This window comes from Rhinatrema bivittatum, chromosome 1, assembly GCF_901001135.1.
Source record: "Rhinatrema bivittatum chromosome 1, aRhiBiv1.1, whole genome shotgun sequence".
Classification (NCBI taxonomy): domain Eukaryota; kingdom Metazoa; phylum Chordata; class Amphibia; order Gymnophiona; family Rhinatrematidae; genus Rhinatrema; species Rhinatrema bivittatum.
Window position 1 is genome coordinate 93,214,564 of NC_042615.1, and position 72,089 is coordinate 93,286,652.

General features: G+C 42.9%; 1 long non-coding RNA gene across 1 annotated transcript; it reads right to left on the reverse strand.

Annotated features, from left to right (window-relative positions):
• Positions 1–24,885: 24,885 nt before the first annotated feature.
• On the reverse strand, positions 24,886–49,222 carry LOC115075106. Its single transcript, XR_003852441.1, has 3 exons — positions 49,039–49,222; positions 26,772–26,921; positions 24,886–26,502 (listed from the first exon to the last, which is right to left on the reverse strand). It is a non-coding gene; the product is annotated as an uncharacterized LOC115075106 (long non-coding RNA).
• Between the last annotated feature and the right edge of the window lie 22,867 nt (positions 49,223–72,089).

Below are 72,089 nucleotides of genomic sequence, written 5' to 3' on the forward strand. Positions count from 1 at the left end.
AGAAGACACCCTGCACCTAGAATGCCCTGTGTTAAGGTGGGCCAGTCCCAGACTGCTAGGACTGGTCTATTAAGGTGTTTTAAGAGTTCTATAGGGCACTCTACCACACTGCAATAGACTGCCCCATAAGCTGGAGTGGAGGGAGGCTCTGGCTCGGCGAAGCCACAGAACTAAGTGAGGCTTCTACACACGAGCCCACAGAGGGCTGCTGTGTCAATAGCTGCACTTGATTATCCATTGATCCATGCGCCACTGAGGAGGTTGGAGACGAAGTCCACACCTTACCCTTCCTTTTCATTCCCATGCAAACAGAAGTTACAAACAAAGGGGGATTTCATAAGGGGTGTGCCCCTTTGGTGCAACGTGCCACAGGGATGCTGCTTTTATGCATCCCAGTCACTGTGATGACAACAGCAGGGAGGTCCGGGCAAGTAGGCAGGAAGATGATCTCCCGCAAATCTGGCAGTCTCTCAGGGTCTTCCCACAGCAGCGGCTCATCTTTCTCTCTCTCTCTCTCTCTCACCCCATCTGGACACCAGGTTGGGACACTGCTTTTCTGCGTCCTGGTTGCTGTGATGGTGTCAGCAGGAAGGCCTAGGCAGGTAGGCAGGGAGATGGTCTCCCACAAATCTGGCAGGTTCTCAGAGTCTCCCCACGACAGTGGCTCATCTCTCTCTTACTCTCTCTTGTTAGCAGGATGAATTAGCCATGAAATTCCCACCCACCTCCTTGAAAAGTCAACTATATAGCTAGATTTAGCTCGGATATAGACTGAGGACACTCATGAGGCAACATTCGCACGGAAACTCCTGCACATGCTCAGTAGACCTCAACCCACTACTAGCTTGGAGATATGAGTCTGTTCAGTGTCACTGGATTACATCATCCACATGTAATGACTAAGTCATCCTGATATCTACAGAAAAGACCATTTACGGTAAGCAAACTTGCTTTGTTCACATAGATCCATTTTGAAAATACAGGCTAAAATGTTTCAAGTGAATTTTCAAAAGAAGTTACGTGTGTAAATGTAATTACTATTGTAGCAATTTTCAAAAGCCATTTACTCACGTAAAGTGCACTTATGCGGGTAAATCCCATGGACAATTCAATGGCATATGCTGTAGTAATTTTCAAAAGGCCACTTACATGGGTAAAGTACATTTACACGAGTAAAACCCAAGGGTCTGATTTTAAAAAGCATTTACATGCGTAAAACTGGGTTTTACACGTGTAAATGCACTCTACTCGAGTAAGTAGGCTTTTGAAAATTGCTACAATATATGCCATTGAATCGTCCATAGGATTTATTCGCATAAGTGCACTTTACGTGAGTAAATGGCTTTTGAAAATTGCTACAATAGTAGTTACATTTATGCATGTAACTCCTTTGAAAATTACCCCCTATTTGTAAGCATGTGAATGCTTTTGAAAATAAGGCCTTAGGGTAAAAAGTACCTGCAGACTTTAGCCTACGTGGACTGTTTGAAAATTACCATCAAAATGGAGAGCAGATGAATTAAATGTAAAAAAAAGATTACCAGTTGCAATAGCATTATAAATAATAGATACCATAAAGGATGTCCTGGGAGTTGAGATGTGCAAAGAATGTGAGGTCGAATCGGCTTGTTTTGAGTTTGATATAAAATCTTTGGATTTTCCAGATTCACCAGGAATATTTCATTGAGGTTTTCCCAGTAAATCTGAGGAAAATTCAAGCACAATCACTAAAATTTAATGAGGTTCAATGATTCCAAAAAAATTCATATTGCATCCACCTATCGGGAATTTCCACAAATCAGTGAAATCAATCCAAATCTGATGTGGAATTGCTAAATTGCAGAAATCCACATTTTATTTTTACAAAAAAGTTGAACCAGCTAACCTGCAAATATCTTTACAAATTAATCAATTTAATTTGTAAACTTTTCTTGTAATCTTCAACACATCTCTTTTCAGCAGTATAAAAAGGAAGAACCAAGACTACTGAGAAAAAATGGGGTAGATTAAAAATATGGACAATGCATAGAGGTAAATATACAATGAAAAAGCAAGAGCACGAGCTGGGAGGAAGGACATCCCTTAAAAAAATGCAAATATTTATGTATACAAATAAATTCAAAACTGAATTTATTTGTATACTGGTGAAAATAAAGCAGTCTGATATAACTAGTGCATCATTTAAGAAAACATATTTGGAGCTTGAACAGTTACAACCCGTTATTTTGCTTAAAAAGTGCACATTTTTTAGCTCTGTTCCTCAGATATGCTTCTTATCTAGTTCCTTACAGGAGATCCAGTTGTGCCTGCATTTTCTTTCTGATGACCCTCACCAAACTTGTCAATTAAACATTAATAAATAATGTGCATTTCTATAACACTTTCTATCTTAATAGGATCCTAAGAGGTTTTTCAGACTAGTACTTCAGAAGCATATCTGTCTATGCCATTGGGGCTAGATTAACAGGCTGCACATTTCTGGCACAATGACTGCATAGAGGGTTATGAACAGGAGAACAGATAAGGAGCGAGATTGTTGTTATTAGCATGGTACAGTTGGGTAAAAACTAAGGCAAAAGCAGATGATGTGACTTTCCTAAGAACACACATGTTTTTCAGAGGAAGATTTAAATGTGCCTCCTACAGCTTCTGCTCGCTCATAGCTCATTGCTTTAGCCAAGAACCTACAGCCATTGGCATCATCACCTCTGCATGTGCTTTCATTGTTGGGCATATAAATTTTATGTGCCCCATTATTTTTCATATCCTGTCAACAACAATAAAATAATCACATTCACTGATGAACACAGGCCAACTTGTGTTTCTTATTTGAGCCATAATGGCATGTACCTGATTTATGAGAGCTTTTTTCCTATGGCACTGATGTGTGCTACCATGCAGGAAGAACAGAAATTTAGCCACTTACTCATCAAATGATCAAAATTTAAAGTCACATAAATATGAGATTTCTCTTCTGGCTCAGTAAGCCAGACTCAGAACTGATTTTATTTCCTGCTCTTTGCCAACTATGCCTCCAGCTGACAGATTGGGGACAGCTTGCATCAACTGAGTGACAAAGATATAGATGACAGGGCCTTTGCAGGTCTTGCTAGGCTGTGGCTTACTTACAGAAAGCTATAAATGTTTCTAATCACTGCCCAGCTACATGAAGTTCAGTTTTAGATAGTGGCTTGATGCCGATACAGACAGCAAAAAGCTTTGGAGATTAAAGTCTTCATGCTCTTTGGAGACCAGCAAGATTCACTTTTCTGTAATATGATGGATGGCCTGACTAAACATGCCTTCTCCTATTTTGTGCTTTCATTTTTCAGACCAGATTGCACTAAACCACAAAACAATTGTATGTCCCATGATCGATGTCATTGACCACAATCACTTTGGGTACGAGGCACAAGCAGGAGATGCCATGCGGGGAGCCTTTGACTGGGAAATGTACTACAAACGAATTCCAATTCCTCCTGAGCTCCAGAGGGCCGATCCCAGTGACCCATTTGCGTAAGTAGCAGTGAAAACAAGGGAGAGAGTGAGAGCAAGAAAGGAAGAATGAATGTGCAGAGAACGGTGATAGAAATGGCAGCACTCCAGAGAAAAATTAGCTGTAATTAAAGGCAATAAAAACAAATTGCAAAGCAATGAAAGGTCAAGACAAGAAGTTGTGGCATGCCATAAGCTGTGTTAGATACAAACTGCAATACCTGCTGCTCCCAGATTTATTAAGGGAGAGAAGGAGAGAAATACTTTAGCTATCAGAAAAAGAAAAATATAATGAAAAAGCAAAACACTAGCTACTTGCTTTATTATTTCCCACAGCATACTTTGAGCTTCAGGTAATGATTTCTGCACTGAACACAGTGCAACCATAATAAATGCACCCTTAGCTGAGTCTATACATTACATTATCAAATGCTTGGGTTATGATTGATGGTGTTGCTGTATACATAGCTATAATTTAAGCACAGGGGTATCCATCCAGAACAGTATCAAGCTGGCTTGTAAATAATCTCTGCTAAACCTGTTCCTGATCCAGGTTTTGCAGGGATAAGATAATTCACAGTAACGATCTGCGACTCTCATAAAGCTCTACTTCTGTTTTATTTTATTCTTCTTGTCATGTAAGGGCACAACAGGATTCATCCTCGTCAGCGGGCAGAGAGGTCTGGTTTTGTTCAGTATATTCTGCCAATCATGCATGCAGCTCACATCTCTGCATTGCTGGTCGTGGGATTTGTTCTGATTCTCTCTTGATCCAGCACTAACATTTCCACACCATGCCTGCACTTTCTGCTCAGGCTCTGCAATTTAAAATCTAAGGAACCCCCAATCCTTAAAGCTATATTGCTATCTGAAACAGTGGGTCAGACTCGTATAAACAAGTAACACTAGGTTTCTGTAGGGTGGCTGGTAATATTTTTATTGCAAAATATAGGCAGGTTTTCCCTCTCTTACTGTGTAAAATTGGCAGGTTTTCAGCTCAGCTAAGTCCCAGTGCAGTTAGAGAGTTTGGGTTTTTGATTTTTTTTTTACAGCAGCATGCCCAGGAATTTGCACTGAATAAAAGATAAAACCTCTGGACATGCTCTCAGCTCAGAAGTACACAATAAATCTTGCATCTAATATGCTGACGTGAATTGTGTGCTTAGTGAAACATCACGTTTAAAAAAATAATATTGATATTTCAGCTTGCCATTAGGCAAGCATGATCATACTGAGCCAGATTTAAGGATCAAGCAATAGTCTGGCAAAACCATCTAGTACACTACAAATAGGCCACAATTCAGTTTGCTTGTACAATTTCAAAATAGCACATCTTTTACCCAGTCGTTTAATTTGCTATAACTTGGAAGGGGGAGAAATCCACAGAAAAAATGATGCAAGCACCAATTGTGCAAACTCCATTGTGTGACTTTGGCCCAATTCTAAGTTTATCTTTTGGGGTAGACTTCAACCTTTTTTATTATTATTACTTAATTCCTGAGATAAAATAAGTGTTTGCAATTTTAAGAAGCTCCTCCTATTTAGCTACTGCTATCATATGTTAGGAAGCTATTAGGGATGTGCAGAGCAAAAGTTTATGTTCATAAGTCCATAAGTCGAAAGGGGGTCCCATTTGCGGTCAATATGGACATATGGAGAATTCCATAAGTTGAGTCTATGTCCATACGTGCAAATAAAAATTTAAACCCCTCACCCTCCTTAATCCCCCACCCAAGACTTACCAAAACTCCCTGGTGGTACAGCAGGGAGTCAGGACGCCATTTCTGACCTCCTTTGCGAGGAGCACGTGACGTTGGCGTCACATCGGAGTGACGCGGCGTCACGTGATTCCCCGCGCGATCGCTCCGGGACCCTCGTTGCACCCAAAAGGGGGGTCAGGAGGCCTCCTGACCCCCCCAAGCTGGCCAAAAGTTCCTTTTGGGTGCAACGAGGGTCCCGGAGCGATCGCGCGGGGAATCACGTGACGCCGCGTCACTCCGACATGACGCCGACGTCACGTGCTCCTCGCAAAGGAGTTCAGAAATGGCGTCCTGACTCCCTGCTGTACCACCAGGGAGTTTTGGTAAGTCTTGGGCGGGGGATTAAGGAGGGTGAGGGGTTTAAATTTTTATTTAGGATCAACAATCGCGATTTCCAACTTATTCAACATAGCTATGTTGAATAAGTTGGAAATCCGATCGTTTTCGCCTCATCACTTTTTTAAGTTTAAAAAAAAAAAAAGTTGCATTTTACATTTAAGTTCAAAACAAATGCACACCCCTAGTAGCTATAGCTACTGGTTAGAGCCCTAGATTACAAAGCAGAGCAATTAGGGTTCAAATCCCCCTAACACTCCTTGTGATGTTGAGCAAGTCACTTTGCCCTCTATTACCTCAGGTACAAACTTAAGGGCTTTCTCACTAAACCATAGTATTTTATCATGAGCGAAAAATACTGTGGGAGTCACAAAGCCTCAGTAATTGGCCCTGCTGCGTTGTTATTCCTGTGGTAATTTTCCTTGTGGTTAAATACCATGGGGAAAAATACTGCTGTGGTAAATGCCCCCAGAGAACGCACAATGGGGGCCCCAGGACTATGCTTAAAAGGAAAAAAGGATCTGAATAAGCCCTACCAAAAAGTAGTAAAAAACCCTGGGAGTCTGCATAGACCCCCCCCCCCATCCCCAATACTTCCCCCTCAAAGCTGCCCATTGTAAAAATATTTTTAAAATAATGTTTTTAAATCAGTGCCAGGCCCTGCCCCCAATCCACTACTCCTCCCCTTCATGACCAAAATCTGATCCCTGAAGGCCGGAACACCCCATCATCCCCCTTTTATTCACTAAATTATCCCTGGTGGTCCAGTAGGGCCCAGAGAACTCCTAGGCTCTCTGCCCCCTACTGGAGAAATTAAAGGGGCACTTAGGGAAAATAAGGCCATTGCGGAAAGACTTAACAAATTCTTTGCTTCGGCGTTTACTGAAGAAGATGTTGGGGAGAAACTCATTCCCGAAATAGAAACATAGAAATGACGGCAGAAGAAGACCAAACAGCCCATCCAGTCTGCCCAGCAAGCTTCGCACTTTTTTTTTCTCATACACTTGGAAAGGATGATGATTCAGATGGAATGAACCAAATTATGGTGAACCTGGAAGATGAAGTAGGTCAAACTGAAGAGTAGTAAATCGCCTGGACAGGATGGTATACACCCAGGATTCTGAAAGAACTAAAAAATGAAATGTCAGACCTATTAGTAAAAATTTGTAACCTATCACTAAACTTGTCCATTGTACTCAAAGAATGGAAGGTAGCCAATGTAACCCTGATATTTAAAAAGGGCTCCAAGGGAGATCCGGGAAACTATAGAGGGTGAGCCTGATTTCAGTGCCGGGAAAAATTGCGGAAACTGTTATAAAGAATAAAATCACAGAAAATGTAGATAGACATGGCTTAATGGGACATAGCCAGCATGGATTTACCCAAGGGAAGTCTTGACTAACAAATCTCCTACATTTTTATGAAGGGGTGATTAAACATGTGAACAAAGGTGAACCAGTAGATGTGATGTATTTGGATTTTCAGAAGGCGTTCGACAAAGTCCTGCATGATATGCTTCTAAGAAAACTAAAAAAGTCATGGGATAGGAGGATTGCAAGCTGGTTAAAAAACAGGAAACAGAGAGTAGGATTAAATGGTCAGTTTTCACGGTGGAAAAAGATAAACAGTGGAGTGCCACAGGGATCTATACTTGGACTGGTGCTTTTTAATATATTTAAAAATGATCTGGAAGGGGTATGACGAGTGAGGTGATGAAATTTGCGGGTGACACAAAATTATGAAGATTGTGATAAATTGTAGGAGGACCTTGGGCATCCAAATAGCAGATGAAATTTAATGTGGACAAGTGCAAGGTGATGCATATAGGGAAAAATAACCCTTGCTGTGGTTACATGATGATAGGTTCCACATTAGGAGTTACCAATCAGGAAAGGATCGAGGCATCATACATTGAAATTGTCAGCTCAGTGTGCTATGGCGGTCAAAAAAGCAAACAGAATGCTAGGAATTACTAGGAAAGGAATGGCAAATAAAATGGAGGATATCATGATGCCTCTGTATCGCTCCATGGTGAGACCACACTTTGAATACTGTGCGCAGTTCTGGTCGCCTCATCTCAAAAAGATATAGTTGCACTGGAGAAAGTACAGAGAAGGGTGACAAAAATGATAAAAGGGATGGAATGACTGCCCTATGACAAAAGGCTAAAGTGGTTAGGGCTGTTCAGCTTGGAGAAGAGACGGCTGAGGGGGGATATGATAGAGGTCTACAAAATCATGAATGAACTTGAATGGGTAATGTGAATCAGTTATTTACTCTTTCATATAAATCAAGGATTGGGGGCACTCCATGAGTTACCAGGTAGCTCATTTAAAACAAATTGGAGAAAATTCTTTTTCACTCAATGCATAATTAAGTGCTGAAGCCAGAGCATGTGGTTATGGCAGTTAGTGTAACTGGGTTAAAAAAGGTTTGGATAAATTCCTAGAGGAGAAGTCCATAAACTGCTATTAATCAATAAGGATTAGTAGCATTGGATCTATTCATTTAAAAGTACATTTTAAAAGCCCTACGCACATGAATTACAGAGGTTACATGCATGGTCGGGCCTTACGCACCACGTGCATTTTTGGAAGGGTCCGGCCACCCCCATGAAAAGGGGTCGACCGGGGGAGCAGGGTCTGGGTGGGGGGGGGGGGGGGGCAGGGGGGGCCAGACCGTGCACACATGGACACGCATGCATAGGTCTTAAAATCGACCCCTTAATGTTTGGGTACTTGCCAGGTACTTGTGATTTTGTTGGCCACTGTTGGACACAGAATACTGAGCTTGATGGACCCTTGGTCTGACACAGTATGGCATATCTTATGTTCTTATGTTCACCTGGCCTTTGCACCTATCTTTGTCAAAAGTTGTAGGTAATTTCAGGTCAAATAATGTGACTTGTAATTTATTAAGCAAGCTGTATTATTTTATTTGCATTGTTTAGGGTATTGATGAGCTGTTTTCCATGCATATGCATAGTGCCAGGGCTGAAATAATGTGAGTTATTTAAAATACCTCACGGTATCCCCATGTTAGGCTGTGTATTGCATGGTAATTCCCTCAATACTGCTTAGTGAATGAGCCCTTTAGATTGTAAGCCCTCTTGAGATAGGGAAATACCTTCAGTACCTCTATGTAATAGAAATATAGAAATGACGGCAGAAGAAAACCAAACGGCCCATCCAGTCTGCCCAGCAAGCTTCGCACTTTTTTTTTCTCATACTTATCTGTTTCTCTTGGCTCTTAGTAACCTTTTGGTTCTATTTCCCTTCCACCCCCACCATTAATGTAGAGAGCAGTGTTGAAACTGCATCTAAGTGAAATATCTAGCTTAATTAGTTAGGGGTAGTAACCGCCACAATAAGCAAGCTACACCCATGCTTATTTGTGTACCCAGACTATGTAATTCAATCCTTGTTGGTTGTTGTCTGTATATAGATCCACTTTTCTTCATTCCCCCTGCCATTGAAGCAGAGAGCTATGCTGGATATGCGTGAAGTATCAGTCTTTCTTCCCTGCCGTTGAAGCTGAGAGCTATGCTGGTTATGCTTTGAAAGGGAAGTATCAGGCTTATTTGGTTTGGGGTAGTAACCACCTTAACAAGCAAGCTACTCCCCGCTTTTTTGTGAATGCAAATCCTTTTTTCCTCATTTCCTCTTGCCGTTGAAGCTTAGAGCAATGTTGGAGTTGCATTAACTGTGTGTATGTTTATTGAATAAGGTTATTATCTCCAGGTAGTAGCCGTCATTCCCGCGAGCCACCCACTCTTCATTCACGTCCTCTAGACTTTATGGATCCACATTGTTTATCCCATGCCCCTTTGAAGTCCTTCATAGTTCTGGTCTTCACCACTTCCTCCGGAAGGGCATTCCAGGCATCCACCACCCTCTCCGTGAAGAAATACTTCCTGACATTGGTTCTGAGTCTTCCTCCCTGGAACTTCAAATCGTGACCTCTGGTTCTGTTGATTTTTTTCCGACGGAAAAGGTTTGTAGTTGTCTTTGGATCATTAAAACCTTTCAAGTATCTGAAAGTCTGTATCATATCACCTTTGCTCCTCCTTTCCTCCAGGGTGTACATGTTTAGATTCTTCAATCTCTCCTCATAAGATTTGATGAAGACCATCCACCTTTTTGGCCGCCCTTCTCTGGACCGCCTCCATCTTGTCTCTGTCTCTTTGGAGATACGGTTTCACCAAGGATGGCCTCACCAAGGACCTGTACAAGGGGATAATCACTTCCCTTTTCTTACTCGATATTCCTCTCTCTATGTAGCCCAGCATTCTTCTGGCTTTAGCTATCGCCTTGTCACATTGTTTCGCCGACTTCAGATCATTAAACACTATCACCCCAAGGACTCTCTCCTGCTCCATGCACAGCAGCCTTTCTCTCCCCATCAAATACAGTTCATTCGGATTTCCACTCCCCATATGCATGACTCTGCACTTCTTGGCATTGAATCTCAGCTGCCATATCTTCAACCACTCTTCCAGCTTCCTTAAATCCCGTCTCATTCTCTCCACTCCTTCCGGTGTTTCCACTCTGTTGCAGAGCTTAGTGTCATCTGCAAACAGACAAACCTTGCCTTCTATCTCGTCCGCTATGTCGCTCACAAAGATATTGAATAGGACCGGTCCCAACACCGATCCTTGCGGTACACCACTTAAAACCGCTCTCTCTTCAGAGAGAGTTCCATTTACCATCACACATTGTCTTCTGTCTGTCAACCAGTTTGCAATCCATGCCACCACCTCCGCACTCACTCCTAAGCTTCTCATTTTATTCACCAGTCTCCTATGCGAGACTGTATCAAAAGCTTTGCTGAAATCCAAGTAGATGACATTGAGTGTTCTTCCTTGATCCAATTCCTTGGTTACCCAGTCAAAAAAGTCAATCAGATTTGTCTGACAGGATCTTCCCCTGGTGAATCCATGCTGCCTCTGGTCCAGCAATTCTCCCAACTGTAGATAGTTCACTATTCTCTCTCGGGCGGATTTTAAAAGCCCTGCTCACGTAAATCCGCCTGGATTTACGCGAGCAGGGCCTTGCGCACCGGCGCGCCTATTTTCTATAGGCCGCCGGCACGCGCAGAGCCCCAGGATGCGCGTAGGTCCTGGGGTTTTTGGAATGGGGCGTGTCGGGGGCGTGACCCGATGACGCGGCATTTCGGGGGCGGGGCGCGGCGTTTCAGGGGCAGGGCTGGGGGCGTGGTTTCGGCCCAGGGCGTTTCGGGGGCGTGGCCGCACCCTCCGGAACCTCCCCTGGTCGAGTCTTGGCGCACCAGCAGCCCGCTGGCGCGCGTGGATTTACATCTCCCGGAGGATAAAGGTAGGGGGGTTTAGATAGGGCCAGGGGGGTGGGTTAGGTAGGGGAAGGGAGGGGAAGGTGAGGGGAGGGTGAAAGAAAGTTCCCTCCGAGGCCGCTCCGATTTTGGAGCGGCCTCGGAGGGAACGGAGACAGGCTGCGCGGCTCGGCGCGCGCCGGCTGCCCAAAATCGGCAGCTCTGCGTGCGCCGATCCAGGATTTTAGAAGATACGCGCGGCTACACGCGTATCTTCTAAAATCCAGCATACTTTTGTTTGCGCCTGCTGCGCAAACAAAAGTACGCGATCGCGCTGTTTTTAAAAATCTACCCCTCTTTCAACAGTGACTCCTACTTTTCCCACTACCTAAGTGAGGCTATCTGGTCTATAGTTACCAGCCTCTTCTCTGTTCCCACTCTTGTGAAGCGGGACCACCACCGCTCTTCTCCAATCACTCGGCACCACTCCTGTTTCTAGGGATTTATTGAACAGGTCACACAGCAGACCCGCCTGCACATCTCTGAGCTCCCTCAGTATCCTGGGATGAAACTCATCAGGCCCCATGGCTTTGTCCACTTTCAGTTTCCCCAGCTCTTCCCATACATTCTCTACTGTAAATTGAATTACATCTACTCCACTCCCCTCCAGTTTCTTGTTAACTAGTGAGAGTCCTTCTCCAGGGTCCTCTTTAGTGAGCATAGAAGTGAAGTATTCTGCCATTAATATTTCTGCCATTTCTTTTGGATGTCTTCAACCAGATCTCTGTCCAGCTCTTCCTTTTGGTTTGGAGGCCTGTAAACCATTCCAATAAAAATGGATGCCCCATCTTTTTTTAGGTCGGCCCATAGTGCTTCTTCATTGCCCCATGTTCCTTGTGGCTCAGATGCTTGGATATTGTTTCTGATATAAAGAGCCACTCCTCCCCCTTTCCTATCCTCTCTGTCCTTCCTTAACAAGTTATAGCCTGGTATTGCCGTATCCCAGTCATGAGATTCTGTAAACCATGTTTCTGTGACAGCAACAACGTCCAAGTAGGCCTCCACCATTAGGGCTTGCAGATCTAGGATTTTATTGCCCAAACTACGAGCATTTGTGCTCCTAGCTTTCCAGCTTTCTTCGTTCAGTTTACTGCTGTTCCTGGACTCCTTTTGTGACCTCTTTAGTTGAGTTTTGTTATCCACTTTTCCCTTTGCATTTGTGCAAGGGAAAAGATTAGTGTCTCTGATGACAGAGTCATCCATCACAGAGCTTTTTTCTTTGGTTTCTGATCTGGAATTTCTGTATGCATTGGGTTTCTTCTCTCTTTTCAGATAACACTTCAATCTTTTTCTCAAGAACTTATTCAGTATTTAGTACAGAGAAGGCATTTTGTACTTGTTGCACTTGATACAATGTGTGTCTCCGGATCACAGTTCTAATTCTTTCAGAGTCCACTGTAATACTGTTTTTTTTAGTTCCTTAATGCCCTGTGTGAGTGGGGGGAGGGGGTAGAGTTGTGGGCTGCACAGCTGTCAATAACAGCTGTCTGTGGGTCACAGGTCTTATCCTTCTTGAGCCCATAGTAAATCTCTTTTTCCTTGACTTTTGGTTATTCTGTGGTAATGGGAAATTAATTCCTGAATAATGTAAAGTGGCTAGGACTTTATTGAAGCTAATTCAGCTTTAACTTCAGCCAGTTCTTTTTCCAAGGTAGAGAGTTCTGAACAAATGGGACAAGCCTTAAGTTTCCATATGATTACCCTCAGTATAAAGGCTCCACAGCAGTTGCATTGGATAGTCCTCATTTTTGCAAAATTGATGGATAACACTTAAGGAATTACCAAATTACCAGCCTATAAAGGTGACAAATTATGTATGCAGGCAGATTATATCATAAACAAAACCCCAGGGGTGGGTGGGAGTTAAACAGTTACCCTTGGTCAAGGTTGCTCTCAGGACCCTGTATCTGCTATTGCGTTTGACAATAGCCTCCCCCAGATTGGCTTACTATGTTAAACTTTTCTATTTAGCTGGGCACAAGAAGCTTTAGTATTTCCTGTGTTCTGGCTGAGCACAGCCCTCAAATGATCTAATTGCCCCCTGCTGGTTCTCTGAGTCTGCTGCCCAAGCTGGTTACAGCAAGGCTGTTTCAGTAATGCTTTCAGTTTTGCTTTAAAATTCACTCCACATCAATTTTTGGCCCCAATGTTTATATCTAGACAAACAGTGATTTTTTATAACAGCTATATGTAGTTAAAGATAGATATTAAAGTGTAGAGTGAATATAGAGACAGGAGTATCTCAAGAGGAATTTTTTTGGGGTTTTTTTTTGTCTTGAAACAATTAACCCACAGAAAATCAATATACAATCTCAATATCTAAAAGCAGAGAGAGAGAGAGAGAGAGAGAAATATGAGTACAGATAGCAATATATTCTATCACAAAAGCACTCTGAAATTAGAAATTAAAAAATATTCCTTATCTGTTAGCTGGATGCTTGAACAGTCTATTCTGCTTACAGCCCTCCAATGTGCTGTCTCCTATCTATGCACATCCACTGTCTATGTAATCCACTGTGAAGTATCCCAAAAGGTGGAATATAAATAAATAAATAAACTATATAGCACTGATTACCCTCAGAAATCTTTTTAGTATGCAACTCTGAGCATCCGAAATATAAATACAGAAAAAAGAACTTAATAGGAACAATATATATTTAAAAACAAGGGACATGTTTTTTTATTGTACTCAGATGGTTGAAAGTTACATTTATAGAGAGCATCTACCAGAGAGCCAGCAAAGAGACATATGTGAATCTCTGGAGTACCAATTGTATTGAAATTGTTTGGAAATCAGTGCTGAACTAGACTTTATTTGTTTGATATTTTGATATACTAACTGCCAGTCTTCGAAGGGGTTTACAAAAATTTAAAAATGAAAAAAATTGTGTACAAGAAAACAATAGTAGGCATATTGTGTCTCTGAAAGAGTTGATCGTACAATAGAATACTGTAGAATGCAATAGAAGAGAGCATATTTAATCTAGGACTTGGTTCAATTCTTTACCTGGAATACAATGCTACAAGCTTTTCTTTAATAAAACTCTTTAGAGACCCTGGAAATGAATAATTAATTTTTCCATATTTTGCCTTATGGAAAAATTGAATTATAGTAGTTCTTAGAAATGAAAAAAAATGGCAATTCAAGCTTTGGGAGACAAGTTTGTAGATATTTCCTTAGAAGTGAGGAATGCATACATTTCTTCTCTTTGATTCCTTCATGTTTAAGTAATGTCACATTGCAAAGTTAGATTAGGAAAAAGATGACCTATAATGATGACTGCATTATTTTCATTTTTCTTATTTTGTCTGGGACATTTCTTTCATTTTCATTAGCAACCATGAATGTTATATCACTGGGTGAATGGATTACTGCTGGATTGTGAAATAACTGTAAAAAAATGTAATTTCCCTCATACTATATTATGTAGTTTTGTACATATGCCTTACATCTATTATGTGCAAAATAAAAAATATGATTTTTGACTAACAATCTGGCTGTAATGAGATAGGCTACTGTGATTGCATAGGCTGCTAGTTTCCCCCTATTGATATGTAATAATAATAATTTCTAGGGTAACACCTCACCCAGGTAAGCATCAGCAGGTTCATCAATGATGCAAGAAAAACTAGTTGGGCTAACAACCTTGTCAATAGAATATGACATTATGTAAAACATTGATCTGAAGAAACTTGTTTTTACGTTTGCTAAATTGAATACCTGTAAAGTGAAATTCTAGGCAGAGGTTTATCAGTTCCTTACTCCTTTCTGTGTTTTTTGCTTGCCTATGGTATGGGAAGGGAATAATACAGTAAGGATTGATGTAGGTGATATGAAAGATTGTGTTCTTTAGTTGATGTTTAGAGGGGGGGTTTGGGTTTGGGAGGTTTTAATGTATTTTTAGGTTTTTATTTGCTGTAAGAAAAATAAATCCCAAATTAGTCCTGTCTACAGAAATATCAAGCACAACAGATAAAACAGGAGCAAAGACAATACATGTAAAAATCGGGGACATGCTTTGTCTAGTTTCAGAATAATTTCAGTGAAAATAAGGCCGTCAGCATGCCGGGAAACAAGGGTAAGACCTCCTCAAAGGAGGCATCCCAGACCTCTCGATCATTCACCCACAAGAAGTCTAAAGACCTCTATCATATCCCCCCTCAGCCTCTCTTCCCAAGCTGAAGAACCTTAACTTCCTTAGCCTTTCTTCCTAGGGAAATCGTTTATTTCTCGTTTTCATTTTGGTTGCCCTTCTCTGAACGTTTTCCAGTTCAGCTGTATTTAACACCATCACTTTCCCTTCCCTCTCAACCTTCCCTTCCTTTTCCTCTCCCCGTATTCCCATGGCAGAATAGCCTTCCCTTCCCTTCCCTCTCCTCTCAACCTCTTCACTTTCCTCCCATGCCTCTCCTCCTGAAATAATTCCCTTCCCTTCCTTTTCCTCTCCCTGGCACAATCACCTTTCCTTCCTTCCTTTCCCTCTCCCCAACTTCCCTGGCATAATCACTTTCCATTCCTTCTCTCTCCATCCTCATCCTCCTTTACTCCCTGTGCCTTCCCCCCAGCCCTATGAGGTTTTCATCTGTCCCTTCTGTTGCACCCGTCGGTCGCAGACGGCTGCGACCTCTGTTGCTCACCTCCTTTTTTCCTGCATCAGTAATTCTCAGACAATTGGAGACCTCTGCCTCTGCTTGCCGCTCTCTTCAGCGTTCCTGGGACGGCGTGGGCAATCCCGTCCACCATCTTGAGTCGGGGATTACCTAAGGCATGTGCACGCGCGACAGGCCCCATCTTATACAGGTCATGGCGGGAACCTCGGGGGTGTCCCCTCCGCATGACATCATCTGCCTGCGTATATTTAAGCCAGCCAGTCTGAGCTAGCTACGAGTTAGCAAGGACTTCCTTCCTGCTGAATTCCACTCCTTCAGAGACGCTTACTTTGCTATGCTGAACTCGTTCCTGACCCAGAGACTCGAATGCTTTAGGTAGCCGCTCCTTGGGGGCCTTGTCACGTTCTGGCTATCTGCTCCTCGGAGGGCCTTCCTGCCTGGGCTTTGTCTGGTTCAGCCTTGTGACTTTGCTAGCTTCAGCTGATGGAACCTCCGGTGTACCCCATGCCTCGGGCCACTACCGTGTTCGCCTCAGCAACCTTCCTTGCACACTTCAGAGTGAGCACCATCTGCTATTCGGCTCTGCTGACCTCCTGCTCTACTCTTAACATTCTCCTGTGATTCTCGGCATACCCCACGCTGTGGGCCACTACCGGATCAATACAGAGAAGTTCCATCGAAGGAGGGATTTCCCGGCATACCCCGCTCCGTGGACCACTACCAGGGATACCATCATTGAGCTACCCATTCCTCTGGACTGTGTCTCTCTCTTCCCACTTGGTAGGTTTTTCTACATTCCAGTACAATAAAGTCTCTTTGCTGTTGTGTCCATCTCAGCTGAGGCCACGCCTATTGTGGTGAGTCTCCACAGGGCTCCTCTCTGTGGGTGGAGACAGCTCTCACCCCGATCCAGGGTCCACAAACATACCAGATTATAACACCTTCTAATGCACCCTCTCTTCCTGGCAGGTGTTTACAAGCAGGGCTTACCTGCTGCTGTAGCTGGACACCCCGCCAAACTTCAGAACTAGATGGGGGGGGGGGGGAGGGAAAAGGAAAGGGAAGGAGGAGATCTGATGTTACACTGATGTTGGAATGTTAAATGAAACATAACCAGTAATAATTTTCTACCTTCCACTTTTTCCTGAGGAGAAGGAAGCAAATTTAAAAAAAGGTTCCATGTCAGTGCCCTGGCATAAAATCACCACTGAATATTAGGGATGTGAATCATTTTTTGATGATTTAAAACAATCGTCAGATATATTTTAAATCGTTAAAAATCGTTAGAGCCGCGATACAATAACAATTCCCCCGATTTATCGTCAAAAAATCGTAAATCGGGGGAGGGGGGAGGGCGGGAAAAACGGCACACCAAAACAACCCTAAAACCCTCCCCTACCCTCCCAAACCCCCCCCCAAAATGTTTTAAATTACCTGGGGTTCAGTGGGGGGGGGGGTCCCGGCGCGATCTCCCGTAATCTCCCGCTCTCGGGCCATGGCTGCGTTAATAGAAATGGCGCCGGTGGCCCTTTGCCCTTACCATATGACAGGGCAAAGGTAGCGCCGGCGCCATTTTTGTTCCTGTCACCCGACGTCATGAGTGCAGGAGATCGCTCCCAGACCCCCGCTGGACCCCCAGGGACTTTTGGCCAGCTTGGGGGGGCCTCCTGACCCCCACAAGACTTGCCAAAAGTCCAGCGGGGGTCCGGGAGTGACCTCCTGCACTCGCGCCGTATTGCCAATATTCAAAATGGCGCCGGCGCTACTTTTGCCCTCACTATTTCATACGGGTCTGCAATATGGCACGAGTGCAGGAGGTCGCTCCCAGACCCCTGCTGGACTTTTGGCAAGTCTTGTGGGGGTCAGGAGGCCCTCCCAAGCTGGCCAAAAGTCCCTGGGGGTCCAGCGGGGGTCTGGGAGCGATCTCCTGCACTCGTGACGTCGGGTGACAGGAACCAAAATGGTGCCGGCGCTACCTTTTTTTTAAATTTGCTTTCTTCTCCTCAGGAAAAAGTGGAAGGTAGAAAATTATTACTGGTTATGTTTCATTTAACATTCCAACATCAGTGTAACATCAGATCTCCTCCTTCCCTTTCCTTTCCCCTCCCCCCCCCCCCCCCATCTAGTTCTGAAGTTTGGCGGGGTGTCCAGCTACAGTCCATAGAAAAGCTGGTTACTCTGTGTGTCTGAAGGAACTGGTGTCCACTTTGCTTATCTGTTACAGATGTAAGAGGGCCAAAAAAACTGTCCCTTATTAATATGCTTCAGAATCTCAACAGACCCTAAGTATGAGATCAGAAGAATAAGAAGTTGCCATACTGGTCAGACCGAGGGTCCATCAGGCGCAGCATCCTATTTCCAACAGTGGCCAATCCAGGCTACAAGTACCTGGCAAGTACCCAAACATTGAATAGATCTCATGCTACTAATTCCGGTAATAGGCAGTAGCTATTCCTTAAGTCAATCTGAACAATAGTAGTTTATGGCCTTCTCCAGGAGCTTGTCCAAACCTTTTTTAGAACCAAATAAGCTAACTGCCTTAACATCATCTTCTTGTAATGAATTCCAGAGCTTAATTATGTGTTGAGTGAAAAAAAATGTTCTTAGATTTGCTAAATTCATGGCAAGTCCCCTTGTCCTTGTGTTAACTGAAAGCATAAACAACTATGGTAATTTACATTAACCCATTCTAGTCCTCATGATTTTATATATACTTCAGCCATCTCCAAGCTGAACAGCCCTAATCTCTTTAGATTAGGGCTTTAGTGTTTCCTCATAGGGGAGCCAATCCATCCCCTTTATCATTTTGGTCTCCCTTCTCTGTACCTTCTCCAGTGCATCCATATCTTTTTTGAGATGCAGCTACCTGAAATGAACACAGTTCTCAATGTCTCATCATGAAATGATACAGCAGCATTATGACAGTCTCTGTTTTATTCACCATTCCTTTCCTATTAACTCCTAATATTCTGTTTGCTTTTTTAACCACTGGAGTAATTGACATTGCCCAGTAGGAGGTGTCAGTAATTAAAAAAAAAAAACTTCTCTGACCTTGTTGCTCATGGTTCTTCGGGGTTCCCCTCTCTCTGACAGAGAGGTCTTTGGGGTGGTCTCTCCAAGGGAAAATACTGCCTGCCTTCTGCATTAGGAGGGTGGCTGGGGTCCAAGTTCAGAGTTCCCAGGCTTTCAGGATTAGGGAGACTGTGCCTAATCCTGAAATTGGTGAAGAATCAAAGAAGAGAGTTATAGTTTTATAATTCAGAATTGTCCAAGAAGATTGTGGTGATGGAGTAAAGACTAAAGTTTCCTAGCTGGAGCCATACGGAGACTTGCCAACCTTGATGTAAGGCCACCTTAGAGTTTCTGTCTGGGGGGAGCATCAGCAGAGACTAAGCTTGCCTTTGTCTAAAGAGGAGCATCACATTCCTTCACAGGACTCCAGGTCCTGCATCCAGATCTGCAGGTACTTCCAGGCAGAGTGCCCAGGGAAAGCTTTCCTTATCCAGACACAGGGCAGTGTCAGGTGTGCAGTTGTACCATCGACTGAGACTGTGATTTCCTTGGACTTTATTTTCTGTACTGAATGTATACAAGCATTCCAACTGTGATTTTCACCTGCAATCAAGTTTTACCAGTAAATGATTTAGTTTTGATCAACACCTGCTGTGCTGTATTTTTCCTACTGGACTGCAGCAGAGGACCTCCAGAAAACCCTAGGGGGCAGATTTTCAAAGTGTTACGTGAGTAACCCTTGAAAGCTGCCCCTGCGCGCGCAAGCCCCGGGACGCGCATATGTCCTGGGGCTTCGAAAAAGGGGCGGTCTGGGGGCGGGTCCGAGTGCTCTGACACAGCGGCCTGTGCTGGAGCATGGCGCGCTAGCAACTGGCTGGCGCGTGCAAGTTACGCCTGCCTCGGGCAGGCATAACTTTTGGAACAAAGGTAAGGGGGGGGTTTAGGTAGGGCGGGGGGGTTAGGAAGGGGAAGGGAGGGGAAGGTGGAAGGAAAGTTAAGGCCGCTTCGATTTTGGAGCGGCCTCGGAGGGAACAGAGGAAGGCTGCATGGCTCAGCGCGCGCAAGTTGCACAATTGTGCACTCCCTTGCGTGCACCGACCCTGGATTTTATAACATACACGCCGCTGCGCGAGCATGTTATAAAATCTATGCCCTCGTGCAGGTTTTAAGATCTGCCCCTAAGAGCCCCAAAAGACTTGTCTTTCCCCGTCTTCCCCCTTGTGTGGGAAGAACCAGGAAACATGGGAGCTGCAATGGTCCATGACCTCCCACGTAATGCACTGTTGTCTAGGACAAGCTGGACAGGAGCTACATGGACTACATTCTTGGCCTGTTTCCTAAAGGCTTTGTGCCTTTCTGTGTCAGGAGCTTCTCTGGTGTGGATAGAGTTTCTTTAATTTTGCACACTTTCCCTTGCCTTTGATCAATTGACTTTCTCTGGTTCACTTCCTCCCTAGCAATGCTGTCCTTATCTGTCAACAGCAACTGCCCTGGCCTTTCTTCTTCTCCTGCTTGCTTGCCTTGTTAGCAAGGTTCTCCCTCATTCTCTTTCTAGCCACTGGCCTCGTCTTTCAGATTTTCTGTTAGAAGCTTTTCTTTTTCGCTTTGCCTGTCTGGGAGCACAGCTGCTTCTCCAGCTTCTCTGTTTTTGTCGTGGCGATGGCTCGTGTTTCTGTATCTCTTGGACCTGCCTGGTCACTATGTTTTTATGCTGCCAGTACCTGTGGCCCATCTAACTAACCATCAGCCTTACTTCTCTGGTGTGTATTTCACTGCTTTGCTGAACAGGGTGCATGTGTGTGTGTGAGAGAGGGAGGGAGCCTCTATATACGAGTGCGTATATAAGTGAGAGAGAGAAGGAGTTTGTATTGGGGGGAGTGTTAATGAGTGAGATTGTTTATGTATGAGGGAGTGAAGGTGTGTGTGTGTGAGAGAGAATGAATGTATGTGTGTATATATATAGGTGAGAGAAAGGAGAAAGTTTGTGTGCAACAACCCCTGCTCCCTACCCCATCAACTAATCCAGAACAATCTCAGGGCATCTGAAAATTAAAAGTTCCTAGGTATGGATAGTGGCTGATTTTATATCCTTACTAGTTTTAATCATTGGGTGTTATTTGATATATCTGCTGTTTTTCAATAATTTTTTTTTTAGTTTGATATATCTGCTGTTTTTCAATATTTTTTTTTTTTAGCTGTAACTTTTTTTATTTTTATGAGTTTTTAATTATTGGATGTCATTCTATTTGTCAGCTATTTTGAAATTTTCTTTTTAATAGTGTGGTTTTACTATTATTGATATTTTATATTTCTTGATTTTATTGTTTAATATTTTATGAAGAATGGCAGTGTTTCTATTTTCTCATTGTTGCACTGCATAAAGATTACAGATTCTAGTGTTGTGGTTTCGTTCCAGTCTTGCCTACACATTTTTATTTTATAGACTCTTTATTCTGTATTTGGTGAGGGTTTGTCTGTTTATGCATGCATGATTGAACTTGAGGTATTCTGCTAGCATGGTAGTTTCTGCCTAGGGTTCTACAGCAGCTAGGCTTGTTCTGTTTTCTAATAGGAGGTGTATTGGTGTTTTAGAGCCCAGTATAATATTTACAGGTTGCCTTTCCATAGGTGGGGTTGTTACTATTTGAATGTTGACAGTGCTATTTTGATATGGGAGGTTTACTATATTGTAATTGTAATTCACTTTACATATGGCTTTGCATACTGATCCAACACTCAGCACATGTTGCAATAGGCCTAATACCATATAGGTTCCAAGTGTCTTTTTGCCTTTTAGCAGGGATTTCTGGCTGACTTGCAATATGTATATTACATTTATATGCACTGCTGTAAGTTCTATTTTTATCTTAGAAAACTGTTCTTTGTATGTTCTTTTTCATGTAAAATCTATTATAAATGCAAAACTTTTACTTGTGTAGGTAGGCCGGGGGTGGGTTGGGGGGTGGGGACCAGGGGTGCACAAGGAAGAAGCTTCACGTAGGACACCTAATACCTTTGCACCAGACCTGCTGATATCCCACACTGGACCAACATCCAGAGACTCCACAATTTTCCCCTAATAATCTCTCTTGCCTAAGTCTGATTTCTCACTGCATCACAAACAGGGCAGTCGCTGGTTACAACACCTTGGGCAAGGATTGGGTTTTTTGGGGCCCTTCCCTTTCCCTTTCAGGCTCACGTGCTGGCAGACTTGCAGAGTGATTCAGCTTGGTGCTCACGGCAGACGCCTTCCTTGCTTGCCCCTTGCAACAGCCTTGATCATTGGCCTGCCTAGTCCCTTCAATCACTGGAAAGCAATAATGCGCATACATGAACAGTACTGAATAAGCAGTATTAGAACTCATTGAAATGATCAGGTGCCTTAGATGAAGGAAATAGGTTTTATTACTGACCTGTGCATTTTCTGGCCATGATTAATATTTACTCAGTTACGTACATTAGCTAATCAGATTACTTTTTGTGTTCTGCAGTCTGGATCATTTCTTGGTTAGTCAGTAAATTGGTAGGTTGGTTTATTTTTAAAAAATCACACTTGACATTCACTTGGGTGAATTCTCCTGTATATGTTATTGACTGCATTATATCAACTTCAAAAATGTATTTGAATAATTAAAAAGAAAGCACTTCTTTTACCATATCAATTGCTATGGTTCTTATAACATCTGTTCTCTTAATTGTATTATGCCAATGAAAAGTATCTTTCATGATACAGAGGTAGGAAGAGAGTCCAAATTACTGAAGAAAAATAGGGAGACTGAAAGCAGTTAGTCAAGTAAAGGCCCCTATGGAAGAATATATTGTCCAGTCAGGAAAGGCAGGGGATAAAACTTTGGATAAAGAAGTGAATACTGTAAGGCTGAAAAGGACATAGTAAGATTGAAAGGAGAGCTAAGGTTAATAAAGAGATCAGAATATTGCAAATAAAGATAATAAGATATGTGCTTGATATTTATGTTAAAAGGAGAGGATTATAAGTCTAAGCAGGCAACATGGATCTATGAGTCTCTAAGGTGAACACACGTCTTTCTGTAGTATTTATGTGGGCTAATTTTTAAAAACCTAATGAGCAGAAAAGATAACCAGTTTATTATTCATAAACATTTTCAGATGAACCTAAACGATAAGGGATGAATTTTCAAAGGAGTTACACGCATAAAATTTGCATATATGTACATAAGTAGCCAGCCTGCACTTGTGCACTTGCTATTATATAAACATAAAAATTGCAGGTGTATTTTTACTTTCACAGGCACATCTGCATGTGTAAAAAAGGGAGATCTTGGGGCGTTCCGGGAAAGGGCCAAGAATTACACACGTACGTTCCTATTTTAAAAGAGACTTACGCGAGTACATGTGGCGACTTATTCACACAGTTTTATACCTACTGATTATCTCATGCAATTGATATCAGACGGGTCTGTTGTCAATTTTTGGCTGGATGGAAGATATGGGTGAACTGGGGGAGTTCAGGTTGAAGAACTAGAATGGTCTCAATGACCTGGAAAAGGATTGGGTGAACTGGTGGAAGAATTACGTATGCAAGTTTTTAAATATGCCAATTTATGCTTGTAATCAGAGTTTTACGTGAGCAAGCTGTATTTTATTTATTTTTATTTATTGGTTTTTATATACCGAAATTCATCAAAGATATCACATCGGTTTACATTATAACAGTAACTTGCACAAAAGATGCGTTTGACATAGAAAAATACTCGCGTATGTTTCTAAAGTAGGGAGGAAATGTATGCATGTTCAGTGTATTGCAATATGCTCTTTCAATGCTTTTCAGGTATTCCCACGCAACCATACATATGGACATATGTTTGGGGGATAGACAAACATGTATTTTATAATCTGTGCATACATGATCCGTGCAGGTTATAGAATACTGTAGGAGATCTCCTCATGGCCTTATACGTGCATATATGTGGCAGCGTGGAATTGTTTGAAAGTTATCCCTTAAGTTTTCAGTTGAAAATTTTACCTGAATCTAGCTGGTCAAAACTTGACCAGCTAGATTTATACCTGTCATTTGAGAGATTGGAGTTACCCAGCTAAATTTAGCTGGTTGGTTCTTAAAATCAGTGCTACCTGGCCAAGCCAAAAGTCTGTCCTGGGAACGCCTCTATTTTGACTGACTAAATTTGCCCCCTTTGGGAAGGTTAATGTAGCTGATCAGCAAAGAAAATGTTTAAAGGCAAAGATTTGAAAAATGGAATGAAGTGTAATCCATAGTGGATTGAGAGAGGGGGGAGGGAGGGCGAGCAAAGAAATGATGTTTTGTGCTCATTTTAACTGGCTGATCATTAGAAGTGTAAAAATGAAAATAATGCTGTGTGGTTTAAAACAAATGTTAATAAAAGCTTAAATTATTTTAAACAAGTAAAGCTCTAGCTGGCTAATTCCTAAAGTTAGCTGATTCAACCTTTTGAAAATTGATCCATGGTTTATAAACTGTAACCCAGGATACTGACGGAACTCAAGAAGGTACTGTCTGCAACCCTTATAGGTCTGTTCAGTTTAGGACTGGAAGCAGGAGATATTCTAAGAGCTCATGGAATGCTGCTCCACAATGATGGGAAAAGAGTTACAGAATTCAAGCATGCTTTGATCAGATACAGAAAGATCTTAGTAGCAGGGAAAGAAGAACTTAATTAAGTTGACTTAGAAATTAGACACTGCTATTACTAGCAATGGTAACATGGAATAGACTTAGTTTTTGGGTACTTGCCAGGTTCTTATGGCCTGGATTGGCCACTGTTGGAGACAGGATGTTGGGCTTGATGGACCCTTGGTCTGACCCAGTATGGCATGTTCTTATGTTCTTAAGATACCAGAGACTGACTAGGGCCTACGGCAGCACCGTATGCAGGTGCAAATGTTCTTTGTGATCCATGTTGTCTCTACCTGCCAATATTGTTTGGGCTTATATATTGGGTGGCAAAAATGGGATACCTCTCTCTCTCTCCCTCTCTCTTCTCTGAAAGATAATGCCAGACATTTCTAAAGTTAAAATCAACTGTCATGGTCGAAAGAAAATCACATTGTACAGGGTATGATTAACTTTTAAACTATTCTGACAGAAAATTCAGGAGTGGACTGATTATAAATATCACTGATTTTACAACACATCTCAGTTGGAGTATTAGAGAATGTATGTTAGTTGTGAAAGTCTGTACTAGGTACTAACTAACGTTAATATTTATGCTTGGGGGTAAAAATCCACAGCAACATGTAAAACTGTAGGCATTTTGCATGCAAAGTAAATTTTTCATCTGAAAAATGTAAAACTGGGCACAAAGAACACGTCTTCAAATTTACTGTGCACTAGAAAATTCCACAAAGATTTGGTAAATAATATGCCATCAATTATTTAGGTCGTACAATTTTGAAAGACCAAGTTTTGTATAAGGCATACATTTGGTGATAAGTAATAACAACTTCAAACACTCCCCAGAATCCTTGTCCATATTCAAAAAAATTAAAATGCATCCATACTGCTGCAAGATATTTGGCAAATCCTTAATCTTGCCCTAATTCATTAGCAAAACAATTATGGAAACTAAAAGACAACCAGTAATGTATTCAAGGGCAAATGCAACAGACAGCAAATTTTGTACAATAAGATGAAAAAATAATCTGGCAGCAAAAAAACAAGATATCAAATAAAAATATAACAAATAATAATATAATTTGAGTTTCAATCATGAAAACGGTGATCAGAATACTACAGACCTCTCACTTTACTGACAAACTTTAATGGGATCCTTCTCTGCTATAATGAAATAGCAGATAATACAAGGTCAACTGCTTTTCAATTGCTATTTTTAAATTATTTACAAATAGGTATCAAGGGAAAGGTTTTACACTTTTGCTGATGATGCAAAGTTGAGAGGAATACCTATGTGCTCATACAGGCCAAATGATATAGACAACTGTAGAAAATGAAATTATTCATAGACAGATTAGGTTTAACACAGATAAATATATGTTGACATGTCTAGGGGACAAGGATGAATAAGTAAATTATGTACTGTATTGATCAATGCTTGTCCAAACAAAACGTTAATAGAGCCTGGATGGAGCAATAGACTTGTCTTTCACTTTTAGATCATATTAAATGTTGCTTATTTTAGAAATAAATGCCCTTGTACTCTGGCTGCTATGTCTGTGGACCCTTGGGCAGAGATGAGATTGGCTCTACCTTCAGGAAGGAGCCCTGCAGGTTCTCGCAGTCAGCAGGTGGACTCAGGCAAAGCAGAGTCAGGACAGGACCTTCACCTATACCAGCCCATGTTCCCCTCGGGTTTAGCTTTTTGGTGCCAGGGCTGGCAGGTGAGGGTCTCTGCTGATTACTGGAGACTTGGTCCAAAGCTAGGTGAAGGTCGTAGGCAGGTGGCAAGTAGATATGTCGAGGTCCAGGAGGTCAGTCATATCCAGAGTCCAGGCAGAGGTCAAAAACAGGTATCTGTCCAAGGAAGAGGAAGGAAACAGATAGGACTGAAGTAGGCAAGGCGGGAGCAGGTTGGGCAGACAAGGAATAGGGCAGGCTGGAGATGAAGACTGAAATAGGCTGAAAACAAAGACTTGAATAGGTTTGGGAAACAACACACACTACTCATGGTAACTGCATCAGTTGCTTCTGGGGACTTGCTCTTATATAGGGCAGTACTGATGATGTCATCCCTAGGGGTCATGGGGACTTTTCTGCTGCAGTCCCTTTAAATGCCGGGAAGTGGTGTGCGCATGTGCCGAAGAGGAGGTGCGATGTGTTGCTTTTGGCAGCATCCTGCTGGCAGCGTCTCTCCGCATCAGGGAGTGGGCGTCCTGCCACGTGGCAAGCTGGTGGTGTTCCGCTGCATTGAGAGGAGCGAGACCGGCCTGGCCAGAGAAGGTGAGTGTGGTGGTTCATGAGGGCAGCCTGTGGATTGCCAAACACAACATTGACCAAACACATCGTTAGATATGTGCTATACAAGATCAATTTTATTCTTCGCATTGATACTTTTACTGTTTTGAAATTTGTATATATTGTTATGATATTATTTTATGTTTTCTTTGTAATCTCGCAAGGGCAATGCATTTGGATTGGCGGGATATAAACATGGCCAGCACAATGCACTCTGAAACTGTTCATTTGCACGTGACAGAAGCTCAGGCAGAGGTATGGGGACACAGGTAGATGCTAACCTGCCAACAGCCACGTTCAGGAAGAGCAGTAGGACTGCGGGCAGACTCCAACCCACTGGCAGTCAGCGTTGAGAACAGGCAGTGGGGTTACCAGTGGCCGAACTCTTGAGGATGCTGCAGGGCCACCAGTGCAATCCTATCCGCTAGCAGCTGAAATGAAAAAGAGACCAATCAGCTCTCTTCTCCTCTCCTTCTCTTCTCCTTCCCCTCTTCACCCCAATCTCTGTTCTCTATGGCAAGAAGCAGCCCCAGGTCACAGTGGATCTACCCAACCCAGACCCACCATAAGCAGCAGCTGCTATCTCACAGCCTGAGCAGCCACAGGCAGCAGCAGCAGCAGCAGCAGCAGTTATGTTCCAGCCTGGACCCACTGCAGGCAGCAGCTAAGCTCTTCTGGTCCAGGTTGCCACATGCAGCAGCTGTTCACTTGCAGCCTGGGCTCGCTGCAGCTCTCTTCCAGCTAATTCCTCTCTTTTGGGTCAGGCTCCTGGCTTACAGAGGGTATAATACTCCATAGAAGTGATGACTTTTCTGGTGCCAGCTGCCAATTTTTAGCCTCCAAGGTGATCTGACACCCAGGAATTTTCTTTCACTGGTATTAATATGAAAAACTGTTTTGCTTTTTAATCTCTGCAAATTGTAGAGTTTTAGAATTCTTTGCACAATATATTCCAAGTATTTGATTACATACTGTAAATTCTTTTTTCCTCATGATCTACTTATATATTAGGTTTAACCTTAGAGGACATACATTGTCCCATATTAAAAATCATCATTCTCAACAAACCAAATAATTAAAAAACAACAACAACATGAATAAGAGTATCACCTAAATTTAAACACAATATTTCAATGGGATTATACTGACTGGTCTCATTGTTTGCAATATAGGCCATTACTAATAAATTCAATCTGGCCACATCTTGGGTAATACAGGCTAATATGAAATCTTTATAAATGAAAAATTGTTTTAATTTGAACACAGAATAATCTTATTTTATACCACCGAATAATGAGAGCAAAAACAAATACGATACGTTATTTTTTTATTGTAGTTATGGTAGTGGGTCAAATAAAGTATAAAAATCCTAAAAGTCAATTTCCTTGTACAGTTTTAAAGGTGCATATTTTTTTACCCAAGGATTTCATTTCTTGAAACTTAACAAAAGGTTAAACAATCTATGGAAAAATAATTGCACAAGCCATGACATCTTTGAAAAAATGCTGTGCGACTTTTGCTAAAAGATATAAAATTTAAGAATCTGTTAAAAGTTCTACAGTGCTTTTTCCACAAGTTTTGGTTTGCAAAAATGTTTCTGATGATTTTTTTTTTCCTTCCCAAAGTTGCAGATAAATTAATCCTTCAGCACATTATATACTGTTTTGAATTTTTTTTTTTTTTTTTTTTTGCATTATTTGACCAAAATGTGGCTCAAATGTTTCCTGCACCTGGCTTACATTTTCAATGTAAGCTTCCTCAGCATTGGGCAGTTCATCAGGCTGATGGCAGAAAGGAAGATGTCTTGTCCTCTGGCTCTTTCAATCGACCTGGGCCTTTCAGCTGTCATCTTACAGCGCTTCGGCATCGTGGGAGTATCCAAATCAGATCAGCTCTTTGCTTCCTTTACTAAACAATGCCACCAGTATGTCCAGTCTGTTTACATCTGTACAACAGGAACTATTGCCCTTGCTTCATTTTTTACTGTCACATTTACAGCACTGTGATCGCTGGGTGAGGGTTAGATAGAGAGATAAGGTGACTGATGAGTCCAAACCTCAGAAAGTGCTCTCATTTGTCTGACTTAATGATTATTTCAAACTCAGCACAGTAGTTAAATTAGACATACAACGGAAAGAATAAGCTAAACTGGATGGAATTAGTTTCCACACACATTTACAGACTTATATCTCCACCTACTGGTGATCAGGTAATTTTAAAAGAAGATGAAGGCAAACATTACCGTAATATGGTTAAGTACACCTTGCACTAGAGTTGGGAGAGTCAGTTCAGATGTGATTTGATTGCAATTATTCAAGTTGTCAATTCTGAAATGAACTTTCAGAACTCAAGCTGCAAAAATTGAAGGAGATTGTGGCTCACTTAGCTCTGTCGTTTTTTGGGGTTTTTTTTATATAAAACAGGTTCACCAGGAAAGGAGATAATTAATCAAATTTGGAATCTCGCATGATATCAAATTTCTGTAAGATGACTACAAATATCCCTGGTTTTGTAAGAGAGTCAAGGAGCTCACAAAAAATATTCCTTTCCACCTCCTCCTATCTGATGAGCTTAGAAAGCTAAAACAACTAGCATTGACAATTGAAACAGAGCCCAATTATTATTAGAGCAGAAAAATAATTTGGATTAGATCAAACCCAAAAACTTTAAACTGGCCCTGCATTCGATCCACAATATCGCTGCCCTAAGTCTACCTCAAAATATAATGCAAAGTAGAGCATGGATAACGCCCATGCTAAGAAAAAGGTGCATGTTTATGGAAATTTTAGAATTATTGCATTATACAAAACTTTTTATACACTGCAATGAGAGAGAGAGAACCTATCTATAGAAGCTTCAGAGTAGTCAAGTATTTATATCTCTATAGGAGGGGCATCTAATAGCTCAAGTTGAGGTGTTGGTGGTGGTTTATGGTTTAGAGGCCAGTTTTTCATGCAGAGTGAGGCATACAAACAGCACAGTACACCTTGGTGAAGATTTGATGTCATTTGGAGTGAGAAAAGTCTCACAAAGATGACATTTCTACTATGTTCTCTCACCCTAGCTTGATGGACTCTATAACTGCGAACTATCAAGCTAAGACAAGATAACATAGTACAAAATTTCATCTTTGTGAGACTTTCCTCACTCCAAATGATGTCAAATCTTCACCGGGGTGTACTATGCTGTTTGTACATTTCACTCTGCATGAAAAACTGGCCCCTAAACCACCAGCAACACCTCACCTGAAGCTTTTAGATGCCTCTCCTCTAGGCAAATAAATAGTTGCACACTGTGAGGACTTCTCCAGAATCTCTCTCACTCACTCTCATACTCTGGCTGAAATGCCAGAGAGTGAGAGTAAGTGAAATGAAAAACATTTACTTGTTTCAGGCATATCGCACAGCTTAACGCCAGAAAAAAAGGTGTAGTTAAAACCATGTGATATTATGGTATTGCCCCTCATTTTCATAACACCGCCCTAATCCTGCCCCTTCCCAAAATTTGCATTTGTTCCGTGCGCCAGCGTTATTATCGCATGTGATAACGCCATAACGCATTTTGATGAATGACCCAGTTAATCAGGTAAGTCTGAAAAGCACTACTTAGACCAGTGGTTCTCAACCCTGTCCTGGGGACCCCCCCAGCCAGTCGGGTTTTCAGGATATCCACAATGAATATGCATGAGAGTGTATGCAAATTTTCTCTCATGCATATTCATTGTGGATATCCTGAAAACCCGACTGGCTGGGGGGGTCCCCAGGACAGGGTTGAGAACCACTGACTTAGACAGACAAGTAAAGTTTTTCAGTCTTATCCCACTAAGTAGCAGATAAATTGGAACTTATCCTGATAACTGCCACTGCATCGCTGGAGGATGTCTAGACTTGCATGATGCTCAGTTTTTACATACACGAGTGTGTTTGTGTGCATATATACTGGTATTTTATGTGTGCAAGTTATAAAATACAGCAGCAACTTTGCATGTGCCCATATAAATGTGCATATTAGCACATGCATGGAGCTTTGAAAGCTATCCTCCATGTAAGTGCTGAGACTACTGCCTGGTTTTTGCAGTATTTCTGCCCCTGATGCAGGCAGGGCTTCTGCTGAAACACTTTCAGTACTAGAATTTGTGACAGCACTTGGATGTTCTGTACGCATGTGCGGAGGCAACATTTTTGTTTCGGTTTACTAATTGTTTTCGTAGGTCACCTCCATTCATTTGGTTTCTTTCAAACAAAAAATATGTATTAATTTTATTAATTCACTTGTTTACCATTAAAAACTATGAGTGTTCCTCATAGTCTGCAGCTTATTTTGGGCTCCAAAATTGGGGTTTTCTCATCAATTCTAATGAAAGTTTTGGGACGACATCATCAGAAGGTGAAAGACCTCCAAGGCACCTAGACTGTGGCAAAGTAGCACCAAAAGTGGCATCGTAAATGGATACCAGCAAGTTGCAGGAGTTCTCCAAGGAACTGTCAGAGGAGCAAAGAAGCAGCAAGGGTGGGAAGAACACCACTCCCAAGGTTTCAAAAGAGGGCACCAACAACAATGGCATGAACCACTGAAGGCAGCATGAGAGGCAAAGTGGCACCAAGAGTGGCATCAACATCCTAAGGCATCATGAAGGGGGAACAAAGCAAAAATGGTGGCAGGAAAAGCCCCAAGGCACCAATAAAGAGGCAAAGCAGCACAAAGAGTGGCGTCAACAAACCAAGGCACCATACGAGAGGCAAAGCAGCCCCCACAGTGGCAAGAACACCTCAAGGCGTAGAGTCTGGGGTATGACAGCAAGGCAGAGTGGCAGCAAGACCCTCATAGTGCAAAATCTGGAAATGGCAGCAGTGCTGAGTGGCAGAAAGGCTCTTAAGGTGTAGTATCAGGGGTATAGTAGCAAGGCAGAGTGGCATGGGAGCTGTCTGTCTTCCTGTTAAAGCATTGGCCATTTGTCAGATTTAATACAAGAGAATGGTAATAATACATTATAAGTACAAATTTTGTACAATCATACAATCCAGGTAAGCACTTGTTTTTTAAAGGACAGGTTAGATCAGACACCAATTTAGTTAACGGCCCAATTACTTCCCATATAACTCGCTCCCTTTTGTACTCATATACAATGAACTGATTCCAATCCATTTCCTGGTAAAAGTACAAACAATACTATTTCCTGTTCACTATGGTAGGATCCAATGGGATATGAAATCAACATTCAAGATGAATTTTCAACCATGACTGAGCTGGAGAGTTTGGCTTCTCTTATTCCACGGGGAATTCAATAGGTTTGAACTGCTACCTGGGGCTAATGCATGTCTGCAAAAATGTTCACAAATTAAGACGAGTAGTTCTTTAATTCTAAGAAATGTCAGTAAGGCAGAATCAAGGGAATGTCACAACTAACACAGAGCATATTCTATCAAAAATTGTTTTTTGTTACAGTTGTCACTGCTCTTGGTATGGAGTCACAGAGACAAAGTATTAATCTCTAGGGAAATATCTAGTCTCATTTTTTTGTTTTGTCTAGGGAAACACATTCACTATCTCAGTTGCTCATTGGCAAGCATAATGTCATCCAGCCAATGAAAGGATCACACTTTAGAAATAAGTGAATATTGAATATTTAAAGGTCTTGTCAAAAGAATCCTTTTCACTTGATCCTTAATTTAGTCTGTATTGCCTTTCTGCCTCAGATAAGAGATTAAATCCTGTCACTGAAATGGCAGGCACCATCACAAATGCGTTTCTTTAATTATACCAGAAAAAACATTTTCCAATTTTTTTCTTTTCAATTATACTTCCCAAATCAATGGAGAATTTAATATACTGCTGAAGCATGTCATTATGTAGCTACCATCCTGCTCAGTCCGGGGCACATGGGGAGCGCCACGGACCGCGCAAGGCCCCATTACCTCCTGGGGGAATGGGGGAACCAGTCCAATCACACAAAAACCACTTGGCACTCCCAGGCTGTTTTTCAAAAAATAAAAGTCTTTACTGCAAAACTAGTAGCAGACATTACAAAGTCACAAAATAGTATACAATTGATAGTGCACTAATAGGAATAAAGTCCAAAAATAAGGCACAACATACACACAGTCTCTTTTCCATACTCCTTTCCACAACAGTAAGCTCTTATGCATAGACACCCATCCACCTGAGGTTCTCCCAGTACCTTTTGGGTGACAGATTCTTCTCAAGGGTTCCTCTTTCTTTCTTTCTCATTGAATTTGTTAGACCAGCCTTTGACTATAGATTTTCCTAAGCAGGCTGTCTCTTCTCTGACACCTTTCTGGCACCCTCATCTTGAAATTCTTTCTCCTTGGTATTCCCCCTGATCATAAAGATGCAAGGCTTTTATATATCTACTCTACCCTTCCTAATGGGGAGTGATGTACCCCCCTAACATACTGATATATTCTGGCATCAAACATATGCCAAGGTCTAGTGAGACCTTTGTCAATCTGAGGGCACTCAGACCATCTGAAGCCACAAGGGGCAAAGCTAATTCTAAGGGCAGGACAAAGGACACCCCCTTATTTCTATAATATGATCATAGCATTTCTTAAGAACTTTTACACTGAAAGGAAACCAATTCACTAAAGCCATTTTAGAAACAGTAAAGTATTTTTTAATGTAATAATACATGTATGAACTGCACCATTTACAATGGGCTCAGAAAAATTATCCTAGTGGTTAGGGCAGAGGGCTACAACCGAAAGAAACCAGCGTTCAAATCCCACTGTTCCTCCTTGTGACCTTGGGCAAGTTACTTTACATTCTGTTGTCTCAGGTACAAAATTAGATCGCAAGCCTTGTAGGGATAGCATTATGAGAGTGGATCCTTGGGCTGGCAGAGTAGGGAACCAATGGGGAGGAGCCTCACAGGGCCCTTATGATGGCAGGTGAGGCTTTAGGAGACCCAAGACCCCTCAGGACCTTCACCACTACCAGCCCTCATTCCCCACAGGTTAAGCCCTTGGGTACTGGAGCCAGCTGGACTTACGTGGAGTCTCAGGCCAAAGGTGAACTAGAGTCTGCAGGCAAGGATGTAGGCGGATGGTGTACATCATAGCGAAGCTGGCGGGGTCTTGGCAGGCAGCAAATCTCATAGTCAGGCAGGCAAGGGTCTTGGCAGGCAGCGTATCTCGTAGTCAGGCAGACAAGGGTCTTGGCACGGAGAAGCAGAAGACAAGAAACAAGTAACAGATGACGGCGGAACCAAACAGGAACTGAAGCCAGGAGTAGCCAAGACAAGGCCTGAGAAGCAGGCCCTGCCTTAAATACCTGCAGGTTTGGGAGGAGGAGTCCGGGCCCCTCCCACGGTAGAGAGAGGTATCGTCAAAGGATACTAGTGATGCATTAGAATTAGGGCATCCCGACAGTGAGGTTCCAATAATAAGAAAAGTAGTCCAAGTGCCTGTAACTAAAAACTCACCTGAGCTAAAAAATTCTAACTTATCCCTATCAATTAAAAAGCAGAATGAAAATACAAACAAAAAACAAACTTTGAAATGTTTGTATGCTAATGCCAGAAGTCTAAGAAGATGGGAGAATTAGAATGTATAGCAGTGAATGATGACATAGACTTAATTGGCATCTCAGAGACATGGTGGAAGGAGGACAACCAATGGGACAGTGCTATACCGGGGTACAAATTATATCGCAATACAGAGAGGAGCACCCGGGAGGCGGAGTGGTGCTTTATGTCTGGGATGGCATAGAGTCCAACAGGATAAACATCCTGCATGAGACTTAGGGCCGGATTTTATAAATTAGCGCGATCGCTTACTTTTGTTCGCGCACCAGGCGCGAACAAGAGTACGCGGGATTTTAATAGATACACGCGTAGTTGCACGTATCCATTAAAATCCGGGGTCGGCGCGCGCAAGGCTGCCCAAAATCGGCAGCCTGCGCGCGCCGAGCCACGCAGCCTGCCTCCGTTCCCTCTGAGGCCGCTCCAAAATCGGAGCGGCCTCGGAGGGAACTTTCCTTCCACCCCCCCGCACCTTCCCTTCCCTTCCCCTACCTAACCCACCCCCCCCCCCGGCCCTATCTAAACCCCCTCCCCGAACTTTGCGTGTGCCAGCCGGCTGCCCCGCTCCGAGTTCCGGTCCCGGGGGCTGGTCCGGAGGCCACGGCCACGCCCCCGGAATGCCCCCAGGTCGAAACCACGCCCGCGGCGCCGCCCCCGAAATGCCGCATCATGCGCGACACGCCCCCAAAAAGCCGCATCACTGCCAACACGCCCCCCAACATGCCCCCCGACACGCCCCTCCATGCAAGCCCTGGGGTTTATGCACATCCCGGGGCTTGCGCCCGCCACCGAGCCCATGCACGTATTCTACACTCGTACCCCTTTGAAAATCTACCCGTAAATGCACAATTGAATCTTTATGGGTAGAAATCCCTTGTGTGTCGGGGAAGACTGTAGTGATAGGAGTATACTACCGTCCACCTGGTCAAGATGGTGAGACTAACAGTGAAATGCTATGAGAATTTAGGGAAGCTAACCAAATTGGTAGTGCAGTAATAATGGGAGACTTCAATTTCCCCAATATGACTGGGTAAATGTATCATTGGGACACTCTAGAGAGATAAAGTTCCTGGATGGAATAAATGATAGCTTTATGGAGCAATTGGTTCAGGAACCGATGAGAGAGGGAACAATTTTTGATCTAATTCTCAGTGGAGAACAGGATTTGGTGGGAGAGGTAACGGTGGTGGGGCCGCTTGGCAATAGTGATCATAATATGATCAAATTTTATTTAATGACTGGAAAGGGGGACAGTAAGCAAATCCACGGCTCTCGTGTTAAACTTTTCAAAAGGGAAACTTTGATAAAATGAGAAAAATAGAAAAAAACTGAAAGGAGCAGCTACAAAAGTAAAAAGTGTGCAAGAGGCGTGGTCATTGTTAAAAAATACCATCCTAGAAGCACAATCCGGATGTATTCTACACATTAAGAAAGGTGGAAAGAAGGCAAAACGATTACCGGCATGGTTAAAAGGGGAGGTGAAAGAACCTATTTTAGCCAAAAGATCTTCATTCAAAAATTGGAAGAAGGATCCAACAGAAGAAAATAGGATAATGCATAAATGTTGGCAAGTTAAATGTAAGACATTGATAAGACAGGCTAAGAGAGAATTTGAAAAGAAGTTGGCCGTAAAGGCAAAAACTCACAGTAAAAACTTTTTAAAATATATCCGAAGCAGAAATCCTGTGAGGGAGTCAGTTGGACCGTTAGATGATCGAGGGATTAAAGGGACACTTAGAGAAAATTTATTTATTTTATTTATTTAACTGTTTTCTATACCGACATTCATGATCATTACCATATCACATCGGTTTACACAGAACAAGGGGTTATAACTTTAACAAACCATTTAAACAAGAAGCAAAGTTACAATCAACAAGGGGGAATAAACTTGGGGGCTAAGATAGCCGGAAAAACATAGGACAGAGGAAGACAGTTAAAGTAAAATTAAAAAATTAAACATATTAAAAATACTTAGTAGATGGGGTTCCTAGCTGCATATATATAGCGAAGTATGGCTAAAGGACTATTTGCATGTTTCGGAAAGTTTACGGGAAGGCTTGAAGGAATAGCCAGGTCTTGAGTTTTTTCGGAAATGTTAGATGGCAGGGCTCCACTCTGAGGTCTGTGGGCATATTATTCCAAATAGCAGGGCCCGCTGTCGAGAATGCCCGGTCTTGAGTCGCTGTATGGCGTGTGGCTTTTGTTGGGGGGGCTTGCAGAGTTCCTTTGTACGCTTCTCTGATGGGTTTAATAGAGGTGTGGAGTCTGAATGGGATTTCAAGGTCGAGCTGTAGTTGTTTGTGGATGGTTTTGTGTATTATGGTGAGGGACTTGTGTAGGATTCTATAATTTAATGGAAGTCAGTGTGAGTTCCGGAGGATGGGTGTGATGTGTTCTCCTTGGTTGGTGTTAGTCAAGATTCTAGTCACGACATTCTGGAGCATCTGTAGCGGTTTGGTGGTAGAGAAGGGGAGTCCAAGGAGGAGAGCATTGCAGTAGTCTATTTTGGCAAAGAGCATGGTTTGAAGGACTGTCCTAAAATCATGGAAATGAAGGAGGGGTTTGAGCCTTTTCAAAACTTGTAGTTTATAAAAACAATCTTTGGTTGTGTTGTTAATAGATTTCTTTAGGTTTAGACGGTTGTCAAGTAGTACTCCGAGGTCTCTTACATGTGTGACCTCAGTATTGGGGTGGGTCTGTGGGGGTAGGTTATCGTAGTTGGGGGAGATGAGGAGGAGTTCGGTCTTGGCAGCATTAAGGACCAGGTTCAAACTGGTGAGAAGGCGGGTGATGGATTGGAGGCAGTTTTCCCAGAAAATGAGTGTTTTTGAGAGGGATTCAGTTATGGGGATCAAAATCTGCACGTCATCGGCGTAGAGGTAGTGTATTAATTTTAGATCTGTTAGCAACTGGCAAAGGGGGAGGAGGTAAATATTGAAAAGGGTAGGTGACAGAGAGGAGCCTTGGGGTACACCCAGTGATGATTTTATGCTGGGTGATTCAATGTTGTTGATTTCAACTTTGAAGCTTCTGTTGCTGAGGAAGGAGTCGAACCATCTGTGGACCGATCCTGATAGGCCAATGTCTGAGAGGTGACTTAGAAGGATGGTGTAGATAAGGCCATCGCGGAAAGATTAAATGATTTCTTTTCTTCGGTATTTACTGAAGAGGATGTTGGGGTGGTACCCGTACTGGAGAAGGTTTTCATGGGTAATGATTCAGAAGGACTGAACCAAATCACGGTGAACCTAGAACATGTGGTAGACCTGATTGACACCTGAAGAGCAGTAAATCAGCTGGACCGGATGGTATATACCCCAGAGTTCTGAAGGAACTAAAAAATGAAATTTCAGACCTATTAGTAAAAATTTGTAACCTATCATTAAAATCATCCATTGTACCTGAAGACTGGAGGAGAGCTAATGCAACCCACATATTTAAAAATGGCTCCAGGGACGATCCGGGAAACTACAGACCAGTTAGCTTGACTTCAGTGCCAGGAAAAATAGTTGAAATTATTCTAAACATCAAAATCACAGAACATATAGAAAGACATAGTTTAATGGAACAAAGTCAGCATGGCTTTACCCAAGGCAAGTATTGTCTCACAAATCTGCTTCACTTTTTATGAAGGAGTTAATAAACATGTGGATAAAGGTGAACCTGTAGATGTAGGGTACTTGGATTTTCAGAAGGCATTTGACAAAGTTCCTCATGAGAGGCTTCTAGGAAAAATAAAAAGTCATGGGATAGGTGGCGATGTCCTTTCGTGGATTACAAACTGGCTAAAAGACAGGAAACAGAGAGTAGGATTAAATGGACAATTTTCTCAGTGGAAGGGTGTGGGCAGTGGAGTGCCTCAGGGATCTGTATTGGGACCCTTACTTTTCAATATATTTATAAATGATCTGGAAAGAAATACGACAAGTGAGGTAATCAAATTTGCAGATGATACACAATTGTTCAGAGTAGTTAAATCACAAGCAGATTGTGATAAATTGCAGGAAGACCTTGTGAGGCTGGAAAATTGGGCATCAAAATGGCAGATGAAATTTAATGTGGATAAGTGCAAGGTGATGCATATAGGGAAAAATAACCCATGCTATAGTTATTTATTTATTTATTTATTTATTTATTTGCTTGTTTGTTTATTTATTTAAAGAGTCTTCTATACCGATGTTAGTCGAAACATCACCTCGGTTTACATGGAACAAAAGCAATGGAAATTACAAGTAACAGGGGAAGGGTAGGGGTTACAAAAAACCAATAGGAGAGCAGAGAAGCATAGGAACAATTAACAAGTGAACTATAATGTCATAAGAACAAGTTCATAGTCAAATTCAGGTCATGATCCATCACAATTCAATATTCATCAAGGGTGTTGGGGAAAGGCTTGTTTGAATAGCCAGGTTTTGAGCTGGGCTCTGAATTTGGTGATGCAAGGTTCAAGTCTGAGGTGGGTTGGGAGTGAGTTCCAGTGCATAGGTCCAGCAATGGAGAGCTACTATCCAAGAAAGAGATCTAGGCGTCATAGTGGATAACACATTGAAACTGTCAGTTCAGTGTGCTGCGGCAGTCAAAAAAGCAAACAGAATGTTGGGAATTATTAGAAAGGGAATGGTGAATAAAACAGAAAATGTCATAATGCCTCTGTATCGCTCCATGGTGAGACCCCACCTTGAATACTGTGTACAATTCTGGTCACCGCATCTCAAAAAAGATATAATTGCAATGGAGAAGGTACAGAGAAGGGCGACCAAAATGATAGAATGGAACAGCTCCCCTATGAGGAAAGACAAGAATTAGGACTTTTCAGCTTGGAGAAGACGGCTGAGGGGGGATATGATAAAGGTGTTTAAAATCATGAGAGGTCTAGAACGGGTAGATGTGAATTGGTTTTTTACTCTTATTTATTTATTTATTTATTAGTTTTTATATACCGCCGCTCATCAAAGATATCACGTCGGTGCACATAGAACAAAAATACGCAGTTGCGTGTACATATAACAATATAATAATAGCTGAATTCCATAATACATTAATACAGTAACATATGGTATCAAGAACAACTTATTTAGCTAATAATAGATGATAAAATAGAGTAAAAAATAACTGTGAATGCACAACTTTATCTAGTATCAGGGCAAAACGGGGTGGGGAACAAAGTGGAACGGGAATGAAGGAGAAAGGTCGTTCAGCGGGGGCGGAACCCCCGCTGAACGACCTCCTGCAGTCGATCTCCTGCCGGCGCCATTTTCCGTACGGAAAACGATTTGCGGCAGGAGATCGTTTTCCGGACCCCCGCTGGACCCCCAGGGACTTTTGGCCAGCTTGGGGGGGCCTCCTGACCCCCACAAGACTTGCCAAAAGTCCAGCGGGGGTCCGGAACGACCTCCTGCAGTCGAATCGTGTTGGTCTATGGCCGCCGCCATTTTGCGCCGCCATTTTGCAAAATGGCGCCGGCTGAAGACAACACGATTCAATTGCAGGAGGCCGTTCCGGACCGCTACCGTTCCGGACCGCCGCTGGACCCCCAGGTAATTTAAGGCATTTGGGGGGGGGATTCGGGAGCGTGGGGGATTTAATTTAAAGGGTCGGGGGTGGGTTTTAGGGGGTTTTAGTGTGCCGGTTTTCCTGCCCTCCCCTTCCCCCGATTTACGATTTTTTGACGATAAATCGGGGGAATTGGTATTGTATCGTGGCCCTAACGATTTTTGATGATTTAAAATATATCGGACAATATTTTAAATCGTCAAAAAACGTTTCACATCCCTAGTGGTTAGTGCAGTTAGTATAGCTGTGTTTAAAAAAGGATTGGATAAGTTCTTGGAGGAGAAGTCCATTACCTGCTATTAATTAAGTTGACTTAGATAATAACCACCCTTATTACTAGCAACGGTAACATGGAATAGGCTTAGTTTTTGGATACTTGCCAGGTTCTTATGACCTGGATTGGCCACTGTTGGAAACAGGATGCTGGGCTTGATGGACCCTTGGTCTGACCCAGTATGGCATGTTCTTATGTTCTTATGTTCTTAAAAATTTCTCTCCCTTCTCAATTCAGAGGGCCTTGAGGGACTGCTTGAGGATATGAGCATAGCAGTAGATATGCCTAAGGAGACAGCAGGTAAGATATCTTAAAATCAGAATCAAATGACAGCTCTTTCAAGAGGAAGGCTCCCGCACTCTCAGAATACTTTTCTCACTAACCTGGACTTTGTGAAGATGGAAATCTTCAGATCTGAGGCTGCGTGGAGAGAATATAAGGGGATGATAGTCATTGGTTTGACATTCCCAGAAGGGCTGCAGTATGTGTTGCTGAGGGGTTATGACCCAACTTATACACCAAGTTAAAGGAAAGACAAGTGCAGTGTACATCTCTGGTAGGGATACTGCTAGTCTATTGTTATCACTTAACTGATCCTTCTCTTGCTTCCTCAGGCCTGAGATCTGGTATAATAGCACCTTTGGGGCCATACCTCCAATTATAGTGAATGGTGAAAAGAAGGAGAAACCATATGAGGTACTTGATAAAAGCCAGGAGCAGCTCTATAGCAACACAGATGTGAAGCATCAGACACAAGAAGGCTGAGCAGCAATAAAGCAATAGCAGATAAAGACAATGGGCAACCCTATTCATGCTGCTTTGCCACCACTCTTCTATCAAGGTCAGCCAGATCTCTGCATCCCATTGTCTGAACACCCAGCAATCAGATGACACAATCCAAGAAGTCCTGAAGGTTACTAGAAGGAGATACAGCTCATCTGTGAAACATCCAGAATCTAGAGAAGTGTTGAAAAAAACCATCAAAGTAGACACAGATCCCAAATGTACATCAATTAATTGTGATTGCCACACTTACCAAACTGGTATATATAGAATGTATGAAGAAGAAGTAGCTCAAAGCCCTAAGGCATCTTAATCCATCACCATCACAGAGTGCTGTGCCATATCCTAAACAATATTGCCCCTGAGGTGCAGAGTAGTAAGGGAAAAAAATCTGTGTAGGGCAAGAAGGAACTCTAGAATGTAGAGCAAGATGACTAAGCTAGAGATCTGAAATGTAAAGCATGATTCAAGTTAGCTGTTATATGTTGGAAAATCTTTCTTCCCTTAGATTCCTTTGCAAGTTAGGGAACAGAGTGATCATGTACTATGTTTATTTCTCGTCTGTCTATTTTCATTGCTGTTTTGTTAAAGGATTTTCGTTATTTGGAATGCCATGTGCAATCTGGACCTTTTTGAATAGACTGCTGCTCTCCTGCTGCTATCTTCAAGAGCCAGAAGACAACATATTGAGACCAAACTCCTTGAGGACACTTTTTTCCTTGTGTCTGTGTTCCTATTGTTACATTTGTGGACCCTTAGGCTGAGGCAGAGTTGTTGCAACCTGCAGGGAGGAGCCCTATAGAACCTCATTGTTGGCAAGTGAACATGTATGAAGCAGGGGCCCACCTGCTTCATACATGTACCAGCCCATGGTCCCCTCGGGTAGAGCCTTTGGGTGTTGGGGCTGGCAGATCTTGGGTGTGGGCCTCTAAAGATGGCAGAGAGATCTGTCAAGGTTAGAGCAGGCAAGGTGTATCCATTGGCAGGCAATGGTCAGTAGCAGGCGGTGATCAAGAATATCCAAAAGTAGGCAGTAATCAGTGGCAGGTGGCGATTAATAGAGATGTGCTTTGGCCAAATCTTTCGGTTCGGCCTTCGTTATCAGCCCACCGCAGAAAATTTCAGTTTGCCGCGGTGTGGGCCTTTTTTATTCAGCCGCCCCGAATTTCGGGTTAGTACTCTCTAACATTTCAGTGTTAGTGCGTACTAATGGGAGTTAATGCACACTAACCCTGAAAAATGAATTTTCCTGAAGTTTCGGGAAAATTTGCTTCATTTGTCGGGGTTGCCAAAACAGGATGAATTAGACAATTTTGTTGAAATTCTCTAATTCGTCCCAGACGAATGCACATCTCTATCAATTAAGAATATTCAGAAGTTGGGCCAAGGTGAATATCAAGTATCTGTCTGAAGGGAAAGGTGGGACAGATAGACAGGGCAGGAAGATGAGCAGCAAAAGAGGTAGGCAGGCAAGGAAGATGAACTGAAAAAGAGAAGATAAGGAACACTGGAACTGGAAAACTGAAGATGAGGAACACAGGAGCTGAAGAACTGAAGATGAGGAACACAGGAACTGGAGAACTGAAGACAAGAAATGCTGGCGCAACACTCACTACTGACAAGTGGAGAGACCTGATGCCAAGAAAAGGAATTGAAGGTCAGGAGGCCTTTTTTAGACCTAGCTGCATGAGGTCATCATCCCGCGCCATGGGGTTTTTAACAACTTGGGCCCTTTAAATCTGCTAGCACTGGTCATACGCACACCTAGGAGAAGTATGGTGGCAGGAAGTCAGGGGCGTCCAGCCGTGAAGGAAGCCAGTGATGCATTGCCACTAAGAGGAGCGGGATCCAGAGAGGATGAGAACGGTGTCCTGCCATCAGAGCATCTTGTCTAACCGGGTCCCAGACTGAGAGGTGAGGGCAGCAGTTCATGGGGTTAGCCCATGGACCGCTGAATTCAATATCTGTATGTCCAGAAAATGATACCAGAAGGGGGAGAAAGTACACTTCCCCAGATAGCATGATCTCTGAAAGTGGTGCAAAAAAATCTGTTATCACATCACATAAAAGTGCACATTATATAATGCAGCATAGTGAATACCATGCTAATTGCAGCAGAAACTAAAAACTTGTGGGGCGGATTTTAAAAGGCCCGCGCGCGTAAATCCTTCCGGATTTACGGGCGCAGGACCCTTGCGCGCCGGTGCGCCTATTTTGCATAGGCCACCGGCTCACGTAAAGCCCCGGGACGCGCGTAAGTCCTGGGGCTTTCGAAAAGGGGCGGGAGGGGGCATGTCCAGGGACATTCCCGAAACGACGCAGCATTTTGGGGGTGTGCCGTGGCGTTTCGGGGGCAGGCCCGGGGGCGTGGCGCCGGCCCGGGGGCATGGTCGAGGCCTCCAGACCAGCCCCTGGGACCGGAGGACGGAGCGGGGCTGCCGGCGTAACTTTGCAGGTGTAACTTTGCCGACAAAGGTGGGGGGGGGGGTTAGATAGGGCCGGGGGGGTGGGTTAGGTAGGGGAAGGGAGGGGAAGGTGGGGGAGGGCGAAGGAAAGTTCCCTCCGAGGCCGCTCCGAAATCGGAGCGGCCTCGGAGGGAACAGGCAGCGCGCGCTGGGCTCGGCGCGCGCAGGTTGCACAAATGTGCACCCCGTTGCGCGCGCCGACCCCGGATTTTATAAGATACGCACGGCTACGCGCATATCTTATAAAATCTAGCGTACTTTTGTTCGCGCCTGGTGCGCGAACAAAAGTACGCGATCGCGCAAGTATTTAAAATCTACCCCTGTATGAATAAGCACATTTATCATTATAACACATGGGTGTGAATAATTTTGCCCCACCTGTACTTAGGACATTGTTGTTAACATAGTCACCATGTGTACTTTATGATTACTATGTTTCTTAAATGTGTATTAATTGCCTTTAATATGCATGTTAAGCCCCACCTTGTTTAGTGAACTGGCCTGTAAGTGTCCGGTATAGTTCTATTTTTTTAGTGCTGTTCATAATATATTATTATATATATGTACTATATGCAGCTTAGTATAGTTTAAGTGCATCTTGTGATGATTGAAGGCAATTCACATTGCAGTTTAATATCAGTTTGAGATCACTTTCAAGCTCAATAGGCAAGAAAGATAAATGAGAAGTATGAGAACTGTACTTTAGTACAACCACTTAAAATATACAACCAAGAAAGAATCCTCATCCACACCTATGATCTGACAATGAGACCCTGTGGTGCCATGAAAATCTCAAATTTCATAAAAGCAGTGAACACCTCATAAATTTATGGCCAGAAATAAAATTGTCAAAATTCTGAAGTATATTAAAGTAATATAAAAACACTCAAGAGAGTTGAAAAGCATAGCTTTATTGTACACTCTTAAAGGGGTAGAGAATACAAACTAATGGAGCTCATCCAAAATATGACACAATGCACTACAGTCAAGATAAAGTGATAATGTAAATCTGGGAATGGTATTTTATTTATTTGTTTAGTTATATCTTAAAATATGATGTTTTGCTTCTCATCACAAAACATCAAAATGAGGTGCAATAAATTGTAAATATAAAACAGCAATAAGACAAATACATCAGCATAAGTAATCTCACCATTTCCATTTGATCCTTGCAGACCTTAGGTAACTGCTCAAGAAGCATACACCATAACCCTAAAGCAAAACAGTATAAATAATCCCACTATTTTTCACTTGTTCAGTATTGGAATCCAGATAACTGCTCAAAAAGCCAGGTATTCACCTCCTGAACTGAATTTAATTGGCCTCTGACCTGTGGCCCACTGGCATAGTATTCCAAAGTTTAAGCCCAAAATAAAGAAAAGCCATACAGTGAGTGGAACACAATCTAGTCTCCTCAGATGTCGGTACAGTTAGAAAAAGATGCTGAGAGTAGTGGAAACTTATAGCCAGTGTCTAGACCCCTCAACCACACTGCTAGGTACTATGGATAACCATGACAAAAGACATTTAAACACTAATAAGTCAACCTTATATTGTGTTTACAATGCACCTTGGAACCAAAGAAGCTCAGATATTAAAAATAAAACATGGCCAAATTTACTTGCCATCTTTAGCACACAAGTTGCTGTGTTCTGGATTAGCTGCAAATGTTAAGTGTAACCTACGCTTATATCCAGGGATACAAGAACACTTAGATTTTGTAGAAAGCATAATTTTTTTATTGATCAGTATAAGTATTCTTGGGAGATGCTGGATGCCCTTTCTCTGACAAATTGACCAGCATCTCCTTGTATACAGGAAGTGATCCTTCTTTTATAGATAACATACAATATTGTACTGGGTTAGAAGATTCTAGAGGTGTGTGACTGCCTAGAGAATAACATTACATTGGTTGTCATGTCAAAAGCATAATGTGATTATCCCTAAACTGCCCTGATTACTTCTCCCAGGTGGGGCCCATTTACCATCACATTCTAGATAGTCCTTTGGTCTGTTAAAATCTTGTTGGTCAGGGCAATTAACACATCTGAGGTTGTGTTTACAGATACTCCTGAAACTAGTGACTTTTACTGTGACAGTATGCATAGCCTGAAGTTTCCAACCATTGCCTTTTCCTTTTATGACCCTATAATTAGGCATCATATCATGGCGCCAGCTTCAAATGCTGTCCAGGTATCCCTGGAATTTCTGCAAGTCAGGCTCAATAAGTCACTTAGCATTCATATAGCCAAGACAGGCTAAGAAAGCAGAGGATTCTGGGTCAGTTGCTGTCTCCGTGTTGGTCTCCAGCTCAGGCACACACATCACAACTGACTTAGGCTAGTCCTTGCTAAACCAGTAGTTAAGACTACTGGTTACAAGATGGTGGATAACTGATGCTAAATCTGCCTGTGCCAGAATGGGATGTAACCATTTAATCTTCTTTAATTTATAGAAGGCAACACAAACAACAAATGAAACTTGTGCTTTTAATGATAAAACTATGCACAGTCTTACCCCTAAACTCCTCACTACCTTAGCAGAATAAAGAATCCTACAGTACCACTTAGCATGGGTAAATTCAGAGAAGACTCTCTTGTTATGGCTAATCCAAAGAAAGTCAGATTTCTGGAGGTTCACAAGTAAATTATGTTGTTTGAACCACCCACTAATCTCATTTACACAAAGATTTGTCTTCATCAGATCTAATGTCTGATCTTCTTCAATATCTAAAAATAATGCAAAAAAACTACTCAAATCACCAAATCTAAACCAGTGTACAAGAGTGATTTGAACTGAAATGTCTTGAAAAAATCATTCAAAGCACCATTTTTGCCACATACATTATTATACTGTTTTTTGTAGAAAAGGTTATTAGAGACACTGCAGCTCACTTACCCCAAAGCTACTTACTATTTTTGTTTTACACAAACAAAAATAGTAAAAGTAATACATCACATTCATGCTTAGTTGTGATATTATTCTTGTTCTTCAAGCATCAGGATTAAAAATCCCCAGGAATCACAGTCGAAAAATTTCAGTATCTCGCTCTTAAAATTGAATCTGTTTCCAAATCCATAATACAGTTCCAATGCGAGCCACTTTTTTTGGCAATGCACCTGTCTCAAGGGAATCAAATCAAGAAGTTTCTTGATGGGGAATGTACTTTGGGTCTAAAGGAAAGCAGGAGCAATACGCACTGCTGTGGTATTTTAAAATGGCACCAGGTGACCTGAGGCCAGTAGCATATTGAAGTAAAGACCATACTGGGAATTGCTCCAAGCCCCTTTTTAGACCCATATTTTTGAAGGTAAGCTGGGGAAGAGGAGGGGGAAGGAGAAGGGGAAGGAGAGCTCTTGTGAAGGGGGAGGAAACCTGGGAGGGCTTATGCATAGTCGAATGGCTCAAGTTGTGATTTTAGTTTGTTTGTTATTATAAAATAGCATGCACTAAAACAACAAGAAGCATAACCCCATCCCCAAAAAAACAGAATGAAAACTGCCTCATCAATGACATGACATGACATGAAATGAAATAAAAAAATGGAGTATACTCCTAGAAAGCACAACCGAGTTACAATTTCTAAATATAATAGCAAAAAAAAAATAATTACAACAAAGGCTAATCTTAAGACACTCCACATCCACAAAACCCCAAATCTTCAGGATGCCCCACCTCACAATACTATGTCCATCATGGGACAACATGGAGGCCCAAATGTCCCCAGTTGCTCCCTTAGGAGCCCCCAAGTGGTGACCACTTTGAAGCATCCCTTTGGAGATGTCCTGCTTCAGTGACAAGCCACCCTGTAAGTTTGGTTTATGATGAAATAAGCAGAATAACCTTCTCACCTGGAATGTACTAGCTTTCCCACTTTTTCCCTCTGCACTGACAAAAATTCCCCATGTGCTAGGCTTAATTGTATATTACTTGGAAGTCAGTAGGCGAAGCCAAGAAGTTGCTTAGTTTAACATACTCATGCTATTTGGTTTCCCCTTGATAGGTAGCATGCTCCTGCTATTTTATCAATGCATATGCCAATTTACATGCATGAGAATAGTGTGGCCAAACTGGGCATGCTATTTCTGTCATTTTGAACTTCAGGCGTGCTAAAGCCCAAATTTTCAAAGTGCTGTGTGCGCAAAATTGCTGGCTTTCGCACATTTGTCATGCCGGCATGCACATGTAAATTTGTGTAGCTATTAGTTGTGCATGTATGTCTACTCGTGCCCACAAACATGCACGCATCAAAAAGGGGCATGTTGGGACATGTCAGGGGTATGTCAGGGCAGACAATAGACCTGTGCACTTTGCTCGGGTGTTTTCTGTTGGTTTGGCTCCTCGCTCTGGGTCACTGGATGAAGGAGCAAGGCAGAAGGTGGGAGGGAGTGTTCCTGGGACTTACTGTTGCTAACTGGGAAAGCGTCAGCTAATAGCACATGGCTAACAGGCTTACAATGTGGGTTTGAAAGGACCAAGGCCTCGAAAAAAATGTTCATGTATGCAGTGATGATTTTAGTATAATATAGGGAAGAGACAGAACATAAGAAATTGCCATACTGGGACAGACCAGGAGTCAATCAAGCCCAGCATGCTGTTTCTAACAGTGGCCAAACCAGGCTACAAGAACCTGGCAAGTACTCAAACACTAAAAAGATCCTATGCTATTGATGCCAGTATTAGCAGAGACCATTCTCTAAGTCAACCTGATTAATAGCAGTTAAATGGACTTCTCCTCCAAGAACTTATCCAAATCATTTTTAAACCCATTTACACTAACTGCACTAACCACATCCTCTGGCAACAAATTCCAGAGTTTAATTGTGTGTTGAGTGAAAAAGAATTTTCTCTGATTAGTTTTAAATGTGCTACATACTAACTTCATGGAGTACCCCCTAGTCCTTCTATTTTCTGACAGAGTAAATAACCGATTCACATCTACTCATTCAAGACCTCTCATGATCGTAAAGACCTCTATCATATTCCCCCTCAGCCGTCTCTTCTCCAAGCTGAACAGCCCTAACCTCTTTAGTCTTTCCTCATAGGGGAGCTGTTTCATCCCCTTGATCATTCTGATCGCCCTTCTCTGTACCTTCTCCATCTCAGCTATATCTTTTTCGAGATGCGGTGACCAGAATTGTATACAGCATTCAAGGTGTGGTCTCATCATGGAGCAATACAAAGGCATTATGACATTTTCCATTTTGTAAACCATTCCCTTCTTAATAATTCCTAAAATTCTGTTTGCTTTTTTGACTACTGTAGCACACTGAGCCAACAATTTCAAAGTATTATCCACTATGATGCCTAGATATTTTCCTGGATGGTAGCTCCTAATATGGAACCTAACATCGAGTAACTACAGCAAGGATTATTTTTCCCTATATGCAAAACCTTGCCATTTTCCACAATAAATTTAATCTGCCATTTGGATGCCCAATCTTCCAGTCTGCGCGCACATGTTATAAAATCAGATGTAGATTTGTGCACGCCGGGTTGCGCGCACAAATCTACGCCCTTGCCTAAATCTTAAAATCCGGCCCATTGTATGCATAGTCAACACCAAAAATAAAACCTTTAAAGAAAATGTTGTATTATTTTTATAATTAAGCATTAGCAAAAATAACCATGCTAAAAACAGAGGATGAACAGCGTTCTGATATAGCTAATGTAACTCACCAAAACTAGCAGCATGTATAAGTATATCTCCCGCTAGGGTGTTTACAAACCACAATAAAAAGCTCACATGACTAAGTGCTATCAATCAAACTGCAACAAGTTAAAAAGTAAGGCATTAGGAGGCAAGATGGCCGCATAGGGGAAACGCGGATCAAACGCTGTGTCTATTTCATCTAATTTTTTGCCTGAATTTGGATTAATGCCGCCGAAAAGAAAAGGGAAGGTGAGGGTTTTTCACTCTGTGCCATTACCTTCTCTTACACAACTGGAGATTCTGCAGTTTCATTCCCAAACAGTAAACTTGGAGGGAGTTCGGGAGCCCGATGGAGGCTCGAGTTTGGGAGAGCTGGAGCCCCCCCCCCAGGAGGAGACGTCCCTCAGCCCGGATCATCGACAGCCCCCAGTGCAGCATGACCCTAGCAGTGAGACGCCTCAGTCGCTCTCTGCTGATGTGGGAGGGGCGACTGAGAATGAGGGAGCAACAAGCTACAGGCTGCAGGAAGAGTTTAACCCTACCAACGCCGGAGGAAACTCGAATGCCAGGAAAGAAGAGGAACTGGTTGTTCGCCTGAAAGTGTACCTGGAGAGTGAGAAAGCTGCAAACTTTCGGGAAGAAACCCAGGAATCAACACCTACCTGCACCCAGGGTGAGTTCATGCTGCAATCCCCCAGACCAGAGGCAATCACCCTAGAAACTATTTGGGAGTTAATGGTTGGCTTCGGTTCCTCCTTGAAACGACTAGAAAGTAAAGTAGTCTCAATGGCTTATAATAACCAACAAAAAATAGTAGAGATCCAGCAAACAACAAATACTCTGATTGATAAAGTTGCAGAAATTGAAAATAAAGTAATGGAGAACTCTAAAGTAAATTCTGCTTTAATTAAAGATCACTTAACTGTGGCAAGAAGAATGGAAATGATGGAAAATAATCAGCGGCAGTTGAACTTACGGATTTTAAATTTTCCTCAAATAGTTGGAGAAATTTCGTTTATTACCTTAAAACATTTCCTTATACAAGCTCTTGCTTTTCCTGAGGATAAATTACCGTCTATTAATGCTTGTCGTTTTTTGTATAAAAGGGTTTCTAATGTGAGTAATACTTCACCATTACCTATTACTCATAACCTTACAAACTTCCTAGAAAATTCAAATTTAGAAGTAATTGATAGGAAAACTTTACTGGTGTCCTTTATTACTGCAAAAGATATAAACACTGTTATCAAAAAAAATTTCAGGAAATTTCCAGTTAATTTTTACGATCAACAAATAAGAATTTATCCTGATTTATCTCCTATAACTCAAATTAAAATCTTCGTTTTAGATCAGAAATGATCTCTATGTGTTTCATTTTTACCTTAAGGAATCCTTGCAGATGCCTTTTAAAAAGAGGTGATGAGTCCTTTGCTTTCTCACAAGTAGAGCAACTACAGCAATTTATTCAGGCTCATAAGCCATCTACATCTACACCCTTAGTTATATAGGAAAAGGGTAAAGATAGAAAGAAACTGATAGTAACACTATGCATTGCAATGCCACTAATCTTTGTAAATTTTCCTGTATTTTTTTTCTCCTTACAATTTTCTTTCTTGCCTCCAATTAAGATTTAATTTTTCTAAATTTAAAATAACTAACACAAATTGGATAAAGATTATAATAATGTTGGACAATTTCTTTGTTATGTTATATGGTGGTGGTATATCTGATTGTGAAAATTGATAAATAAAGAATAAAAAAGTAAAAAGTAAGGCATACAATGTTCAGGTCTACAAAATAAGTTAAAAATTTAGTTCTGATGCAAATACAAAACAGATCACAAATAGGCATCATTTTACAGAAACTCAGAAAAATCAATAGCTTGATTTAATCCAGAGAAGCATACTGTATTCAATCTATATATCCTTCTTTGCTCAAGATGAAGAAGGAAATATTAGAAATTGTCATAACGTAAAGATGAATTGCAGCGTTAAATGATCAAAAATTGGAGATCAGTAATGACATGTTTTGCCATTGTTCAGTGCTCAACTCAGTAAGGCATTTTCATGTGTCTGAAGTAAGCAGGGCAGTGTTCACTATAGATGAGCACTGGGCAACGGCACAACATGCTGATACTAATCTCTGTTTTTTTCATCACTGAACACTGCATTTACTGCTTTTGTTATTTTTGCAGTTTGATTGATAGTGCTTAGTCATGTGATCTTTTTGGAGTGTTTCATAAACTCTAGTGGGAGACATACCTACACATGCTGCTAGCCTGCTTAGAAGTTTCTAAATTCATCTAAGTCTTGGTAAATTATATTTGCTCTTTCAGAACATCTTATATTTCAGCATGATTATGGGGGTCATTTATCAAAGTGCTATATGGCATATTTGCATGCAAAAAGCATTTTTAACGAATGTGAAAACACCATAACACATGGTGCGATGCAAATTAGGAAAAGGGGAGGAGTTTGGGGTGGCATTTCTGGCCAAGTGAACTGGCTTCGCAAATTGTGAAGCCATATTGCTCAGTTTTAACATGGATTTTAACAACACCTTTTTCATTTGCATTAAGCCGTGCGATATGGCTTTATCGCACTTTGTGAAGTTTTCCCAAATAGTGTTTTCAGTATTTTAAGGCGAGAGAGAGAAAGAGTGCCTAGCTATAAGGCCATCATACTAGGTAGGTATTTATACCTCTATAGGAGGTCCACCTAGCAACTCAAGGTGAGGTTAAGTATTAGTGTAGGGGTTAGGGGCCACTTTGACATTCAGAGTGTGACGTACGAACATAACAGTGCACTCTTGTGAAGATTTGATTACCCAGAGTAACATCAAGCTAGGTTGAGAGAACATTGCACAAATCTCATCTTTGTGTGAGTTTCCTCACTCCGAAGGTCATCAAATCTTCACAAGAGTGCACTTTTCTGTTCGTATGTCGTACTCTGAATGTCAGTGGCCCCTAAACCCCACACTAATACCTAAACCTCACCTCAAGTAGTGAGTTGGAACACCTATAGAGGTATAAATACTTACCTAGTATGAGGACCTTATAGCTAATCTCTCTAGTAAGCAGAACTGAGTGTTTGTATTTAAAAAAAAAAAAAAGTAACCAGAAGCTAGAAATAAGCTAGGAGCAGTGTATTAGGGATGTGAATCGTTTTCCATATCGTCTTAACGATAGAAATCGTGTGGCAGGGCAAGAAAATCGTCTTAGGCACGATTTTTTAGTTAAAAAATCGTTAAAAATCGTTTTTTCCAATTAGTGCGCACTAACTCGAGTTAGTGCGCACTAACGGGAGTTAGTGCGCACTAACTGAAAATGATACAATTTGACACTTTTCAGGTCAGTTAAGGTCAGTTTAGGAATGAATATGTATTCCTATTGGCTGCCCTCTTATTTATTCATGTTACCAAGTTTCCTACTGACAGTATATGGGGGATGGGAAATGGAAACAGTTGGTAGCTTGACAAAACAAGTAATGTGATCAGTCAATGTGACTAGAACTTGTGCCCTAACCCTGATACAAGGGGTATTGTGATCTTCCTGCACACAGTGCCCTATCCCTATTAATACCAGGAGTGTTGTGATCTTCCTGCACACAGTGCCCTATCCCTAATACCAGGGGTGTTGTGATCTTCCTGCACACAGTGCCCTATTCCTGATACTGGGGGTGTTGTGATCTTCCTGCACACAGTGCCCTATTCCTGATACCGGGGGTGTTGTGATCTTCTTGCACACATCCCGGTATCAGGGATAGGGCACTGCATGCAGGAAGATCACAACACTCCTGGTATTAATAGGGATAGGGCACTGCATGCAGGAAGACCACAACACTCCTGGTATTAATAGGGATAGGGCACTGCATGCAGGAAGATCACAACACCCCTGGTATCAGGGATAGGGCACTGTGTGCAGGAAGATCACAATACCCCGGAGGAGTGAGGGTCAGGCAGCTCCCCCCTGTCTGTGAAGCCAGCCTCTCACTAGTAATGCAGGGAGGGAGCTGTCTCAGACTTCACCATCCTCCCCCCCCCCCCTCACCCACACACCATTCACTAGCTGGGACATGGGGGAAGTCAGGAGTGAGGGTCAGGCAGCTCCCCCCTGTCTGTGAAGCCAGCCTCTCACTAGTAATGCAGGGAGGGAGCTGTCTCAGACTTCACCATCCTCCCCCCCCCCCCCTCACCCACACACCATTCACTAGCTGGGACATGGGGGAAGTCAGGAGTGAGGGTCAGGCAGCTCCCCCCTGTCTGTGAAGCCAGCCTCTCACTAGTAATGCAGGGAGGGAGCTGTCTCAGACTTCACCATCCTCCCCCCCCCCCCCTCACCCACACACCATTCACTAGCTGGGACATGGGGGAAGTCAGGAGTGAGGGTCAGGCAGCTCCCCCCTGTCTGTGAAGCCAGCCTCTCACTAGTAATGCAGGGAGGGAGCTGTCTCAGACTTCACCATCCTCCCCCCCCCCCTCACCCACACACCATTCACTAGCTGGGACATGGGGGAAGTCAGGAGTGAGGGTCAGGCAGCTCCCCCCTGTCTGTGAAGCCAGCCTCTCACTAGTAATGCAGGGAGGGAGCTGTCTCAGACTTCACCATCCTCCCCCCCCCCTCACCCACACACCATTCACTAGCTGGGACATGGGGGAAGTCAGGAGTGAGGGTCAGGCAGCTCCCCACTGTCTGTGAAGCCAGCCTCTCACTAGTAATGCAGGGAGGGAGCTGTCTCAGACTTCACCATCCTCCCCCCCCCTCACCCACACACCATTCACTAGCTGGGACATGGGGGAAGTCAGGAGTGAGGGTCAGGCAGCTCCCCCCTGTCTGTGAAGCCAGCCTCTCACTAGTAATGCAGGGAGGGAGCTGTCTCAGACTTCACCATCCTCCCCCCCCCCTCACCCACACACCATTCACTAGCTGGGACATGGGGGAAGTCAGGAGTGAGGGTCAGGCAGCTCCCCCCTGTCTGTGAAGCCAGCCTCTCACTAGTAATGCAGGGAGGGAGCTGTCTCAGACTTCACCATCCTCCCCCCCCCCCTCACCCACACACCATTCACTAGCTGGGACATGGGGGAAGTCAGGAGTGAGGGTCAGGCAGCTCCCCCCTGTCTGTGAAGCCAGCCTCTCACTAGTAATGCAGGGAGGGAGCTGTCTCAGACTTCACCATCCTCCCCCCCCCCCTCACCCACACACCATTCACTAGCTGGGACATGGGGGAAGTCAGGAGTGAGGGTCAGGCAGCTCCCCCCTGTCTGTGAAGCCAGCCTCTCACTAGTAATGCAGGGAGGGAGCTGTCTCAGACTTCACCATCCACCCCCCCCCCCTCACCCACACACCATTCACTAGCTGGGACATGGGGGAAGTCAGGAGTGAGGGTCAGGCAGCTCCCCCCTGTCTGTGAAGCCAGCCTCTCACTAGTAATGCAGGGAGGGAGCTGTCTCAGACTTCACCATCCTCCCCCCCCTCCTCACCCACACACCATTCACTAGCTGGGACATGGGGGAAGTCAGGAGTGAGGGTCAGGCAGCTCCCCCCTGTCTGTGAAGCCAGCCTCTCACTAGTAATGCAGGGAGGGAGCTGTCTCAGACTTCACCATCCTCCCCCCCCCCCCCCTCACCCACACACCATTCACTAGCTGGGACATGGGGGAAGTCAGGAGTGAGGGTCAGGCAGCTCCCCCCTGTCTGTGAAGCCAGCCTCTCACTAGTAATGCAGGGAGGGAGCTGTCTCAGACTTCACCATCCTCCCCCCCCCCTCACCCACACACCATTCACTAGCTGGGACATGGGGGAAGTCAGGAGTGAGGGTCAGGCAGCTCCCCCCTGTCTGTGAAGCCAGCCTCTCACTAGTAATGCAGGGAGGGAGCTGTCTCAGACTGGTATCAGGGTTAGGGCACTGTGTGCAGGAAGATCACAACACTCCTGGTATTAATAGGGATAGGGCACTGTAAGAGATGACTGTAGTAGATTGAATAAAGATCTGATGTTTCTGCTCTCCTCACACCAAACAAAAACAACACACAAGCAGAGAAGCCCTTCTTACAAAGCTGAGCTAGTGAGTTAAGTAGGAGGAAAAGTAAACATACTGGTGCCAGTGTGGCTACTTAAAAAATACACTTACCAACAATCAATTACATATATTTGAACTGTGTACAGTTCCAGCCAGGACCACCTTTCTAAAATGCACAGTGATTGGCAAATTCAACATGCACTAGCATTTCAGGTGCCTGCTAACAAAAATAATAAACAAACAAGTTCTAGTCAGGTGAGTGCTGATCATTACATTACTTTTTTTGTCAAGCTTCCAACTGTTTCCATTTCACATCCCCCCAACCATATTGGTAACATCAATAGATAAGAGCACAGCCAGCCAATAGGAATACATACATACATATTCATTCCTAAGTGACCTTTACTGACCTGGGAAGTGTGAACACTTTGTTTCATTTTCTGTTGGTGTTCGTTAGTTTCCAGTTCCATTTCCCATCCCCCCAACCATCACCTCAGTGGTAACCTTGGTAACATCAATAGATAAGAGGGCAGCCAGCCAATAGGAACACATATTCATTCCTAACTGACCTTCAGTGACCTGGAAAGTGTTTATTTGTATCATTTTCAGTTAGTGCGCACTAAATCGAGTTAGTGCGCACTAACGGGGAGTTAGTGCGCACTAACACGATTTAACGATTTTTAACGATAAATCGTTAGAATTTCTATTGTATCGTGTTCTATAACGATTTAAGACGATATAAACATTATCGGACGATAATTTTAATCGTTAAAAAACGATTCACATCCCTACAGTGTATACCTAAGTAAAAAGGTTGAAAAGTTCAGTTCAGTTACTCACCTTGGAAAGGTGTTGAGGTAGTGTGATTTGGTTTGATTAGGTACCAACATTTGATAATCAAGAGAGCAGTGAGTCACTCTGGCTGACTAACTGAAATTAGACTGTTTGGATTTCTCAACCCTCCCACCTCTAGCTCATCCTTTAATTTATAGGCAGGTGCCACTTTCACAAAAAAAAAAAAAACTTTATTGAGAGTTTGATCAGTCCCTTGTAGGCCACTACCAGACATATAGTGAATTCACGAATACATTTAAAGGACGTTAATTAGACACATTCCTACTCCAATAGCAACCTAAAACTTAACTAGAAATTGAACAAAATTGAGATGAAGGCAGCAGCCCAGCAGCGAGAGGGGGACTTCCCAGTCTTTTGCTTCGAGTGTCACATGTATGATTTTTTACCCGCCAGTGAGAAGTTGTACATGTGCATGCGATGCAAAGAGCTCCTGGCTCTCAGAGAATGAGTCCAATCTCTGGAGGCTAGAGTAGCAGACCTGCAGGAGTTGAGGCAGACAGAGAGGTATATAGATGAGACCTTCAGGGACATAGTAGCCAAGTCCCAACTTTAGACTGGCAGCCCTGGTGCTGCCTTGGAGGAAGAAGATCTCATGGTTGGAGGGCATCAACCGGGTGCAGCAGGAAAGGATCCTGTAGCAAGGACCTGCTCTCTAGGTGATGCATTGCCCTTTCGCACCGAGGATATCTCCCCAAGGCCTACTTCCCAGGAGGGAAGGGTTAGGTCGAGCGTCATAGTTGGTGATTCGATTATTAGGAATGTAGATAGCTGGGTGGCTGGTGGGCGTGAGGATCGCCGGGTAACATGCCTACCTGGTGCAAAGGTGGTGGACCTCACGTATCACCTAGATAGGATTTTAGACAGTGCTGGGGAGGAGCCGGCTGTCATGGTACATGTGGGCACCAATGATATAGGAAAATGTGGGAGGGAGGTTCTGGAAGCCAAATTTAGGCTCTTAGGTAGAAAGCTTAAATCCAGAACCTCCAGGGTAGCATTCTTTGAAATGCTCCCTGTTCCACACGCAGGTCACCAGAGGCAGGTAGAGCTCCGGAGTCTCAATGCATGGATGAGACAATGGTGCAAGGAAGAGGGATTCAGTTTTGTTAGGAACTGGGAAACTTTTGGGGAACGGGGAGTCTCTTCCGAAGGGATGGGCTCCACCTTAACCAGGGTGGAATCAGACTGTTGGTGCTAAACTTTAAAAAGGAGATAGAGCAGCTTTTAAACTAGAACAAAGGGGAAAGCCGACAGTCGCTCAGCAGCGCATGGTTCAGCGAGAGTTATCTTCAAAGGATACTAATGATGCATTAGAATTAGGGCATCCCGACAGTGAGGTTCCAATAATTAGAAAAATAGTCCAAGTGCCTGTAACTAAAAACTCACCTGAGCTAAAAAATTCTAACTTATCCCTATCAATTAAAAAGGAAAATGAAAATACAAACAAAAAACAAACTTTGAAATGTTTGTATGCTAATGCCAGAAGTCTAAGAAGTAAGATGGGAGAATTAGAATGTATAGCAGTGAATGATGAAATAGGCTTAATTGGCTTCTCAGAGACATGGTGGAAATTATATCGCAATGACAGAAAGGAGCACCTGGGAAGCGGTGTGGCACTTTATGTTCGAGATGGCATAGAGTCCAACAGGATAAACATCCTGCATGAGACTAAATGCAAAATTGAATCTTTATGGGTAGAAATCCCTTGTGGTCGGGGAAGACTATAGTGGATGGTAGTATACTCCTATCACTATAGTGATAGGAGTATACTACCATCCACCTGGTCAAGATGGTGAGATGGACAGTGAACTGCTAAGAGAAATTAGGGAAGCTAACCAAATTGGGAGTGTGGTAATAATGGGAAACTTCAATTACCCCAGTATTGACTGGGTAAATGTATCATCGGGACACGCTAGAGAGATAACATTCCTGGATGAAATAAATGTTAGCTTTATGGAGCAATTGGTTCAGGAACCGACAAGAGAGGAAGCAATTTTAGATCTAATTCTCAGTGGAGCACAGAATTTGGTGAGAGAGGTAACAGTGGTGGGGCCACTTGGCAATAGTGATCATAATATGATCAAATTTGAAATAATTTGAATTAATGACTGGAAGAGGAACAGTATGCATATCCATGGCTCTTGTGCTAAACTTTCACAAGGGAAACTTCGATAAAATGAGAAAAATTGTTAGAAAAAACTGAAAAGAGTAGCTACAAAAGTAAAAAGTGTGCAAGAGGCGTGCTCATTGTTAAAAAATACCATTCGAGAAGCACAGTCCAGATGTATTCCACATTAAGAAAGGTGGAAAGAAGGCAAAACAATTACCGGCATGATTAAAAGGGGAGGTGAAAGAAGCTATTTTAGCCAAAAGATCTTCATTCAAAAATTGGAAGAAGGATCCAACAGAAGAAATAGGATAATGCATAAACACTGGCAAGTTAAATGTAAGACATCGATAAGACAGGCTGAAAGAGAATTTGAAAGAAGTTGGCCGTAGAGGCAAAAACACAGTAAAAACTTTTTAAAATATATCCGAAGCAGAAAGCCTGTGAGGGAGTCAGTTGGACCATTAGATGATCAAGGGGTTAAAGGGGCACTTAGAGAAGATAAGGCCATTGTGGAAAGATGAAATGATTTCTTTGCTTCGGTGTTTACTGAAGAGGATGTTGGGAAGGTACCCATACTGGAGAAGATTTTCATGGATAATGATTCAGATGGACTGAATCAAATCACGGTGAACTTAGAAGATGTGGTAGACCTGATTGACAAACTGAAGAGTAGTAAATCACCTGGACCGGATGGTATATACCCCAGAGTTCTGAAGGAACTAAAAAATGAAATTTGAGACCTATTAGTAAAAATTTGTAACCTATCATTAAAATCATCCATTGTACCTGAAGACTAGAGGATAGCTAATGTAACCCACATATATAAAAAGGGCTCCAGGGGCAATCCAGGAAAACTACAGGCCAATTAGCCTGACTTCAGTGCCAGGAAAAATAGAGGAAAGTGTTCTAAACATCAAAATAACAGAAAATATAGAAAGACATGGTTTAGTGGACCAAAGTCAGCATGGCTTTACCCAAGGCAAGTCTTGCCTCACAAATCTGCTTCACTTTTTTGAAGGAGTTATAGAAACATAGAAACATAGAAATGATGGCAGAAGAAGACCAAACGGCCCATCCAGTCTGCCCAGCAAGCTTCACACATTTTTTTTCTCATACTTATCTGTTTCTCTTAGCTCTTTGGTTCTATTTCCCTTCCACCCCACCATTAATGTAGAGAGCAGTGATGGAGCTGCATCCAAGTGAAATATCAAGCTTGATTAGTTAGGGGTAGTAAGGGTAGTAACCGCCGCAATAAGCAAGCTACACCCATGCGTATTTGTTTTACCCAGACTATGTTATTCAGCCCTAAAGGTAAACCAGTAGATGTAGTATACTTGGATTTTCAGAAGGTACTTGACAAAGTTCCTCATGAGAGGCTTCTAGGAAAAGTAAAAAGTCGGGATAGGTGGCGATGTCCTTTCGTGAATTGCAAACTGGCTAAAAGACGGGAAATAGAGAGTAGGATTAAATGGACAATTTTCTCAGTGGAAGGGAGTGGGCAGTGGAGTGCCTCAGGGATCTGTATTGTGATCCTTACTTTTCAATATGGGGCGGATTTTAAGAGTCCTGCTCGCCTAAATCCGCCCAAATCCGGGCGGATTTAGGCGAGCAGGGCCCTGTGCGCCGGTGAGCCTATTTTACATAGGCCTACCGGCACGCGCAGAGCCCCGGGACTCGCGTAAGTCCCGGGGGTTTCTGAGGGGGGAGTGTCGGGGGTGTGTCGGGGGCGGGCCCGAACCGCGCGGCGTTTTCGGGGCATGTCGGAAGCGTTCCGGGGGCAGGCCCGTGGGCGTGGCCGCGCCCTCTGGACCCGCCCCCAGGTTGCGTCCCGGCGCACCAGCGGCCCGCTGGCGCGCGGGGATTTACATCTCCCTCCGGGAGGTGTAAATCCCCTGACAAAGGTAAGGGGGGGTTTAGACAGGGCCGGGCGGGTGGGTTAGGTAGGGGAAGGGAGGGGAAGGTGAGGGGAGGGCAAAAGTAAGTTCCCTCCGAGGCCGCTCCGATTTCAGAGCGGCCTCGGAGGGAACGGGGGTAGGCTGCGCGGCTCGGCGCGCGCCGGCTATACGGAATTGATAGCCTTGCGCGCCGATCCAGGATTTTAGCGGATATGCGCGGCTACGCACGTATCTACTAAAATCCCGCGTACTTTTGCTTGCGCCTGATGCGCCAGCAAAAGTACGCCAAATTGCGTGGTTTGAAAATCTACCCCTATATTTATAAATGATCTGGAAAGAAATACGATGAGTGAGATAATCAAATTTGCAGATGATACAAAATTGTTCAGAGTAGTTAAATCACAAGCAGATTGTAATAAATTGCAGGAAAACCTTTTGAGACTAGAAAATTGGGCATCAAAATGGCAGATAAAATTTAATGTGGATAAGTGCAAGGTGATGCATATAGGGAAAAATAACCCATGCTATAGTTACACAATGTTAGGTTCCATATTAAGTGCTGCAACCCAAGAAAGAGATCTAGGCATCATAGTGGATAACACATTGAAATTGTCGGTTCAGTGTGCTGCGGCAGTCAAAAAAGCAAACAATGTTGGGAATTATTAGAAAGGGAATGGTGAATAAAATGGAAAATGTCATAATGCCTCTGTATCGCTCCATGGTGAGACCGCACCTTGAATACTGTGTACAATTCTGGTCGCCGCATCTCAAAAAAGATATATTTGTGATGGAGAAGGTACAGAGAAGGGCTACCAAAATCATAAGGGGAATGGAACAGCTCCCCTATGAGGAAAGACTAAAGAGGTTAGGACTTTTCAGCTTGGAAAAGAGACGGCTGAGGGGGGATATGATAGAGGTGTTTAAAATCATGAGAGGTCTAGAATGGGTAGATGTGAATCAGTTATTTACTCTTTTGGATAATAGAAAGATTAGGGGGCACTCCATGAAGTTAGCATGTGGCACATTTAAAACTAATCGGAGAAAGTTCTTTTTTTACTCAACGCAACGGAATTATTTGCCAGAGGATGTGGTTAGTGCAGTTAGTATAGCTTTGTTTAAAAAAGCATTAGATAAGTTCTTGGAGAAGTCCATTTCCTGCTATTAATTAAGTTGACTTAGAAAATAGCCACTGCTATTACTAGCAACGGTAACATGGAATAGACTTAGTTTTTGGGTACTTGCCAGGTTCTTATGGCCTGGATTGGCCACTGTTGGAAACAGGATACTGGGCTTGATGGACCCTTGGTCTGACCCAGTATGGCATGTTCTTATGTTCTTACTCAAAGCATACTTTAAAAAATTAGCACACACTAAAAATGTTAGTGTGTGCTAAGAAAGAAAATGAAAGCAGATCCCTAATATTTTCTGTATTATCCTCACTTAAGCATACTTTAATATGCCATCCCTCAGACTCCCTCTTTCTTTCACATATTTCAAACAAGGACAAATACACTGTATATTTTATTCTATATACAGGCAAACCATTCTATGAGGCAGATTTTAAATGGGCAAAATCAGGAGATACGCGCATGACTCGCATGAGAGTGTGCCACACGGATTTTAAAAGGCCCTCGGCCACACACAAATCTCCCGGTTCCTGGATAAAAAAAGGTTTGTTGAAAAAGGGGCGGGGCATGGTGTGGTTGGGGTGGGGCATGTGCGGCCCTGGACTGCACCTTGCAGTCAGTTACGTGCACAAGCGCATGCAGGGATACCACAACCGAGTAACTTGCTTCTGCTATGGGCTGTGTGTAAGTAGATAAATTTAAAGAAAAGGGTAGTTAGCGGGGTTTTAAGGGTCAGGGTTAGTAGGGTAAAAGAGAGGCTAGTTAGGTAGGAGTTTAGGAAGTCCTCTCTTTTACTGGGGTGAACTGGGAGGGAACTGGGAAATAGGCCTACTGCATTGCTGCGCGCAACTACTAAAATCGCTCCCACTTACACACTCGAGGCTTGCACATGTGCGAGTTGATATAAAATTGTGCGCGCATGTATGCGTGGGTAGCCAATTTTATAACATGCACACATAAACACACATGTTATAAAATCGGTGCGTCCATGTGCGTGCATTGGCAAACATGTGCACATGCGCACATGTGTCACTTTGAAAGTTAATGCTTTTATATTTTAGTAGCCGTTAAGCCCGTAACAACGGGCTACATTTAAAAAAAAAAAATTCGGTCCATTTCCTTCCCATTCCCTCCCCCTCATTCTCCCTCTAGTCTCCCTCCCTCTCCCTCTTCCCCCTCCCCCTCTATTCTCCCTCCCTCTCCCCCTCCCCTCTTCCTCCCTCTCCCCCTCCCCTTCCTTCCCCCTCCTCCCTCTCCCCTTCCTCCCCCCTTCCTCCCCACTTCCTTCCTCTCCCCCCCCCACTCTCTCCTCCCCCCCTTCCCCTCACTCTCTCCTCCCCTCACTCTCTCCTCCCTCTCCTCAGTCACTCCCCCTCTCTCAATCCCCTCCCCTTTCAGATCATCCACAACCGGCAGACGGAAGATCTCCGGGGGGGTCCCTCCCACGCGCGCGGCGCCGCTACTGCTCGTCGTCGCTGCCGCCGCTACTGCTCCTCCCACTCCTGCTTCTCACCGCCGCCGCTCCTGCGGCCCCAGCGCCATTTTTTTTTTCGGGCACGCTCGGCTCTGACCGACGTGCTCGCCCGCGCATGCGCGGTAGAGCTGCTCTCTACTGCGCATTTGCGGGCCGTCGGTCAGAGCCCATTTATAAGGTAGATTCTCTTCTCTACTCAAATCACAGTTCACATCTATAGCACCATATTTTCTCAGCACTGGATAGAGATTTCCATATACAAACAGAACTAGCATACAGCTATGCTATTTATTTATTTACTTGGATTATTAGTTTGCTCATTTCATCCTCTCAATTCCCTCAACCCATAATGTTGGGGTCATCTTCAACTGCTCTCTCTCCTTCTTTACATATATCTAAAACATTGCTAAGATCACCAAAATGTTGCTTCCTTTCTGAACTCAATACCAGAACCTTTATGCACTCTCTCATTACCTCCCACTCAGACTACTGCAACCTGCTCCTTACGTGTCTTCCAGTGAACCATACAATCTTTAAAAACAATTCAGCAGCCTGAATCAACTTTCACCAAAGACCCTACACCCATATAACTGCTCTTCTCAATTCACTGCATTGGCTACCTATATGTCAAACTCCTCTTCCTCACCTACAATTCTTATTATTTTTTATATACCGACATTCGATCTGAGATATCGGTTTACATTCAGGTACAAGAGCCTACCTCTGGCAGGCGTAACTTGCGCGCACCAGCCGGCTGCTGTGCAGGAGGCCTCGGTGCCGCCCCTTTCACAAAGCCCCATGACACACGCGCATCGCTGGGCTTTGCGCGTGTCGCCGGGCCTATGCAAAATAGGCTCGGCGCACACAGGAGCGATTACGCACGTAAATCCTTTAAAATCCGCCCCTATATTTGGAATTGATTTCCTGAGTTGGTATGTCATTTTCCTTCTCATGTCTTATGCAAATCCAGGTAAAAGCCCCACCTTTTTGAAGCTGCTATTAAATCTTAACCCCTGATTATCCAGCTTTCAGCCTTATTGATTTGAACCATTTTCTTCATAAATGAAATTACCAAAATCTCCTTTGTCCTGTATGTTTGTCTTGATTAGATTGTAAGCTTTACAACATTGCAAACATTAAGTAATGCTATAGAAGAGATAAATAGTAGTAGTTGTTGTAGCTCATTTTATCCAGGCTCAGTGCAGCATACAACCTCATATCATTCAAACATTGTACAATATACATTCATGCTTTCTTCTTATAGCACTGCCTAGGACTGCTACATGTAGGTATAATTTAATTTCATTACACTCTCACATACCACATACACACCTCTGGTTAAAGCTTGTTACTCAGATCTCATCTGCCATACAGAGCACTGCATGTCACAGCACATACTGTATGTTAATTTACAACAGATGCAAGTAAATGCAATCATTGATTATTCACAAAAAAGATAGTAAATTAAAACAAATACAGCTTCATAGTTGTTGGTTGAAGTATCATGTAATGAACTACGGTGTGTGTTCCCACCTCTAACCTCCTTCCAAACTTCTTTCCTTCCTGTGTCTCCCGCTTCTCCTTCAGCTGCCAGAGAATAGGTTCAGTATTTGTTAATTTTGCATTTGGTCTAATCTCTATGTGTGCAGTGTTGTACCCCGTCTGGAACAATGTGATCAGTGCTGATTATTCATTTTTAAATAAATGAGTAAAAGGGACATCAAACATTACAACAACATTCACATGCAAGTACTCACCCATCGACTCATGAAGCCTCCACTCCCCACAACAGAAGCACAAAGAAAGCTCTACCAGTCAACTCAAAACTACCACTACATGCATCTAGATTTATGGCATTTTGACAGACAATCCCTGGAGGTATGGCAAAAATCAATTACTCTGACATTCGGCAAGTGCTCACATGTGTCCTGCTGCCACCGCACTGATCCTCGCATTCACACAACACTTAATTTCACCCTTGCAAACAGACAGAGTGTTGCAAGCAGACACACACTCAGTGCAGCAGAAGCAAGTGTACTCACCCCAAGCAGTTGAAAAGGACACACCGCACTCCTGCAGCCAGTGAGCTGCATCTTTGCCCCCAAATTTCCAGGGTCAGTAGGTTGTGTTCCTTGTACATTGTTATGCAGCAAGCAGAGGCTCCTGACCTCACTCTTTTGGTCTGCAAAATCAAAGCTTGTGTGGGTTCGGATGGCCTGATCCCTGGCCCGTTTGATGTGATGGGCAGATGTTACACTAATGTGGATGTAGTGAAGTGCAGAAATAAGCTGAGACTTTTCATTTGAAAATGACTTGCTGTAAGATATAAAACCATTATAGAACTAGTATAAAACATGTGTCCCAAGTCTATTATATTACAGTTGATTTTTGAATCAACATATTATTCCTACTGCTCTTGTTTTTTCCATTATTTTCTACACATTCAAATAGAGTAATATGATAACCACAGCACCATGTCTCCAACACATGAATAGAGGAATGTTCCATGTCTTTCAGTAGCTTGTCCTACAGTGACTAATAACTTGGTACTTTACCACACATTCTGATGCCCACATTCCATCATGAAGTCAGGTTCTGATATTATTAAGTTCTCACAATGAAATAGTGCAATGCATATTAGGATTTCTGCTCTCTTCCTTTTCCTCTCCTATTATTGGCAAGATTCATTGCCATTTAGTATTAAAATAGGGTTACGTGAATGAGTCGGTGTGGAGATGTGTCAATAGACATGGCTTTCATCTTATTTTCATTGCCAAAGGAGATTTTTAGCTTTGATTTAGTAGGAATAGGAAAACAATTTGCTCTTTTGTAGGGTGATAAAACAGGAAAGTTCATTTCCTTTGCTTTTCCACAGCGCTGCCTACCCATCTTTACATCAAATTAAAAGCAGTTATTACTGTGGGACAATAAAGTGCTACACCTCAACGACTTTCCGCTCCTACATCCTTTATTGGGAAGTGGATTCCAGTGTTCCTCTGTCAGTTTCATTTTTAGAAGCTGATGAGTGTTGATAGAGAGATTTCACCACTTTACAAGAAAATAAAGACAAGAGGAAGCTTAATTTCATTAATACCTGCCTAGCTATTGCCCCACATAATAGTGCAAAACATGTATTATAGAAGCTTAGAAAGCAGGAAACATGAGGCTTGGAATGCAATTCCTAGTCTTATAATTAGTTATTTTCCCTCCAGCTTGTATAAGAGTAACATGTAAATATAGGAGAAAATGAGGATTTTTGACAGTACTTCTAATCGTCTGATCAAAAGCACCGTATACAATGTTATCTCCAGTTCTGTGGCAGCACAGAAGTGTGTCTCATCTTTTTACATAATAGTGTAGTAACATAGTAATGATGGCAAAAAAAGACCAGATGGTCCATTCAGTCTGCCCAGCAAGTCTTCTTTCATTGTATCAACTGCTGCTCTATGCTGGTTACCCCCAAGCCTTATTTTTAGGGTAGCAATATTTACAATCTTTCCCAGTTTCTCTTAGCTTTTCCAGATATTGTTGCCTGTCTTCTACCTTCTGTGATCTCTTGTAGTTTATTAACGCTAACTTTTTCTCCCTTACGTTTTCAGTTACCTCTTTAGAAAACCATAATTGATTCATTTTCTTCTTTCCTTGATTTACTTTCCTAAGAAAAAGGATTGTTTCCCTCATAATATCACTGTTTAGTTTTACCCACTGCTCTTCTACTTCTCCTAGATTTTCCCAATCAGCTAACAACTCCTTGAAGTATTCCTCCATTTTAACCAAATTAGCTTTCCTGAAGTCTCGGACCCTTGTCTTTGAATGAACCATCATCTCTTGTGCTCTAATACTGAACCACACCATGCGGCGATCACTGGATCCCAGACGATCATCAACTACAACATCAGACATAGTGTCCCTGTTGGTAAGCACCAGGTCCAGTAATGCCCTTCCCTGTGTGGGTTCCATTACCAGCTGAGAGAACAATTCTCTTGCAGAGAATCCAGAATTTTACTGCTTCTAGAAGTACTGTAACTGGGATATTCTAATCAACATCCAGCAGATTGAAATCCCCTCCCCTATCATAGCAATTTTGTGAATAGCCCCCACTAAAACTCTCTCCATCTCCTCTGTCTGTGAACTAAAGATTCTCTGTGAGAAAAAAGGAAAACCTGCAGAAAGGATTTATTCCGAAAGGGAATGGATAATGGACAATGGGGTAGGTGGGTGGGGAATGGGTGAAAAGAATGGAAAACATGTAACCTCCTCTAAGAATTGTTTGGATAATGAGCTGAATTAGTAATGTGGATTCAGTACTGTAAATGCTTTGCTTCTATTGCTCAAAAAGGTTCAATAAAAGTTAAGTGGGGTAAAAAATAAAAAAAAAGAGAGGATTTATTTGACATTTGACTTCGCCAACAGGGGAGCCCATCTTCTTTAGGCAAAAGGAGGACAGTTCTTTCTGGTCTTGTACTGACTGTGGTGCCCTTAACACTGTGGGCTGGATGTTAATATCTAAGCGTGGGCGTAGATTTGTGCGCGCAACCCGGCACATCCTTGGAGGGCACTTTCCTTCCGCCCCCCCCTCCCCACCTACCCCTCCCTTCCCCTACCTAACCCGCCCCCCCCCCAGCCCTACCTAACCTCCCCCCCAACCTTTTTTTAGCAAATTTCTCCAGCCTCCGGGCAGGCGTAGGTTGCACTCATTGGCCGAGTGCCGGCGCACAATCCCTCAGCCTAGCTGCACTAGGGAGGCCTCTGGCCATGCCCCCTCCTGGACTGCCCATGCCCCGCCCCTTTTTTCAAGCCCCGGGATATACACGCGTCCCAGGGCTTGCGCTCGTCACCGGGCCTATGCAAAATAGGCTCGGCGCGCGTAGGGCTTTTAGAATTTGCCCCTATATATTTAGTAACTGTTACTCTCTGCCCCTTATTAAAGAGCTCCTAGAAGGTCTCCAAGCAACTCAAATATTTTCTAAGCTTGATTTGAGGGACACATATAATCTTATCTGTATCAGGAAAAGAGATGAGTGGAGGACAGAGTTTTGAACGCACTATGATCATCTCTTTCCCTGATACATTTTACAATGGGCCGGCCAAGCGTGTAAAACCCAGTACGTGCCGAAGTGCTGGGCCTCTCCAAAGGGGCGGGCGGGGGGGGGGGGGGGGGTATGGGATAGTGCCATTTGACATTGTCCCAGGAAAGCATGCGCCAGGAACAGAGCAAGCCACACAGACCTAACAGAGACATCCCTGTGCCACCTCATCAGGTGGCTGAAGCAACCTCCCCAAACCCCTCACATTTAGTTTAAAAAAAAAAACCTGGAGCTTGCTAAACCCCTTCCCCCTCCAAACCCCAGGTCCTTAACCAATACATCCCTGTTGGTTAAGTAAGGATCAAAATGATGCCAGCCGAGGTCCTACCTTTGCCCCATCACATGATCTCAGCCAGCCAGTGCCATTTAAAAACTGGCAAAGCCAGTTCTGGAGCTGTAGGGAGCACTACAGTTTCCCACTGGGCCATCAGTGATGCATTAATAAAGACTGAGGGGTTGGGGATAAGCTAGGGTGAGATGAGCACCAGGGGCCTTTAATTAAGCTCTGGAATTTTTTCCCAGAGGTTGTGGTGTACATTTTAGTGTAACTGGGTTTAAAAAAGGTTTGGATAAGTTCCTGGCGTTAAAGTCCATAAATCATTATTAAGATGGACTTGAGGAATTCCACTGCTTATCCCTAGAACAAGCAGCATGGAATCTTTTTACCTTTTAGGATCTTGCCAGGTACTTGTGACCTGGATTGGAAACAGGATACTAGGCTTGATAGACCTTTGGTCTGACTCAGTATGGCAAATCTTATGTTTTTATGTTCTAAATAAGAAAGAGTTTGGGGAGTTGGTGGGGCCTGCACCCAAACGCTTAAATTTGTTTTAATCTCTTTTGAAAACTTCAGCTGCCTCATGGGGCAGTGGAGGGGAGAGAGTACAAGGACTCTTGAGAGAGCCCCAGGGGAGAACAATTCGGATAACTTTGGCTGACCCAGACACATCAGGACATACTTTAGTGTCCTAATGCTTTCAATGAAAGTGAGCTACAACTCCAGTGTTGTAGCCAATTTTCCAGAAAATAACATGGCTTGCAATTTTTCAGGTAAGCGACATTTTTTATTTATAGAAATCACCCAGTAGTAAGCAGCTTTGCATCTGGTAAATGCCTCACACAGCTTAATAAATGACCCACTAAGGGGGTCATTTTCCAAGGAGTTACCGCGGGTGATAATTCTGCAAATTTTGTATTCAGGGGGTGGAGCAAATGTAAAGTAGGGAGGATGTATCATGAAACAGCTACAGGGTTAGCATGGCTCCTAACATGGCCAATAACTACACCTCTTTCAGTATGGAGAGAGAGAGAGAGAGAGAGAGAGAGAGAGAGAGAGAGAGAGAGAGAGAGAGAGAGACTTGCTATAGTGCCTCCTCCCTAGACAGGTATTTGTATCCCTATGGGAGGCCCACCTAGTAACTTGAGGTGAGGGTTAAGTATTAATGTAGGGGGTTAGGGGCCACTTTGACATTCAACGTGAGATGTACGAACAGAACAGTGGTCTCTTGTGAAGATTTGCTGGCCTTCGGCATGAGGAAACTCACTCCAAGATGAGATTTGGGCAATGTTCTCTCCACCTAGCTTGATGGACACTCTACCTGGGCAACAACAAGCTAGGTGGAGAGAACATTGCTCAAATCTCATCTTGGAGTGAGTTTCCTCACTCCGAAGGCCAGCAAATCTTCACAAGAGACCACTGTTCTGTTCGTACATCTCACGTTGAATGTCAAAGTGGCCCCTAACCCCCTACACTAATACTTAACCCTCACCTCGAGTTACTAGGTGGGCCTCCCATAGGGATACAAATACCTGTCTAGGGAGGAGGCACTATAGCGTCTCTCTCTCTCTCTCTCTCTCTCTCTCTCTCTCTCTCTCTCTCTTTCTCTTTCTTTCTTTCTTTCTCTCTCTCTCTCTCTCTCAGCATACTGAAACAGGCCTGTCTGGAAACATCATGAACCACAATATATACTGGCAATGTAGCCCAAATTGGGCTAATAGTGCAATACACATGCTTATTAGCATAAGGTACACCCCTTTTTGGTATCGCATGCGATATTGGAAAATGAGGCCCAAAGTTTGCACCTGAGGCAATGGTGGGTGAAGTGGCTTGCCCAAGGTTAGAAGAAGTATCAACAGGATACTTCAGCCAACTGCTTTTTGTAGCTCTCAAGGTTCAGAGGTGAGAATTCCTTCTCTAGGCCATGTGTTTAGAAGTGGCATTTCAGCTATAAATGAAAATCTCTGACTGAAGACATTTGGAGGATAACTTTAAAGCATGTGCATGTGCACCCATATACTTGTGTATATAAGTGTGCGTAAATCTACTTCTGTATTTTATAATCTGCACGTATATGATCAGCGCAGGTTATAAAATACACACAAATATGATCTTTAACGTGAGGCACAAGTCAAAAATATTTGTGTATACAAGCTCCGATTTATCTGGGTAAGTTGTGGCTTTGCTGCTACTTATCCAGATAAATTTTGAGTTATCCAGCTAAGTAGCAGCTTTGACACAACTTAGCTGGATAAGTTTGAAAAGCACTACTTGTCTGTCTAAATAGCGCTTTTTAGACTTATACGGTTAAGCAAGATATTTTATTATATTTGATTTATTTGATTTATATTCCACTTTTTAGGCACTTTCAAAGCGGATTACATTGAGGTGATGTAGGTATTTCCCTAATCCACAGAGGGCTTACAATCTCATTTTAACCAAATAAGTCTGATAATCGCCACCTCCCAGCAAGTTGTTACATCCTATCATTCCAATATAATTTGTATCTTGGTATGGCATTGCAATGAAAAAGTTTACCAAGGACAGGACAACAGAGACAGTGTATTTCTCATGATCAAAAACCTTTATTTCTTATGCGCATAAGGAAGTCAGCTCCTAAGTTTGAGAGACTGACTTTATCAGATATTCAATTGACTGGACTTAAATACAATTTTGCCCTAGTGATTAGTACAACCCTCCTTTTATTTAAGATCACAAGGTGAAAAACATTTGCTGACATTTCTAAACATCCTGAGAACTCTAACTAACCTTGATTTTATAACTCTTCATTGTGTCTTCAAAGAGATACATTTGTCTTTCGTTTTATCTAAGTGTGAGACAGTTTCAAGACAGAGCAGTGCCTCCTGGAACCCTTCTGGTAAATTTACACTAAACAGAAGCCCCTAATAAATTTTATTATCACAGCATTGACCCATTGGTTATCCTCTTTCCACCAGGTCTCTGAAATGACAATTATGTCTACTTCATTCAGTGCTATACATTCTAGCTCGCTCATCCTACTCTTTAGACTTCTGGCATTAGCATACAGACATTTCAAGGTATGTTTTTTGTTGGTATTAACAATCTGCTTATCACTTGACAGGGGTATTTTGGAATCTGTTAATTCAAGAAGTTCTTTACTTATAGTGAACTACTATTGCTTTTATGGAACTTCTCTATTGGGATGCCCTAATCTGTTATTTTAATATCCTTTGAAGATACCTTCCTCTGAACCATTCACTACTGAGTGACTGGTGGCTTTACCCCATGATCAAGTTTAAAAGCTGCTTTATCTCCTTTCTGAAGGTTAGTGCCAGGAGCCAAGTTCCATCCTATTTGAGGTAAAGCCCATCCTTTTGGAATAGGCTTCTCCTTTCCCAAAATGTTACCCAGTTCCAGAATCTCCCTCCCACACCTTCCTATATTGTTGGTGCCCATGTGTACCAGGACAGCCGTATCCTTCCCAACACTGTCTAAAATCTTATTTAAGTAACACACATCAGGCAGGTAAGTTACCAATTAACCCTTACATCAACCAGCCACCTAGTTATTTTCATTCCTAATAAATGAATTGCCCTACTGGACATGACCATGGAGACTCATCCTCAGTGTGAGAGAACAATGCATCACCAGGAGAGCAGGTCCTTGCTACAGTATCACTTCCTGCTACATCAGGGTAATGCTTTCCATCCAGGGGACCTTGCCTCTTCAAAACAGCACAGATGCTGCCTGACTGGAGTTGAGACTTGACTACTATGTCCCTGAAGGTCTCTATATATCTCTCTTTATTCCTTACTTCTTTTTCATATCTAAATCTGTGGCACAGGTAGGGCACCAGGATTTTCACTCTCCCAAATGACTCTCACTTGCATCTGTAAGTACTTACATCATATTTTTCCAGGTCTTCCTATGTGGCACCTAAGAGGCACCTTATCATGCCATGCTTCTCTGATGTTTATCCCCGAGTTTACAGAGAATTTTTACATTATACCTCAACTTCTCCCTGGAAATGGATATGTCCATTCTTCTTTGATGAAATCTCTTCTTCTTGCCGGTCCTTTCAAGAGGAAAGGTACTGTATTCTCAACACAGTAGTAGCTGTGTCCCTGGACTCTAGGGTGCTCAATTACATAAAAGACAAAAAAAAAAAACAAGAAGTAGGAAGAGTGGAAAAATGTCCTCCTCTAGCAACTAAAACAGTAATCAAAACATGGACAAAACACTACAGTCTCCTTTCTTTCCCCAAGTCTCTATGCAGACATACCCCAGAGGCCTGACCCAGAATATAATCAAAATGGTACAGCATGAGATATGCTGTCCTTAAAAGGTTAAATTAGAAGTTCAACTAATAGCCACAAACAAATTCCAGCTCAAGAATCCAACTAAACTTCCATGCCCTGAGATATTGTCAGGGGTTTATAAAGGCTCTGAGCACAGACATCTGCTTCTCTCACAAAGGGGAGCAACATCCAAACCTCTGCTTCTTTGCT